This window comes from Panthera tigris, chromosome F3 (assembly GCF_018350195.1).
Source record: "Panthera tigris isolate Pti1 chromosome F3, P.tigris_Pti1_mat1.1, whole genome shotgun sequence".
NCBI lineage: Eukaryota > Metazoa > Chordata > Mammalia > Carnivora > Felidae > Panthera > Panthera tigris.
This window is the reverse complement of record NC_056678.1, coordinates 53,262,414-53,334,502: the sequence shown is the minus strand read 5'-3', so window position 1 is coordinate 53,334,502 and position 72,089 is coordinate 53,262,414.

Sequence of the window (72,089 nt, the reverse complement as noted above, 5' to 3'; positions counted from 1 at the left end):
ACAGTCAACCTCCCTGGAAAAAAAGTCAATTATCTTCAGAATTCTTGCACCATGGGAATTTAGAAATATATATCCCAAGGTCCCAGTCCTTGCAATACAAAGAGAGAATAGAGATAAATAACAATGAATTCTAATCACCAGTGGACAATATCCAACACGTTATTTAAAATTAGAAAATTGAATTATCCCAATGAATTTAACGTTATCATCCAATATTAATGCTGAAATGTGTAATACTACCAGGTCTATTTGTGAATCCTTAGTAAAATTTTGGGAGGCGAATTGTATTTAGAAACGTAGTTCTGAATCCTACATATGATCATTGCTGTTCAGGTAACATTGGTTCTGTGCCCTTTTAGCAAATAGAGCTAGAAAATTATTGTTATTTTTATCATTATTGTTATTATTAATCATCATCCTACACTGATACCTCTAATTCAAATTCAACTATATAGGTTTCTTTATCACCTAAGTCATTCCACATTTGTGTATTTGTGTCTCTTTTCTAAGGAGAAAGGTGCTTTTAAAACAATATATAGGGGCGCCTGGGTGGCTCAGTCAGTTAAGTGTCCCGACTTCGGCTCAGGTCATGATCTCGCGGTTTGTGAGTTCAAGCCCCGCGTCAGGCTCTGTGCTGATGGTTCAGAGCCTGGAGCCTGTTTCAGATTCTGTGTCTCCCTCTCTCTCTGACTCTCCCCAGTTCATGCTCTGTCTCTCTCTGTCTCAAAAATAAATAAACGTTAAAAAAATTTTTTTAAAACAATATATATATACTTTATCCTACTTTACCAATATAATAATTTTAGAGTTGTTACACAAATACCACCCCCACTCCCCCAAAACTACTAAGTTCAAGATGTTTCTTTTTTGGCATTTCCATTTATCTTTAGAATGCTTCAGAGTATTTGTTCATAAGTTACTTGATTTAAAGTTTTTTTTTTTTTCTGTTCTTATAGTCTTATTTTGGTGTAGAATTAGTTTAATTTCTTTCTCTCTGAATTCAATTTTCTATTTTTTTCTCTATTTACTTTTTAAAGTGTAGAATATATACATGGCTTAAAATTTTGAAAGGCATAAAAAAAGTATACTCAGAGAAGTTTCACTTTCATTTCTATTGCATTTGTCCTCATTCCCACATCTTTTTTTTCTGTTTCTGGTTTATCCTTACTGTGCCTCCAGTAGGACTGTTCTTTCAGTCTCTGATTGTTCTCTAGGTCCAGAGTTTTTTTGTGTGGGAAAAGATGTACTTCCTTTCTAGCAAAATATTCATATCATTTCTTTTATGTATGGAGTGAGTATTATAATATGAATTGCTAAGTGGATGCTCCTGGAACTGTCTCTGCTCCTGACAAAATAAATATCACATCCCAGGAGGGATTGATGAGATTGTACACGACTGGTGTTTCCAATCTCATATCCATTAATCTTGCCACTTTGGTCTGTACATAAACCATGAGTCAAAGAGAATGACTGTATCTTAAAATGACTTAATCAGGTGGTAATGCCAGTGTTTGTGGTTACAGATGTGATGTCTTTACTGGAGCCAATCAACATCAGTTCTGACACCTGATGTATTCATCCTAAATCCTTTGTCTTTCCCTCTCATCTATCATAAAAGGAAAACAGAAGCATTTAGCCTTCATATGATAGAGACATGTCTTCTTTTATTGACTTGCTTCAAGGCTATGTCAGTTCTCTGGCTTTTTTCTTACTATGGTTAAGTGCTATCTTGATCATCTTGATATCTAATAGAACATCACAGTGGTTCATTACATTTATGGTATTATGCCAACTGGAGCTGATGAGCAGGAAAGTACAAACATCCTACATACTTTACTAAGACATGTGTGCAAGAGGTTGAAATATAATCTCAATGAAAATCTAGGGCCGTGCCACAATTGTGAAGTTTCTAAAGGTCCAGTAGTCTGTGGCATGTTGAGATGTCCTTCCAAAGTGAAAGATAATTTCGTGTCCTTTCAATCATCCACCACAAAAAAAAAAGAGCTACAATAGCTAATGGGCATCTGTGGATTTTAGATGTGATACATATATCATTTGTTGTATGACTCTACCCTATTTTCTGTGCATTCCAAAGGCTGCTGGTTTTTATATGTCTTGGAGCAAGAAATGGGCCTGCATGAGACACAGGGTGCCATACAAGCTACTCAGACACTTAGGCATTATGAGTCAGAAGTCCCAAATGTCTGTGGTAGATGCTAAATAGCAAGCTTCTACATTAGCCTAAGAGCCAGACTCCTAGTGATTTTTAGGAAGGCTGTATCCTATTCTAACAACACATTTTGTTCATGGAAAATCAGCTTTTGTTTTGCTACTGGAACACAAAGTGACTATGCACCCCCAATTGCCCACTATAAACCAAGTATTATCTAGTCTAGCCAACCATAAAATTGGATGTGCACAGCAGCATTCTCCTGTAAAATGGAAATGGTACGTAAAAGACTGGGACTGAGCAGGATCGGAAGGAATGAGTAAATAGCACTGGTAGGTAGCTTAGACTTCCATCATAGCTGCTCCCACTGTTGTGGATTCTTCCTTAACTCATGGTTTTGATCAAATGGGGCGTTACCTATGAGTAATTAACAGAAGAAGAAAAAAACTTAGGCCTGACTTACAGATGCATCTGCATGATATTCTGGCTTGAACTAAAAGTGGATGACTCCTCCATTGCAGCCCCACTCAGGAGAAGTTCTGAAAAACACAAGTGAAAGGAAAACTTCCCCGTGGGAAGAACTTTCTGTGGCACGTCCGGTATCATACACAATGGTTTCATCATTTGACTCATGCTTTTTTGGCTCAGTTCATGATCTCATGGTTCTTGAGACTGAGCCTTGCATTAGGCTCTGTGCCGACAGCGGGGAGCCTGCTTGGGATTCTCTCTCTCCCTCTCTCTTTGCTCCTCCCCTGCTCTCTCCCTCTCAAAATACATAAATAATCTTAAAATAAACTAAAGTAATAAAATAAACTAAAATAATAAAATAAAATAAAATAAAAAATAAAGTAAAATAAAATAAAATAAGGTAGCTGCTGTACTTCACCTATTCAACCTCTCTCCCCTTCACTCAGTCTCCTGGCAACCACTGATATTTTATCATCTCCATAGGTTTTCTTTCCCCAGAGTTCATATAATGAAAATAGAGTATGTAGCTGGCTTCTTTCACTGAGCAATATGCGTTTAAGATTCATCTATGTTTTTTTCATGACTTAATAACACTTTTACTAAGTGTCAATGCACATAACACAAAATTTACCATTTTGATCACGTTTAAGTGTACAGCTCAGTAGCATTAAATACATTCATATTGTGCAACAATCGCTGGAGCTCTTTTTATCTTGCAAAACTGAAACTCTGTATCCATTAAACAAGGGCTCCCCACTTCCCCTTACACCAACCCCTGGCAACCTTCATTCTACCTTCTGTTTCTATGAAGTTGGCCATTCTAGGTTCATATAAGTAGAATCATATAGTATTTGCCCTTTTGTGACTGGCTTATTCACTTGGCATAGTTTTCAAGTTTCATCTGTGTTGTGGCATGTGTCAAAATTTTCTTTTTAAGGCTGAAAAATTACCCATTGTATTTACATATTTTTTAATCCATTAATTGGTCAATGGCTATTTTGGTTGCTTCCAGCTTTTGGCTATTGAAAATAACACTGCTATGAATATGAGTGTGCAAATACCTGTTAGCCTGCCAAGCAGTTTCTGGTTGTTACATAGACTGCACTTGGAACTAACATTTATTTATTTTTTGTGAGTTACTGGTGTGTGTCTTTGTTGCAATTTTTAAGTATATTTGTATAACGGTTATATTTTAGTGCAGGAGATTTTAATGTTTGCTGTGTCTTATCTTGATCCCCTAAGTATCTTGTTTTTGTTATTTGTTATTTGTTTTTTGGTTTTTTTTTTTTTTTTTTTTTTTTTTTTTTTTTTTTTTTTACTACTTGGTCATTAAAATATGTCTTTAGTTAAAAAAAAAAAAAAAACCTTTGGATCGCACATTCACATGGAGAGTTAGCAGCTGCAGGATCCAGAATTTATTATGTCTTTGAACATTTCTCTTTAAATTTCATTTGTGTTCTGTTTTTCTTCTCAGGATCCTGAATTTTGCTGATGTTTGCTCTTCGTTTTTCTAACTTACTAAGATCTTCTCTATAATCATTTTTATATCTTTGCCCTTTTGCATCTCATTTGTGTGATTTCTCCAATCTTGCCATCATTTCCCATATTTTTATACTGTTTATTTTATACATAATGCTCTAATGACTTTCATCTCTCTAATATTTTTTATTATTTTCTCCAACTTCATGCTGAGCTCTGCCGGCTCATTTTTAATTCCCTCCTTTTGTTTTACAGCCATTGTTCCTCTCTTTTGAGCTCTCTCTCTTCATAGAAATGTTGTCTTTATTTTTTGTGACGATGCTTGATCATTTTTATAGTGTCCTTGAGCAATTTCTCTTGTTATATTTGTTGTTAAACTTATTTTGCTTAAGTTTATTCCTTTCATTTAGAAATTTTCTTATGTTCTTTTCTTTCAGGTTATGTCTTATATTTGAGTGGGGTTGGCTATTTGCTCAAGAATTGTGTGTGTGTGTGTGTGTGTGTGTGTGTGTGTGTGTGTGTGTGTGTGTGTGTTAGGGGAAGGGTAGATAAGGCCAGAAGTTCATTTCATATATATTTTTTATGTTTATTTATTTATTTTGAGAGAGAGAGAAAGAGAGAGAGATAGAGCATGGGTAGAGGAGGGGCAGAGAGAGAGAGAGAGAGAGGAATAAAGAGGCTCTGAAGCAGGCTCTGCACTGACAACAGAGCTCGAACCCACGAACCTTGAGATCATGACCTGAGCTGAAGTCTGATGCTTAACCAACTGAGCCACCCAGGCACCCTCACCAGTTTATTTCAAAGGTTATACTTGGCTACAAATCTGAGTGGGGCCAGAAGATCTTTTATATACATTTCCCCGCCCCAGGGATAAGTCCTCTATTGGTTTGGATGTTCATGAAGTCTCCATGGCTAATAACTCCATATTATGGAGTTTTGCAAAGTCACAGTTCCTCAGTTCTTCAACCCTCAGCCTGGTGGTCAACTTTAGCCAGAAATTTCATGTCAGCAAGATTTGTTTCTTTAGCTTTTCTTGCTCTATCTTTTTGTTATACTGAATTTAGCTTTTTTCAAGAACCTTTTCTCTTTCTCCCATTGATCATCCTCCTCTTCCTAGTTTTATTCTGTTTTCTGTCCTAGTTGAAGGATGACTGGATAGGACTTTTAAGACTATACTGATTTTGTGCACATTTATGCCATGTTTTGGCACATAGAATGTATACTCAGCTCTTAGAACACAGGTTTCCAAGATTTGCTTATTGACATTCTTGTTTGGGGCTCTGCTTCTGCTTCTGCTTCACTGAAGATGGAATTTTGTTATGTTGTTCAATTCTTATATCCATTTAAGTGTGTTTTAAGAAAGGAGGGGGTGAAATGGAAATATCTTTGATGGCATCTTTAAATGAAAGCTGTGATTCAAGTATTTGAGAAAATATTTCCTCCGTTCTCATGTGATACCTCTTCTGATAAAGAAAGAGATGTGTTGTTTACAAATTGGGAGAGCGACAGTTCAATTGCTAAATCTGATACATTTAAAATGTAACATGAAGTTAAAATCTTAGATTCCATATTTTTGTGTTTTCTATGCTTTATACAAATTTTCTTTCAATGTGTTAGTAAAAATCCTTTAACGTGTGGGTTAGATATAATACAATGTTCAAAAATGCTTTGGGATATTTCTACTGCAGTGGGGTCTTCTCTTGCTCATCAGGTATTGTTTGTGTCTCCAGTGCGACTGATGAGAGAATGCCCTTATCAGGATGTTAGAAGACACTCCTCAGAGCCTTGATAGAGTTGATGAACTAGAATTTTTCCACACATCAGGGGATCATTAGAACCTAAAGCTAGGGTTTCCTTCTGACCACCATTTAGATCAGAGTACAGCCTGTGGGCATCTCTTAGGCTTTACATAGTTTACTCCAAATGTATTGAAAACTTTATAAAATCAAATCCCAGACTCTTAAGTTTGGCAATGGACAAAGTGACTTCTTTTAGGAGGGGTGGCTGGATTTTGCTTTACTCTTAACTTCAATGTTTCTCCTCCACATTTGGGATCTCTCATTGGTTTACTTGGTTATATATGGCATAGTCTAGCTCTGTTTAGAATAATTACATATTGTTTTATTAAGATTAGGGAGCAATGGAAAAATAATACAGAGAACAATAGAAACGTAAATAATCTGGTTTAAAATTAATTTGTCCATTTTCAGCTTTCTCCCTGGTTCCCTGATTGCCTCCATGTAGCAGAGGATGTGTTTAGACATTGTCCCTTAGAAGCATACTAGGGAGTCTTCAAAGACCAGATCCGAATGGGGGAATCCAGAAGTGGGTAGAAGTTTCCTTTCCTTATTTTCCCCTTAGTTTCTTCTTATTGTTGGTGCGAAGACATACCTCCTTTAAGAGCAACAAAGGAATGTTACCTACCCTATTGACTCAAAAAGTTAACTATATCAGAGTATATTCCAATAAATGCAACATGTATACAAAGGACATGTAATATAAAAGAATATTATTTCAACGTTCTAAGACTCATGGCGGGGTGGGGGGTGGGGGAATAACATTAACGTTAAACACTGACACTTATTGAGTGCTTCCTCTGTAGAAGATGCATTATCTCATTTGGTCCTAAGAACAATGACATATGAGGTGGCTATTACTATTTCCTCTATCTGGCAGGCAAGGAAACTAAAGCTTAAAGAGGATGTATAGCTTGCCTAAGGTCACGCAGCTTGTTAATGGTGGAGTCAAAATTGTACCAGTCAGTTTGTTGGATTAAGCTATCCAAATTCTTGCAGCCCATCCCCAGCTTTCCCCTTAGGGCTGGATATGTCACTAACTTTCTGTATTTTTTTTTCAGTGTTTCTGCTGGAACCAGACAGAACAGGGACGAGCAGAGATAGGGCAGTATCATGGATCACCAGGAAAATACTCCTTATCCATGAGCAACTGCATCATGGGGGGAGACTCTAGTCAATTTAGTGCTTAGCTTAGTAGGTGAGCGTCAACATATTTTTCACTGGTGTGGAACCCTGAAAGGAGTTAGAATGATCTTCTTCAGAAGCCAGGGGACAGAAAACTTGAATGCCTCTTAATGAATTAATGTATCATTCCAAATGACCGTTTTTTTTTTATCTTGTGATAACATAACTGCATTCTGTAAAACACATTTTAAAATGATATCAAATAATAATTATCGCAATGACAAATAGTTTGGTGTACCTCATGCAAAATATAGGTCAATAATGAGAGCTTACATTGAGCTGTACTTTTTAATTTTTTTCTTGCTATTATTAAGTAAGTTCTATGCCCAATGTGGGGCTTGACTCTTAGACCCTGAGATCAAAAGTAGCATGCTCTACTGACTGAGCTAGGCACCCCTATTAAATTAGTATTTAATGTGGAATTCTTTATGTTTGCCTCTCTTGATGTCTTAACAGGTTATTCTAAGAGAGGTAAAAGAGCTAAGCAAGATTGATAAGGTGATGAAATTAAGATGTGTACAAAAAAAGAAACTGGAGAGCCTGTATTCACAAATAATATTTAAATTTTTAACTGATTAGATAAGTAAACCCAGGAAACACTCAAATTGTTTTTTGTATTGTTATTTTTCATCACTAGGGAAGTTGAAGTGTTCTAAAGAAGAGATGCCAGTTTTTAACAAAACCTTTCTGGAGAGCATCTTTGAAATCATCACCAGTCTTTGCAGGTCTGGGTTCAGATAGAATCGTCTGTGTTGAAAATAAATTGATATACTGTAAAAAGGACTAGCAGGATAATTTATATTCAGCAGAGGCTCAAATACTAATTCAGAGAGAAGATTTCAAGATGAAATGTTTCCTGGAGTTAAAAAAAAATCTAATTACCTTGACTACTGCATTTCTTAGCAAACCACATTTTACTTTTGTATATGAGCTATGAAGGCAGTGTTCTAGTAGGGTCTTATGGAGTGTGTTTTTTCATTAAAATCTATAGAATTTGTATATTCATGAGAACAAAAATGATAAAATTTTCAGAAAATTGATTCAGAATGGTCATTTTTAATAAGCATATCTGTCTCTAAAACCAGATTCTTCATTTATATTTTATTAATTACTAAATATAATAATAAATAATAACTATAAAATATAAAATATAAAAATAAATAATAATGTTAATTATTATTTATTTCAAGTCTTATTAGAAAACATGTTGAAATCATACAATCTGGATTTCAAGAAAGAAAAATATATATGATTTCCATCTTCTTACTACATTTTTTTCTATATGCTAGTGGTATGTATTTTTGCTTTTCATCTTCATGGGGGTTCACAATCCTGTTTTTTGTACATTTTTCTAATCCTTCAATTTACAATGTATTTTAGATGCCCTTGCCTGATTAAAGCACCCAAACAAATTACAGCCAAGAGAAAAATAACACATGTCACCTTTGCAGGTTTAAGCTATCATAATCTTTAACTTTCCTGTCAAAGGAATTCTTGTCTTCCTTTTGTGCAAATATTTAATTGCTCAGGATAATCCAATTTATGTTGTCAGGAAGTAGGAAAATATAGTGTATTCTGAATATGACCTTCTTTGTTAAATATTCTGCTGGCATCACTCATGGTTGCTGAATTGCACAAGCTATCGAAATAGATCTGGAAGCCAACAAGGACCCTGATTATGAATAACAAGCTATGCTTTATTAATCTTCCAAATAGCTACACAAATGTTCTTTTTCTCCCAACTTCTTAGAAGAAAAGCAGCATAATGGGTAGATCAATGGAGTTAACAAAGAAAAGAACATCACTGTTCGATTTTTAAAGTTTTAGTCTGCTCTTATTATGTTTCTCTTGTTAGCCACAAAGCAATTTAATACTCTTTCTGCTTCCTTATGATATTGCATTTCTTGAAATTAAAAGGTGAATACTATAAGACTTACACCTGTAAGACGATTGATTGTATAATGTATTTGTAAGGCATTTTCATTAATTTTATTACATTGCAAGAGAAAATTCAGAGTAGTAAGTGATAGTGAAAACAAAGTAATGATTGTGTAGAGATAAAAGTATATGTGTTAAAATCCAAATTCAGGCAAGTGATTAAAATGCAAACAAAATCATTACATCAAGATCACAGAAGATAAAACATCTAGAGAAAACTCAAAAGCAAACTTAGCCTCTAATTTAAGAGTCAGCCAGGTTTTCAGCCTTGAGCTTAATTAGTAGAACATAAGCGTGGGCATAATGACTGAAAAAAGAGCCTCAACCAAGCCAGAAACAGAGGAGAGTGAGAAGTAAAAATAAGAGGAAAGAAATACACCTAGAAGAATCAAATTAAAAAGGGAACTGATGAAAGAAAGAAGAAAAGAAGAGAGAAGTTATACAGTGTCCTGATAAAATACATCTTTCAGGTAGGTAAATATATAACATCTTTCAGGTAGGTAAAATATATGCATCAGCTTTGCATTTTGAATAACTGTGTCTTCAGGGTAACCAAAAGAGATATGGTTAGCATCTGTTTTACATATTTTAATGAAATATTTAATTAAACATTAATATCAAGTTTAATTAATTGTATATCCCTTGTGTTAGATATTGTTGTTCTGTTATCCTTTTAATTTTTATTGTGAATGTATATCCAATAAGAAATTCCTTTTATTGAGTATGTATCTAATTAACATACATGTATATGTGAATTAGTTTTATGTTTCTTTCAGTGGTTATGTATATGATGACAGAGTAACACAGATTATCCCAGAAATCAGGAGACTTAGATTCTAGTTCTGCCTATTATTTACTATATTTGAAACACTAAGTGTGCTCCACTACTGTAAGGTGGAAATAGCATTCCCAGCTATGCCTACTCGGGAAAGATGAGTATTTAAGACCACTAGTGGCCATGTCAGTCTTCCTTTACAAACCTGCCCCCACTGAAGAACTGGCCCCTGCCCCTACTCCCACTTACCAGTACCCACATATTCTTTACTAGCCTACAACAATATACCTTGCTGTATTAGTCATAGATTCAGAAATGCATTTTTAAGACCAATTTCATTTCTGTGAAATTAGGATCTATTTTATCATGTGTGGGGACTTCTAATCACTCCTGGCTAGCCAACAGCTATGGTTTAGTTGTTATCATATGTGTGAACTTGGTTCCTGATTAGACAGTGACACTCAGAGTTTCAGTCCACAAACCTTTTTAGAGCCACTTCAAGAAGTACGCTATGTCTCACATTGACACCTTCTGGTATGATTAAGAAAGTGACAGCATCAAAACTTGGAAAGCTTGGAAGAAAATTCCATTGCCAATTCATTTAATGATATTGTGTGAAAAACACAGACATAAATGGCTCTGGGTTGCAAAGTTATTCAAAAGAGTTGAACTCAGAAAGTAGTGTTAGAAACATTCCAGCCAATTTCTTTTGCTTTCCATTTTCCTTTTTATACATGCATAAGGGTGATATATATTAAAATTGATGTGTAAGGAAGTCCACTATAGTTTTAAAATGAGTAGACTTTATACAATTTCAAGTTGTAGGGTAACATTGTGTCATGGTTTAATTAGCAGAATTTTAAATTTTGTAGTGGTACATTAAGTAATAGTGCATCTAACAACCGATAGTGTCTAGGACTTTATGTGATACATGTGTTTCTTAAGTGGATTTCCTAAATCAAGTCTCATGCATCAGAAATTTCTTTTCTCCTGTATCCATTATAGGACACATTTTCCTAGACTCTTGTTTCTCCTGGGCCTTCCTCTATGTAGATTAGTCAAGTTAGACACTGATACCAGCCCTGATAACTTCACAGAAAATAATGGCTTCTGTGCTAATGGACCAACATAATATATTTGCATTTTATCAATGATTTTTTGGAGCCCAGAAGCCCAAGAGTATGATTCTAATGATAGGTAGCTCAAGGACCCTGTTGAGCACATGCTTAGACCAACAATTGCTTGTCAGTAACAGCAATTCTCAGGTTTTTCCCATATGCCCTCATCTGGGCTCAATGAGGGAGACCCTTTTTTATTACCATTGTTATTTATTACTCTGTTTATGTAATAATATGTGTATATCATTGAAAATGTGTATAATTCATAAATGTAGGAGAAATGGCAGAATACTAATCTTACAAAGAAGACATCTATAGTTTACATTTTCTTATACTTCTTTTGTCACTTTTTTATTTTTTTTAAGTTTTATTTATTTTGACATAGAGAGAGAGCATGAGCAGGGAAAGAGAGGAGAGAGGAAGAGAGGGAATTCCAAGCAGGCTGCATGCTGTCAGCATGGAACCTGACATAGGGCTCAAACTCAGGAACCATGAGATTACAACTTGAGCCAAAATCAAGAGTCAGACACTTAACTGACTAAGCCACCCAGGTGCCCCACTTTGTTATTTTTAATATGTTTGTGGGCATGTGTGTGTATAATAGTATTTCCTCCTTTTGTCAGTTAACACTAACAGTTTATCTTGCTATCCAACTCATAGTACACATTATTTGAATGTCTGTACATTCAATCAAGTACATAGACTCCTTTCCCTATAGTTACAAATTAGGCTTATTATTATTATTATTAGTGTTTATTTATTTTGAGGGAGAAAGAGCAGAGTCGGGGATGGGCAGAGAGAGAGAAGAAGAGAGAGAATCCCAAGCAAGCTGACAACACAAAGCCCGACATGGGGCTCAATCCCATGAACCGAACCATGAGATCATGACCTGAGCCGAAACCAAGAGTCAGGAGTCAGATGTTCAACCGACTGAGCCACCCAGATTCCCCAGGCTTATTTTTTAATTTGTATCTCTTCAGAAATATCTTTGAACACAAATCTTTTTTTTTCTTGCATAATTTGAATTATTTCTTTAAGATAAATGCATGGCTTCAGAATCCTTTGTCAAAAGGATGACTTTCTTAAAGGTTTTATGTTTTTATCACCAAATTCCTTTCTGAGAGCTTTAAAATCCATTTGTAGTTCTCACAGCAATGAGTAAGTGGACATAAGCACATTTTCCATCAAAGATGAAAAAAATAATTTTTGTAACATTTTCTTCAAGATTCTTTGATTTTCTATCAATATTATTAAGATGTCTGATGCAATCAGATGAGAGCCTGGCTCAGACAAGCATGTAGCAAAACAGAGCAAAGCAAACAAGCAAACAAAGGAAAGTAAGACACAGAGCATGATTGATAGTAGAATTTGGACACATAATTTAAAAGAATCCAGATGAAATCAGGCTGTGATTATAATAACTATTTTTGGCTAAGAATTTCACAATCATTAAGTGGGAAGGGAATTGAAACTTGAGAGCTTTATATAATATCTGGGGTGTGTATTTATATTTCTGTGTAAATTGCATAATTTGGTGCTAATAAAAATATCCGTGTCCGGGCTGAGATATTGCTCTTTTCTGTCATAGCTTTCTGCTTATGAAAGAGTGTCTGTAGACATGCAATTCCTCCAAGTTTACTTTGAAAACAGTCTTCTGGGGACATTCACAATTTGAGTATGTTTGCCAAATTTTTCCCACTAATCATTTATAACCCTGGGGATCTTTCACTGCCTGTTTACATGGCCCTGTTACCTGTGGGCTTTTTCTTTTCTGAGCACTTTTGTCTTTCACATGCTGTGATGTGGTGACAATTAAATGTTACTACTTTAAATGGGAGCAGGACCTGTATGATTGAGGCACAAGTGTGTCCATTGTTAACACTTTCTTTAAGCTATTAAATGTCCTCCCTAACTCACAGAGAGATCAGCCTTTTTCTGCTTTATCACTTAGATTAACCTTCCATGTTGGTTTCACTTACAAAAATCGTAACCTAATTTGTGATCCATAAGGAAAATGCATCAATTAATCTCCTTAAAAAAGGTTATTACTGTTTTAGATGTATATCCCAGAAATCTGATTGTTTCCCCAAATCTTTCCATTGTCTTAATCATACCTTTGACATCTTAACATATCTATAAATAATTTCATATATCTATGTATATATATCTTTCTAATCCATATACAAATTTTGATTACATAATTGTAAAATTTAAATTTTGTAATAGTATTTTTTTTATCTCTTCTATTCCATCTAGTATATATTTCCCTTCTGCTTACAAAACATGGCAACATCTTTCCTTGATTCTGGTACATTTAACTACTGTATCCCCTACCAACTATTTACTGCATACGTTTATAAGAAAGCACGTGTCTTATCTTTCACTTAACACTAGTATTACACATCACATGCGATCTAACTTGTGTATTCACTGTTCTGAAATTACTCATTCCAGCCCCACTATTGATTCTCTAACATGAGAAAGGATTTTACTGTCTTCATTAAGTTGATCTAACTAATAAGCACCTACTCTTTCCTAAAATTTCTATTTACCTTGATCTTGGAGATAATGTGATTATCATTCTACCATTCCTTAATCTCCTTTACGATTACATGTAACCTTAAACATAGATATCAGGGCAAATCTTCAGATCTGGAATTCTCTTCTATTGCAATGGCCTGAATGAAATCAATTTCCATATTTGTGTGTTTTCTGTCTTTGATCCTGTCTTAGAATAGTCTCCCCCAATTCATTTCCTTCTACTTTGTATGATCTTGCACTCTCCAGATACTTTATCTATCTGACTCTTTTAAAATTTTTATTTAAAAAAAAAATTTTAACATTTTATTTTACTTTATTTTATTTTATTTTATGAGCACAGAGCATGAGCAGAGGAGGGGCAGAGAGAGAGAGACACAGAATCAGAAGCAGGCCGCAGGCTCTGAGCTGTCAGCACAGGGCCCAACGTGGGGCTTGAACCCACAAATGTGAGATCATGACCTCAGCCAAAGTCAGATGCTCAACTGACTGAGCTACACAGGCACCCCTTATCTACTTGACTCTTAATAGTTGTTCCGTATGGTTCAGCTGACACTTTATTCCTTTTTGAATTACAACTCTTTGAAAATTCTCAAATTCCACCAAATGGTACTTCTCTTTGAAATTCCATGTCTATACTTTCAACTGCTTACTGAGTCTCTTTCATAAACATGAATTTATTGTTCAAATTCAGCACATGCCAAACCAAACTCATAATTTCCCCCCTCCCCATTTTATCTGGGTCTTCCTCCTATATTTTCATTATTGGTATACTGGCATTGCTATCTATTCAAGTTCCTGAAGCAGGAAACTGAATATATCTTTGACTTTTCCCTTATATCTAATATCCAATTAATCACTCTCTCCTCTTTATTTCCTCTCTTTGCTGATTTAATTCAGACCTTCATCATCTCTCACTTAAAAAGCTGCATAAATCCATACTTACTTCTCCTGCCTTAGCTCATAATCTCCCCACAAATCATTCTCAGCAGTGTTACTAAAATTGTCTTTAAGAATGCAAATCTGATCATGTTCTTCAGTTATAAAAAGAACCTTAACTTGGCACTGGGGTTCTTCGGTATTTGGACCCAGACAATCTCTCCAAAACTCAGATCCTCCAAACTCCATCTGTGTTACAAAAAATAAATGTCAAAATGCTAAGCTACCTGCCACGCTGCCCAAAGACTCCCTGCACTCCTGCTCATGTTCTAACACTGGCTGGAGTACGCATTCTCCTTTCATTGTCCTGTTTTCTTTAAAACTCCATGCAAACATTTCTTTCCAGACAGATTTCATTTCACACAGATATCTCTTTTTGAATCTTGAGTGCTCCTCCTATATTCTCTTATAGCATTCATATCATACCACATTATAATCACTCAATTGTTTCACCCATTCAAGCTCTCTATACAACTACAGAAATGAAAAGGTCCACTCTAATTATTTCCACATTCCTATAAACCAGTACAGTGCCTTGCAGTTTTCATTTATGGCTCCTGGAGGAAATTCTGTTCAGACGTCTTCCCTGCCACTTGCAGCACTGCAAGAACTTTGGTGCTGAAGTTACTTAGCTCTCCTCTAGGCGATATTGGCTCATGTCTTTCTTCATGGGGATGCTGAAAACAAAACTACATCCCAACCATTTGTTACCTTAATGAGAGAAGGCATCAACTATGGTCTGAATGTTTGTGTACCTCCCTCCCAAATTCATATTTTGAAGTCCTAACCCTCATAATGATGGTGTTAGGAAGTGGGGGTTTTGGCAGGTGATTAGGTCATGAAAGCCAAGTTCTCACAAATGGGATTAATGCCCTTAAAAAGGGGCCCAAGAAAGCCCCCCTGTCCCTCCAGCTATGTGACGTTATAGGGGAAAATGACAGTGTATGAGGAAGTGGGCTGTCACCAGACACGAAATCTGCTGGTGCCTGGTTCTCGAACTTTGCAGCCTCCAGAAGTGTAAGAAATAAATTTTTGTTGCTTATAAGCCACCCAGTCTATAAGATTTTTCTATGGCAGCACAAATAGACTAAGACAGCATTCCTTCTCATAAAACAAATTTAAAAAGTTATGCTAAGGTAAAGACCCTTTGTATGAATGAAAAGATGGATGGTTTCAGCTGTGTACTCTGGGAAAAGCCACACAGCACAAGTTTTGAGAATAAGTAATCATCCAATGAATGGTTTTACAGAAACTTTACCTCTTGCTATATACACTGCTATATGTTTCTCTAAGCCAAGAACCATGACCATTTTTAAAACTTTATTTAAAATGTATTCTTAGAAAACATCAGGGTGGATTGTCTGTACCAGAGAAGTATTGACATAATTTCAAACTATTTTCCATAGATTTTGTCTTATTGCCTAGAATCTGGGTACTAGGTTTTTCATTAACACATCTCTAGTTGTTTTAAAATCACCTGTAGTTTCTGAGACTCTCATTCCATCAGTTTTATTACTCTGTCTCTCCAATGAAGAAAATAACAAATGTCAGCTGTTTTTACCTTCCTCTGAATTTCAAGTACAAAGTTCCATTTGTCATGGAACATGCAGGCAACATACAGGATTTGAATATAATCTTTTTAGTCAGATACTCTATTGTTCTCTTTAAAAGCATCGTTTTCAGTGGCAATGAAACTAGTTGAGGTTTTTCGGTCTGACAAACCTAGTTTCAATTCTGACTCTATATGGGACGCTGTGAGACTGTTGCCAATTTAATCATCCTATCCAACCCTGGCTTTCTCATTTGTAAAATAGGAATAGTTGTATTGACTCAGGAGCATGTGCTGATGTTTTCTTGCTTAATATCCATTTCTAACTCTTTTTTCCTAAAATTCTGACATTATTCAGGTGTCTACCCATCATCCACAGTCATTCATCTCAAGTAAAGCTGACGTGACCTTAGAGATCTGTCTAATTGTAATCCCATTTCCTCTATCAATGGTTGTTTTAGGAATAGACATATGTAAGTGTGTCTCAATTTCTAACACTTTCTGGACCCTGATAAATTTTATTCAACACTTTTTTCAAAAGTTATAATTGCCCCAAAGCTATACATTCATTGGGTGAGTATGGGGGTGAAAATTATTTGCTTAACCATCACCACCACCCAGGCTCTCTCTTCCTTCTCCCAATTCATTCTGGGATCTTACATTTGCTAAAAACTGAGGATCCCTTGAAATGTCAATGGTTTTCTCAACTGGTTCGTTTAGAGTAATTCCATAAATTGAGGGAGGCACATCTGATCTCAGTTTCTGTTGCCTCTGCCTACATGGAGCTGGTCAGGGAGGCTATGAGTAGAATGGGTGTTGATAGGAATGAAGAATATGGCCAGGGACTATATAAGTGGTTTTGTGTTTTTATAAATTTGACTAAAAGGTTAAAAATAACCCCACAAGAATATCTTTTCTGGTAACTCCATCAGAGTATATATGTGCACACACACACACACACACACACACACACACACACACACTATGTTCACCCTGCAAAATAATAACTCTCAACATTTTCCATGAAGGGCACAGTCATCTTACTATATTCTCTCTAGGGCCCCCTCATGTAGACATACAACAATTGAAGCAATGGACAAATCAGCTCTCTCTAACCTCTAGGACTCTCCTTTGACCATGGGCTATGGTAACAGCATGTTCAGTTTGTTCTACCATATTTCAGAATCATCCCACCCTAGTGTCTATCTTATTATTTGAAATGCTCTCCAAATATATCTCTATACAAATGTTCCAGGCAAACTTATATTATCATTACCTTCCAAATATATTATTTGGTCTTTCTTAATCTGGCTCCCTGACCCCCACTCCTCAGACCATCTCTTACTATCCTTTTTATTTGTCTCACATTTCTGAGTACTCTTCTCTGCAGAGCTGGTCACAGAAGGGATATAAGCAAAATCTTAGAGGTAAAAATCTTTTCCTAAGCCCTGCTCCTGATATCTGAAGTTATATAGAGCTGTCAAAGTGGACCAGGATGGGCCCACTGAGGGTTCACTGGCAGAGTAAAGTAAGGAATTCACTGAAATAGAAAATTACCTTTTACCTAGGAAAGGGGTTGTATGGGCTAAAATCAGAGCTTAGAACATGAGCATAAGAGTTCACAGAGGTAAAGTTTTTTCTGGAAGAGAGAGCACCTAAGTTTGAAAAGGAAAAGAAAGAAGAGAGAGAAAAATATATATATAGTTTATAAGAAGATACATATATCTTGTATATATTTTATAATGTGTAATATATAATGTATATAATGCAAAAGCAATAAAATCAATCAATCTATCTATCTATCTATCTATCTATCTATCTATCTATCTATCTAATCTATCTTCCTATCCATCATCTATCTACCTACTGAGAGAAATCCACCTTTAGGAAAAAGGGAACATGTCTCAGCACTGTGCTTTGGAAAATAATGCCTGAGAACTAGTGTTGTGACTTTGAAACTCAATTTTTGTGCTTCTCTGCAACCTGTGCAGGCATTTGAACCAGCAAGAGCATCATCTTGGATAAAAGACTGTGAAGATCAAACTACATTTTCAAAACAACAGGCCAACAAGATGCAGTAGAAGTAGGGGACTATCAAAACTTTAATTTTATGTCAAATTGGCATTTAGAAACAAACATATCTCATTTGTATCTGACAAGAAGTTGGGGGTTATTTCAGGTAGACTCAATTATTCCTGTCATGGAATGTAGGTGTTTGGATGATAACATCTAAAAACTAAAGCCAAATAAAGCTAGTAAAACCCAATTGCGTTGTAAAAATTAAATAGGGGAACATCAAAGCTACCTGCAGCTAAAATACATCACAAGAACAATTTCATCTTCCACTTGAAACACAAGGAAAAAGCAATTAATAAAACTGTTTCAATAACTCCTCCAGCTAATGAAAGAAATTGCTTGCCAACCAAGAGATACAACTTTGGTAATCATTGAAAGGTGGTTGACATGGTATGAAGGTGTATGTAAGACACATGTCACACTACAAGGAAGTGTGATTTTGAGGGAAAGATGCGTGCATAAATATTTCTGTGAAATTAGAAGCAGTGAAGACACCGTTATGCCAACAGAACTGACTTTTACCATTGCAATGCTAGGTTCAAGAATTTTAAAAAGTACTTTTTTTTTTTTTTTTTGCATAATGTGAACTTAACAGAAGAGTCTGTATCTGATAGCCATGCTATTGCAGATGGGGTTACTCTTAAGAATTTAAAACACAAACTATCAAGGTGAAATATTATGGGTCAGGGCAAATGTTCAACACAGAGGAGTCTGGTCTGTACTAGAAGAAAATGCCTCGGAAAAGATATATATTCAAGGAGAAGCACAAGGCAGGGTTGAAAACAGCCAAGGTTTGTCTTTGTGGAAATGCAGTAGGCATTTTGATTACTTTTGGCTCTTCCAATCCCATTGTATTAAATATTAAGAAGAAAAACCTCTTTCACATGTATATAGGGAATAAATTTTGCTGGGGTACAACTCTTTTTTCTTTATTTCATAACATTTTCATGGTAGAATGGGGACAAGTATCCTGCTTCACAAATCTTCAGGTTAAGATTGTGCACATGATAGATTTTTCTATATTTGCATGAGAAAGATATATGTTTTAGTAGTTTCATATTACAAAGTTCCTCAAGATAAACTTTTCATGACAATCATTAATTTTTCTGAAAAAAGGAAAAACTAGTGATTAAGTATATCTGCCCCCAAATCAAAGTCAATGGGCCCATTCAATAATACCAAAGCTTTGGTACAAGGATGCATTCTGAATAATGGTAAGGGGACCAGTGGTCACATCTGAGTGTCTTAGATTTTGTTGTGCTCTAATACAAACATTTTCTGAGCAAGGCAATAACCTTATGATCTGTGCTATAGGGGAGGTTTGAGAGGCATCAATATATAAGGAATGCTTCTCTCTAGTTAAGTCTTGGCAAGTTCATCTATAAATATCAGTTAAACTGTCTTCTGTGAAGCAATCCAAGTTACAACCAACTGCTTGAAGAGGTGGATTTATTTATTTTTTAATGTTTACCTATTTATTTTGAGAAAGACAAAGCCAGCAGGAGAGGGATGGTGAGCTTTGGGGGGGGGGGGGTGCAGAAAATCCCAAGCAGAGCCTGACATGGAACTCTATCCCACGAACTGTAAGATCATGACCTGAGCTGAAACCAAGAGTCAGACGCTTAACCAGCTGAGCCACCCAGCTGCCCCGAACAGGTGGGTTTGAAACAAGTTTCAGTGTGGAATCAAACCTGAAATATTAAGCATTTTATTAGACTCATTACATAAAGAGAGCTTATTTCACTGTTAAATAAAATTACTAATAAATGTGAAATATGGATATCCATCAGAAGTCAAATGGTCAGAGGCCAACTTGATGGTTTCTTTTAGGTTGTTGAGAAAAACAAAAAGACTAGAGAAAAGACAAGAAAAATGAGAAAAGAGAAAAAAAGAAAAGAAAATAGAAAAAGAAAAGAAGAAAAAAAGAGATTGGGCCCAATAATATAGGTCCACTAACCTAGAATTTGATCAATAAAATTATGCTACTAATATCTTCAAGGTCATTTAAAAAATAGTGTATATACAGTTAGGACTTTACACTGCTGAAAAATTACTTGGTATTTATTACCGCATAATTCCTTGAATATCTTAAGTGTGTGTGTGTTTGTGTGTATTTTCCATTAAACCATTTGCCTAACATTTGCCTAAATATACAAAGGTAAGCAGCACCTTTGTCATTCTCAAGTTATCTGTCCCCCAACCACCAAGGGGCCAAGACTTAAAAAAAAAATGAATCCTCAGGAAAGAAAGGACATTTAGTAGTGCTATAGTGCAATTAAGTTCAAGCGCGTGCCCTCAAGTAGAATATTGACCGCGTCGTGGGCTGTGTTAGTTTGCAGTCTTCCACTGACCTGCAGACCATACTTTAAGAAGTTATTTTGAAGAATATATTTGTGGGGGTAAAATTTTTCCTGCGTTGGAGATTTACTTGTGTAAGTACAGAGTCAATGCTAGAGAAAAACTTCTAACATCTTGTAGCACGTAACTATTCAGATTTTATATTAAGGTGTGCGTTTTGATCACTTTGTTGGCACATCCAAACAGTACGGGTCTGACATTTGGGGCATGTGATGCTATTTAGGTAACTGTGTTATGGGACAAAAAACAATTAAACACCTTCTTTTATAGCTTAAATTTATGATCTAATTTATATGAGAGTACATTGTGGCTTACAGTTTGGAGAGACCAAATTTTAATTATAACCAGAAGGGAATCTGATTAAGAGAGGATGATCTTGATATACTCAGCAAGGATAATAAATAGCTTCTCATCCCATCAGCATTAACAGAGAGTGTCCGTAACAACACAACACTTCATCTGACAGCTTATAATGAGTCTGTAAGGTTCTCACCCTGTCTAAAAGCTTGTAGCGGTTTTATATTACCTCAAATTTGCTGCATTTCTACACAAATAATTCTCTAATTGCTGCATAAATTTACATTTTAAGCTTAACAGCAACTTAAACAGCTTCTAAACACCATTGATATTCAGGATGGTATCTAATGCACATCAAGACAACAAAATATTTCTTGAGACTCAGAAAATTATCCATCCAATTATTTCTATAAATTTATCATCTCAAACAATTATTGAGGCAGCGCTATTTCGCCTTTGCTTTTTTTTTCTTCCTTGAACGTATTCATTCCTACAATAGATAAATGTTATTAGGAGTCTGTGGTAAAAAAAAATAGGTTTGAGATAACACATCATATATATGTATGGTATGTTTATTCAAGATATTCAATGCTGTAAAAATTTTAGTTGTCTAAGGGAAACTATACTATGGTATGTAACTAGATGATAATTCACTTTATTTGTGGAAAATATGCACATACCTACCTTTGGACAAATTCAAGTTGTAGGACAAAACCAGCTTTAAGAGAAATACTGAATAACCTTGAGCACACATTCCCTTCATCATTAATTAAAATATTAATGCATTCTAAAAATGTAGAGAAGTTTGATTCATGAAATTAAATGTATTTACCAAATCATTTTTTCTTAATACCAAAATATGCATACATATGTATGTAGATGCATGCACATACATGTTATATATAGGCAATTTAGTCCCACTCAATAAGCAAGTTTTTTTCCTACATATGTGCTGTGCTTCTGGTGGAATTTATATAAATTTGTAGCAGAATAATTTATGTAAAATTCTGGTTTGTTCCAAAGTCTCTTATCCTGGTCTTCATTTTAATTACATACTTTTTTCTCCCAATGCTTAAGGCCCTGAATATATGATCTTCTTACATACAATGTTTCTATCTATTGATGTACTTCCAGGGTGAAATAAAAGAATTCTGATGATCAGTTCAAACTCTTTTTATTACCTTGTTACTAAATATAACATCTTACCCTTTAAACAAAGCTTCTTAAAGGTAGTTGTTGCCTCCTGGTTAGTCCTAAACTGACTGTACTGTACCTTCAAGCAATCCCAATAAAACTTCTCTTGTTAAGGTCATCGTTGATTCTAGTTCCTAACTCAAGGGTCAATTTTCAGTTTTTAATTTATTTGAATAGTTTGTATTTAATTCCATTTTCTCTTTCACCCTTGTAAGTCCTCTCTCCTTTTGCCTCTGTATGACACTGCTCTCTTTTACTGAAAAGAGACAGCACTCCTATTCAGTGACATTTGAGGACATTTATTGATTGATCTATTTTTCAAGTGATAGTGTCACATAAAGCTCAGTTCTTAGAATATTTTCTTCTTACATAATTTTCAGAAATATTTTCTGCTTTCATGGTTTTAATTACCATACCTAACTGGATAAATGATCATTTCTTTAGTAATGAGAGACTAGGCATTTTGTAGTAATGAGCTAGCTCCCCATCTCTCCATCTTATCCCAATAACGGTTAAATAAACAGATAAGCTAGGGACCAGTACTCTTCATAGTCACTCAAAGGAAGTGGTGAGTTACACATTGTCTCTTAAAACATATTTGCAGATGTAGCGTATATTAATGCTCATCACATTTTATTGCCACGGCTTCCCTTACAACAACAGGAAAAGAGGTAGACTATTTGTGAATAGCTCTACCATCCCCCAACTTCTATTGCCCACTCATCTTAAGACTTATATATTGTTCTGTCTTTTGGAAACCTATACTTATACAACTATATGAATTTGAGACAAATGTCTAAAATGGAACTCATATCTTTTCACTCATGTTAGAACATCCCCTTTTTATTTCTTGTCTTAATGAATGTCATTTATTGCCTATCTGGTTGCTTCAGCTAGAAACCTAGGAAACCATCCTCAATTTGCCATCAGAGTGATCTATCTAAAATTAACTTTTTCATTCAAAGTCCTTTACTTTGACAAACCTTGTAAATATAATACAATTGAAAAGTAATTACTCTAGTAAACAGGGTTTTCATGATCTTTCCCGAGTTATCTCAGAAAACTGAAGATCCACTACTATACAATTTGCAACTTATGCTCTTTCCAAATTGAACTATGGATTCTCTCTCATTGTGAAAATTTCTCATGTTATTTTTTGTCTTTGGCATAAATGTCTAGTAGATCTTTCTCAGGACTGTGTTAAACTAATTCCTGATGGTCTTTTTGGATTCAACACATACTACCTTTTGTGGTAAACCTTCTTTGACTTCACATCTCCTATCTAATCTGGGACACATACAGTGCACTCAATTCACCTCTTCTCAACTTTTATTCACTTATATTATCATTTGTTAATCACAAATACTTTTTGACTACCCACTATAGAAATGATCCTTATACTCATAAAAATAAGCAGAATTAATTAGAGGTAGGTGGGGAAATACTCAATAAAACCTTAAATAGATAATATACAACATAATCATGTGCCATGGTACCACTTTTTAATAAAAATTTTAATGTTTTTTTATTTTGAGAGAGTGAGAAACAGTGTGAGCAGGGGAGGGGCAGAGAGAGAGAGGGAGACACAGAATATGAAGCAGGCTCCAGGCTCTGAGCTGTCAGCACAGAGTCTGATGTGAGGATCAAACCCAGGAACCATGAGATCATGACCTGAGCCGAAGTTGGACATTTAACCGACTGAGCCACCCAGGTACCCTGCCATGGTACCACTTAAGGAAATAAAGAGTCACGTGATAGAGAGTATCTGGTAGTGTTGGGAGGTGCTTAATAATCAAGAAGCAGCTTCTCTGAAGAGATAATAGTTGAACTAACAATAACCTAGAAAGAGACATCTTCAGAAACAAACAAGACAAAAAACCCAAAAAACAAAAACAAAATCATGCCCAAAGGTTATGACACAGAAAAGGCCTAGTTTAAGGGACAAAATGGAGATGGTGTGTTCCCATTAGTAAGCAAGAAAGAGAGAGACTTGAGATAATTCAGAACAATATTATGTAGGGCGGTGTAGGTCAAAATCAGTTTTATCTTAAGAGTAATGGAAAGCCCGTTGAGGGCATGAAATTGGAAGAGAGGTTGATGAAAGAGGGGAATAAGAGAGTGAAATGATCTGATTTATAATTTTGAAAAGTGTCCTCTGGCTCTTTTGTCATCACTGAATTGTAAACTGTATAGGGAACACAGGGGACCATTGGAAATTGACTGCGGTAATCCTGTGAAAAGACATCACGTGTTAGCATATATCATCATCTGCGTTACCATCACACTATAGCACATCATAGTGTTCCAGAATTTTCTGTGGTATTTATGTGTGAACTTCATGTGGGAAGTATGTTGTCATCTCAAAGGCATAGCTTAGTGATATATGGATAAAAATCTTTTAATAATATTTGCTAAATGAGTTAATAGATTAAAAGACCAAAAAGTGAAAAAAAAATGTTGATGCATCTTAAGTGTATTTTTATAACATTGTTTTCACATATAATTATCCATTAATTATAAGTTAAAAATAATTTTGAAGAGCTGTCGGTTTACTTTTCAGAGGTAAATAATTTCAGGAAAACCTTAAAATTGCCTATGAAGTGGTTATGGATACCTTTAAAAAGTTTATATTTTTGTTCTGGGAGGAACTGTAAATAAGAGCAGAGGGACAACTGGAAGGCATTTAAATGTACAAAAAGCTTACAATTGACTCATATGCACCAAATAGTTTATTTGTGTACATAAAGAAACTCATAAACTCATGGGGGCGCTTGGGTAGGTCAGTCGGTTAAGTATCAGACTTCCGCTCAGATCGTGATCTCAAGATTCCTGGTTTTGAGACATGTGTTGTGTTCTTTGCTGACAGCTTGGAGCCTGGAGCCTGCTTCAGATTCTGTGTCTTCTCTCTCTCTCTGCCCCTCCTCAGCTCGTGCTCTGCCTTTCTCTCTCAAAAACAAATAAACATCAAAAAAATTAAAAAAAAAAAAAAGAAACTCATGGATTTGGAACAGACTTCATTTTCTTCTCTTTTTCCTTCTATTTTTCCTCCTTCTTCTCCTTCTTCCTCTTCCCCTCCTCCTCTTCCCCTCTCCTTCTCTCTTTCCCTCCCCCTACCTCTTCCCATTCCCCTCCTTCTCCTTCTTCTCCTTCTTGTTCTTTTTCTCCTTCTTCTTCTTCTTCTCCTACTAATCCTTCTTCTTCTTTCTCTCCTCCTCCTCCTTCTTCTCTTTCTCCTTCCCCTCTTCTTCTTCTCCTTCCCCCTCCTCCTCCCCTTCCTCCTCCTCCTCCTCCTCCTCCTCCTCCTCCTCCTCCTCCTCCTCCTCCTCCTCCTCCTTCTTCTTCTTCTTCTTCTTCTTCTTCTTCTTCTTCTTCTTCTTCTTCTTCTTCTTCTTCTTTTCTCCTCTTCTTCACAAAGTAGATTCACTATGAGGCTTTTCCACAATTGCTCATTTAAATGAGCTGAGAACTGAATGACTTTTGAGTTTGAGGTAAGATCATAAGAGCCTTACTCTTTAAGGATGAGAGTGAATTTAAGATGAAGAAATTCAGTAGAACAAAACAGATTAACAAGGAATGAATATCTGAATGTTTAGTGTGATGTGGATGCATTGAATGGAGGAAAATCCTCACTTACATACAAGAAATTTGATTGTGTATGCTCCCTCAAGGAGTAGATTGTATCTATGGGTTATTACATCTTTGACAGTTTCTGGTTTATACACAAGCACACACAAAAAAACCCATATATGTGTTGAATATGAGGGGTGCCTGGGTGGTTGAGTCAGTTAAGTGTCTGACTTTTGATTTCATTATTTCAGCTCAGGTCATGATCTCACAGTTCATGGGTTTGAGCCCATGTTGGGCTCTGTGCTAATAGCATGGAGCCTGCTTGGGATTCTCTGTCTCCCTCTCTCTGCCTCTCCCCTGCTCAGGCTCTGTCTCCCTCCCTCTCTCAAAAGAAATACACATTAAAAAATAAAATAAATGAATGAGAAAAAATAAATTTGAAGATGATAAGGGTAAATAAGGATGCTTGGTGTGATATGATCTTAATTAGAATTAACTGCACAAGTGACAAGAGGCTATAGTCTCATGTTCGAGAGAAAAAGTAATGCAAATAATAAAACAATCAGTGCAAAAGAGCTTAGAGAATTTTTGCATTTCTGTTAAAAATTAGAAAAGTGAATTAGAAAACAGTTTGTGGAGGATAAGCTAAAAGATTAAATGAAGTAGAATAGACAGTAAAGGAAATAAAAAATGGTAAGAGTCTTCAAGGTGATAAACATAGATTACAAACAATCAAGGGTGACTCTAAGTATGTGAAAAGAGAAAATGGTCTATTATTGGAAAGTTTTAAGATTATTTTTTAAATGTAAATTTCTCCTCTAAATCTGATAAACATTTTTATTTACATATTCTGCATTCTTAGGAAAAAACGAAAATACATGGGTTTTTGATATGTATGGCAACATTACCCTGCCCACAAAGTGAAGGTCTTTAACTAGCAAAATTGTCCTAATTTTAGCAGTCATGATTTTTAATCTTTTCTTTATTCAATTTATTTTGTAATCACTCTACTTTCATAAATTGTTAGCTTTTGTCATTGGTTTTCTAAGGAGCAGGCCTTATTGGAAAAAATCAGCAAAAATATTTGAACTAAGCATTTAGCAATCAAGATAATTTTCTTTCTTTCTTTCTTTCTTTTTTTTCTAGAAGGCAATTGAAAGATAAAGGGTCCAAATCATTACACAGTGCTCACACATATAATTGGAATCACATACCTTTTCAGCATAAGAATTATCTTATCCATTGTGGGCTTTATTTCTTAATTAAAAGAAAACAACACAATTCAAGTAATGATCATAGTTTCTTAATATTTATTTAAAGAACAAGTCACTTAAGAATCTAATTTATTGGGAGAGAAATCTCTGTGGTATGTTTGTGTAGATGTGCAGAGAGAATAAAGACTACTTAGAATAATAACACTCTCTTGCATTCATTCTCTGACCTTTTCTCTATAAAATAAATACTTTAGTCATTGGACTCTATCAACTTAAAATTTCTAATAATATTGTTAGGGACTGAAAGGAAGATTACCTTATATTACATATGAATGAATGTAATTTCAATGCCATTATTTTTAAATTTCTCTAAATATAAAAATAAAACTTATTTAGTAAGTGAGGAGAAGAGTGTGAACCCACATCACGGGCAAGCAAGCGCTCTTAACATTTGCATAATTTTCCTTCTAAACATTCATCTATGTATTTACAAATAAATGTGATTAATATTGATTAAACAATCTTGTATCTGCTTTTGCACTTAACAGTTTCTCATGTAAACAATGGTTATTTCACAATCTTTGCAAACACAGTTTTAACGACTGCAACATATTTCAGTTTTATAGTTTTGTAATGACCTCCTTAACTATGCTCCCATTGCTGAACATTCATTTCTATTTATTTTTTTCTTTTATAAATAGTCCTAATATAACTGCTTTACATGCAAAGCCCTTGACCTTCTAGATCAGATGACTCACTCTTTTACTTGAAAATGCCATACTTTGTCTCAGGTCATCATCTCGGGGTTCACGAGTTTGAGCCCCAGAAGGGGCTCTCTGCTGTCAGCACACAGGCCGCCTCAGATTCTCTGTCTCCCTCTCTCTTGGACCCTCTCCTGCTTGCGAGCTCTCTCTCCCCCTCAAAAATAATAAATAAACATTAAGAAAAACAAAATGCCATAAACAAGCTCAAGTTACTATAAATTAAAACAAAAATAGTGTGTTGGAAGGCCAGCTTGACAATTTGATGGGTCACAGAATATAAACAGTTTGCCAGAATAGAAAGAATTCCAAAACCCTTGGAGCTTGTGACTCAACAAAACCATGTCAATTTTCTCTGGGTTTTTTGTTCTGCACAAGGTTGTGTATTAACTTCCCTCTTCTCTCCTTTGCTTCTTTTGGGTGCATGGAGTATAAGTGTGGCAGCTGCTGTCCTCCTAATATCTTTGATCACAGGTAAGAAGCTCACACAACTTCTCTCTGTCTTGCTCCAGACATGAAAATTCAGGAGGGTGTTCTTTAGCTCCACTTGGGTCTGACACTCATCACTGAACCTTCATACTTACCAGGAGGGGAGCAGGGTACTATGAATAACCCAGCTTGAGCCAGGTGTCCACCCCTGGACAGATGCCATAATATAGCACCTTTGCTTTTGCTTAAGCTAAGTGCACATAGGAGATGTAGACAATTTTGAAGGACCTTGTGACAGGCAAGCTACAGCACCACAGGAATATCCATTATTCTATTGACTGGAAACTAGATCCTTCCCAAGGCAGGACGTTGCTGCAAAAACTTGGACACTATGATAGGTAAAGTTGTTTGGTCTAAATGGACTGGTTGAGGAAAGAGGAATGCGGGTGAGATCTTTCTACTAATAAAACAAAATGAGTTGTTAGTAAATATAAGTAGGCTTTCTGATGAGCCTCAGTCTGAAGTCTAAGGCTTAATATATTACCCGTGAAGTCAAGAACACAGTGTCTTGAGCACAGCTGAAAATCCAGCTGCAATAAAATTCTGTTAAAATGAATGGCAATATAAGTGTCTGGCCTCGTCCTGGAAAATTTAACATACAGAATGACTTCTGGACCTTCACACGTGATTCCTCCACATCTCCTGGGATGTGGCATTTATAAAACCAAATGAGTCCAAATGGGGAGTCTAAACCAGGGACTCCTCCCTGGTTACAATGTTTAAGTCATATAAACCCATGCAGCAAATTTTCCTCTTTGCACCCACCCAGCCAATTAAAAACTGTGTGTTAGCAGCATGTCTGGGATAAGCAGATATGATCATCGTGCTTATGAAGTTAGGAATACATTCTTCACTCCTAGCACCACTCGCCCTGCCCCACCACCATCAGAAGTACTCAACCTGCTCTGATACATCTTAATAAACATTGACATTTGAAAAGTGTTTATTTATTTTTGAGAGAGTGCAAGCAGGGGAGGGGTGGGGATGGGGGACAGAGGATCTGAAGCAGGCTCTGCACTGACATCAGCGAGCCTGATTGGAACTTGAACTCAAAACCACGGGAGATCATGACCTGAGCCGAAGTCAGATGATCAACTGACAGAGCCACCCAGGGGCCCCAAACATCGACTTTTTAAAACAAACTTTATACAAGATTATAGGTGGCCACATTTCTCAATTTGCATGATCCCCAAGAGACTAACTAGAAAAAAATTGAACTCTGTTCACATTTTCACTAAGTATGCCAAGACATACCTTACAAAGTTTAGGGAGCAAAGGAATAGTCTACCAGGTAAAGTGGAATGAGTGTCGGGTCATGGAGGCTTAGGGCTCTCCATTAGCTCCTGCCTCACTCACAACCACCAGGGCTCTGGGGTTTTAGTGCCTTGTACTGACAGAACACTTGGCTAGCAGAGACTCCAAGGACTGTGTGGTCAGAAAAGCTCTCTGAAACTCGAGATTAAAATATCAAATATTTTTGCTACAGAGGGTGGCTCATGTGTCTTAAAGCTTCTGGAAAAATAGAATAGCAGATACCACTGAAAGAGACTTGAGATGCTCGGGATCTTATTAGGTCTGAGACCACTGTTTCCCCACCAGGTAAGGCAGGAATCTGAGCCTCAGGACTCACAATACAGCACTGTGTAGATCCTGAGATTCTTGGCAATGCTGGGGACAGAGAATCTCTGGATGAAGTGAGACTTTCTGAAAGACACATAGATGAAATTTCAGTCCCAAGATTCAGGATATAATTGTAAAAGTGACACATTGTATATACCCCTTAAAGAAATTCAAGGCACATCAGGTACTCTAAGAAAAATCAAATATTTATCAAGTCCATGATTGACAAGAATTTTCTAAATTTAAAAGCTGTAGAAGATACCATGAAGGCACATAAACATGCATTTGATTACTGAAGAAGGAAAAGGCATTCTTGGATCATAAAAATCCACCCCAAATAAAAAGATAATAAACAGAAAACAAACTGCCATAAATGTTACAACATTATTCTTAATATGCTCATACCAATTTCAAATTGGTTAGAAAAACAAACTAATAGTGTAAATAATATGGTGAATACCTACCAATTTTAGAGAAAAAACTATTTTTGTACCTACACACACACGCACACAGACAACACATGCTTACGTGTACATGTATTATTGTTATGCAGCAATTAAAAGGACGATCACCATTTCTTATATGTTATCTCTACTTTTGGCAGTAAAAATTTTTATTGTTAAGAGATAAATATGGTTTTCTTTTCAAGAGTATTTTGAACTTATATGTTTTTAAGCATATTTTCAAATTGCTATTTTTAAAATTTACATGTATCAGCTTATATTTGTATCACCTGGTTGAAGCATAAGATCCTCATCAATTGGGTTAGCTCGCATGTAAGGAAAACAAAATACACTTCCTATTCCATGATTTCCCTGACAATTATCTGGGAATGAACAGTTTAGTAATAAAGGCTTTTAAAGCTCACGTATTTCAGGAGTAAATTTCCACTATGTTGCCCTATGAGGGATGCATCATCCTGGGACTCAATTCTGTAAGAGCAATAAGGACTAGTACCTGCGAACATGAGCACCTGTGAGCGTTACACAGATGCTGGGAATTCATTCTCCATCAGTCCGCTTGTGCAGTAAGTAGGTATCTGGCTTTTCTCTGTGCCAGAGGCTGCACTCTTACGGATGAGTAAGAGTGTTCTCTAGTTGTTTACAATGATGAAAGAACAACAATATTGTTTGAGTTTCTCTTGGGGTTAATTCAGTGTGTGTGTGTGTGTGTGTGTGTGTGTGTGTGTGTGTGTGTGTATACACACACATATATACTGGAAAAATTCAGAAAATACAATGTTTTTTATTTTGTTCATTCCTAAATTTCATGATGTAGGAATGTTGGATTGGTGCATTTTTAAAAAAAAATATTTATTTTGAGAGAGAGAGAGAGAGAGAGAGCAGACAGAGGCGGAGAGAGAGAGAGAATCCCAAGCAGGATCCACACTGTCAGCACAGAGCCCGGCACGGGACTTGATCTCACGAACTGTGAGATCATGACCTGAGCCGAAATCAAGAGTTGGAAGCTTAACTGACTGAGCCACCCCAGCACCCCTGGATGGGTACATTTTTTAATGAACATAATTGTGAAGAATATGAAGAATGTAATTTCATTTAATATTCATAATAATGATATCAGTATTTGGCATTTACTGTGCTTTCACTGTGTGCCAGGTACTGTTCTGTGTTCTGTCATGTGTATCTCTTTGTATTTTCACAAAAATCCTAAGATACTGAGGTACAAAAAATCCTTTTATCTGTTATTACAGTTCTACATATAGAAGAGCATTTGTTATGGACTCAATGTGCGTGTCCTCTCAAAATTTATATGTTGAAATGCTCACCATCCCCCCCCCCCACTCCCGCCTCCCACACAACAGTCAATGTGATGATATTACGAGGAGGGACATTTGGGAGGTAACTAGGATTAGATGAGGTCATGAGGGTAGAGCCCTCATGGATGGGCTTGGTACCCTTCTAAGAATCAAAGAGTGTTTGCTTCTTTTCTCTGTCTCCGTAACGTGAGTGTCCAAGTCAGCACTCTGCAACCCAGTAGAGGATCCTCACAAGAACCCTGCCTTAGTGGCACCCTGATCTTGGACTTCCAGCCATCAGAACTGTGAGAAATAAATTTCTATTGTTTATAATCCTACACAATCTATGGTCCTTTGTTATAGCAATCCAAAGGACTCACATAACCTCTGAAAATGGAAAGCTATTATCATTTATTTTGTGACGAAATTTATTTGGTGCTATACTTCAGAGCTGAATTGATTTGAGGTTAATAATAGTCTTTAACTAAACCTACTTAGTTTGAAAGTTTGTATGTTCGGCTGAAAAAATATTGTCTTTTATTATGAATAATGCTGTGGGTTGTTATGGAATATATGGAATATGAGTGAATTACCTCACTACCATACAGTTTCAACTGAGAAATACATACAGATCCAAGGGTTTTGGAAAAGGTATTATGGATCTCTTTCTCCCATTTACTAATGAACAAGCTGAGGCCCAACGTGCTCAGGAAACTTAAGCAGGGTCACATAGTCTGTAAAAGAACTAGTATAGAAACCCAGTGGTAGATGGCTAAAAGTAATTTTCCTAACTAGACTTCAGGAATGACTAAAATATTCACATACAAGTAAAGTATGAATAGCCATTAATGAAAATGCTGTAGAAACATTATAATTGAGGCGGGAAAGCTTTTGCCTGGATATCTTGAAAAGAAGAATTCTAACCCAAGTTCTATTACTAACCAGCTCTGTGACCTTGAGCAAGTCTGTTAAATTATCTCTGTCCTAAATTCCTGTTCATGTGATAAGGATCATTATACCTGCCTTACAAAAATCTTGTGAAGGTAAAATGCTATAATTGTGGCAAAGTACTTTGAAACTAATTAGTGCTGTGCTTATATAAGATGTTATTATAACAGTTTCATAATATAAAGGGATAGTTTTATTCTTTTAAATTTAAAAAAAATTAGAAAAAACTCAAACTTATAATACTCAAGAGAAGCATTTCCCAAAGTGTGCCTCACAGAACACTAATCTGTGAAAAGCTTCAGGACAAAAATAATATTGTGATCCAATACAGTTGAAAAAAGATACATATCATATCTTCCTTTTAAAGATTCACAAAGCTAATGTAAATATCAAAGGTTCTTAGAGTCTCGCTTAAAGAAAACTTTTTTTTTCCTATATTTAATCCAGGACTTGCAAAATTTATTAAGTCACCTTTCAGCAACACCTTTGAACATCTTGTGGAACCATTTGGCTGAAAATGGTATAGGAAATTTCCACAGAAGAATTAGTATTTAAAAGCCCAAGATTCTCATTAATACTAATGTGTATTTTGTCTCCACATGGAAAATTATTTATTTTGTGAGTACCACCAATTCTGTTTACATTTAGAAAAGTATACAGGTTTTTCTTCTACCAAAAATGTGTTCTACTTTCAAAAAATATTATTTGGTTTTTCACCAAGATTTCTTTAATAACAATGTATCCTAGTGGCATAGTAGTAACTCATTAAAGTTCATTAACATTTTTGTAGGCCTGTCATGTATAAATATCATCAACTTTGAAAGAATTCTTCTTTCTCCACCTTTTTCTTATTTTATTTATGTTAAACAAAAAGTGCATCCACAGTTCTTTGGAATATTCCTCTTGGGATAAACTCAAATGATTAAATTTATTTGACTGAGAAATAGGGTGTCCAGATATTTGGTCAATTGCTATTCTGGATGTTTGTTTGAGAGTGTTTTTGGATTTAACATTTAAATCAATAGACAAAAGCAGATTGCTCTCCCTAATGTGGGTGAGCCTTATTCAATCAGTTGAAGACATGACTAGATCAAAAGGCTGACCCTCACCTGACTATGAAAAGTCCTTTTGCTTGACTGCCTTTAAAGTGTGACATGGGTTTTTATTATGCCATCAGATATATTGCCAAAATGAAAATTTGACTCTGCTTAAGTGTAAAGTCTGCCAGATTTTGGGATGGAACTTATAAATTTTCTTGGTTCTTAGGACCTCAAGCCTGGTCTGAAAGTACCCATTGACTCTCTTGAGTCGTCTGGATCTCTGGGGACATATATATTATATAAAGCTTCTCTGGACAACACTGACTAATATAGATTTAAGTACTGAGAATGGTTTTAGAGGAACAGAATTTTAAGATGAATTTTATGAATTGGATATGGTGTTTTGGGAATTGGATTTCTAATATAATTAGATTTAAAGATGCTAATGACTCTATTCCCAGTAGTAAAAGACAGCACTGATAATCCATGATGTGATTTGGCAATAGAGATACACAAGATATTTCCATTCGACCACTAATCAACCACTTATAAAAAGCAAGGATCTGGATGTCTGTGTATATAACACTCTTGAACATTTTTCTCAAGCTAACAAATATGATGAAAATGGCTGGTTTCTCCTAATCTTGCTGGACAAAGTTGGGAAAGAAAAGGATGAACTAAAGAATTTGAATTTCCAGCTCAAGCACTGCATAAATGACCTGAAATCTTCTATGAGTACCCTAAAGGAGACCTTTATTTCTTGTAGCTGAAAGCGGAGATCGCTAAAACTCAAATGAAAATAGCCCATCCTGTGGGTGGCTGAATTACAACACAATTTTCTAGCCTTATAGAGTGTCTATTGCTGAGTGAGGGCACAAAATGTGATGGGATAGGGTCCTGATAGTTGGAATGGAAATATGTAGGAAGACCCTGATGAAGTTAGGGACATTGAGCCCCTGATTTCTGATGAGTCTTCTTTGCCAATGGAAGTGGCCTGTCTATTCCCAGTGGGAGAAATCTCTCTACTGTCATCTGAATGAATAAGCGCTACATTATTTGAAACAAAATGAAACAAAACAAAACTATATTGGCCTCCTCTGAGGCAGTTGCCATGCAAGACAATCCTGATTCTTCTTAGGACCCACCCCATGACCCCTCTTTACTTCTATACCTATCACTAGACTCAAGTCCCATCAGGTCCCTAAGGTGAAGTGCAAAGTATAACCCATAGGAGATGTGCTATAGTCCAAAAGAACTACCTAAATTTTCTAACTTATATGAACAGAAATCCAGGCGACCTGTGTGGGGATAAATATTAAGTGTGTGGGATAATGGTGGAAGATGCATACTTCAGGCCCAATTTACTGATATGAGCTCACTAAGCAAGGATTCTGTGTTTAATGGGACAACTCAGAGAGTTACAAAGGACTATGACAGTTTGCTTGGTTGATGAACTGAAACATAGACCAAAATGTAGTCCACAGTAAGTGAGGTGGACCTCACCTTGTTGATTTAAGGGAGAGAAAGGGATTCAAAGACTCAGGGAGACTGGAATGTTAGAGTGGATTTATCATAAAAGACATGACTCTCACCACCAATGTTTCACCGCCATTGTGAGCAATAAATTTGTCGGGGGCCCCTAATATCCTTAAAGAGCTCTGTGATTTTTCTTGTCTGTAACAGACCTCACAGAGGGTAACTGCAGTCATTTAGGGAAACCTAAATTCAACTGGAATAATTGGATCCTGGATAGGGTGGCCAAGTGGCAGCCTTCAACCACCAAAGGCAAAGGGGGCACAGATACTGTCCTGGGCAGCACAGTCAAAGCAGCAATCAGAGTAGTCTGAGTTGTGTGGCATTGACTATGGCATTGGCTAGTTCACCATAATTTCCCAGAAGTGAAATATATAAGACTAAATAGGTGTCACTAGAAGTGAAATAAATAGGAAACCTACTAAATTCTTACTTGATCTGTATAAGCAGAACCATTCTAGGTCAAATGAACAAAAGGGCAACATAAATCTAAAGAGAGAGTTGTGGTCCTTCAATTAATTTTCAAATTTGAGCTGATTTACCAACCCCAAATCCCTCACATGAAGGGGAGCTTGAGTCCCCTTGAAGAAGGACCCTCCAACACTGCCAAAACCATATGCTGTGCAAATCTTTCTCCCAGCCTTCCTCTATAGCCATTTACCAGGGTACATTGGGGAAAAGGAAATCATTAGAACTTTTGGGGATTCCAGGAGACCCCAATATCCCTGTGGTCTTCCAGTCAGAGTAGGGGCTTGTGGAATTCAAGTGATCAATAGAGTTTTAGATCAGTCCCATCTTACAGTGGATCCACTGTGTCCCTCAGCCCATTCAGTCATCATTTTGGTGAAAGATTTCCTTAAAATCTGAATTCTTAAAATCTTGCCCTCTGACTGTTTAAAATAACATTCCAAGGGAAGCACATGTCTTTGTGTGTTAGATATTTTGTAGTATAAATAATGTTTTTTTGGCCAGCAACACCTATGGTGCTGTTGAAAGAAAGACTGCCAAGATAAGAACAGAGAGAGGCTATTTACTCGGAGTCAGTCACCATTACTAGCATTTGGCAACAACTCAAAGGCAAGCAGTGGAGTGGGAAAGCTTTATCATATATCAAGCAAAGGCTCCAGGTGTGCTCTGATTGGAGGCTGTTGGCTCCGCAGAGCTGGGCTAACTAGAAGTGGGGCATCCTATGTGATTGATTTGGAGAGCATGTTTGGCATTCTGTAGTTAGTCCTGAGACAGAAGCAAGGGCAAACATTAAGGAAGTTGGCAGTCATTGATCAATTGACCATGGCCTGATCATTCTTGGTCAATTGCTATAGAGGGTGGTTGTTTGGCTTTTGGGATGGTGGCTCAAAGTTTTTGGATCAGGGTTCTATTGCCCTATATTTTCTGTCCATTTGTATATTCAGTCTCTAAGTGTGAATTACCATAACATTACAATGAAATGACTTTCAAAAGCAAAAATATGAAATATGACATCATTAAATCAAGGAGGGGAAGGTATCCTGGCGCATGCATAATGGTGATTAGGTCTCTCTCAAAAGTACCCCATTGCTGGCTGAGGGTATGAATGCATAGGTCAAAGTGGTTGATACTGGTAGAGAGGTGAGGTGGAATTTCTGAAAACACATACTGTGGATTTAAGTAATAAACTAAAGGCACACACAGCCTCTCTTTTCTGCAAAAAGATGCATTATCTCTTCTAGTGCACATTGTTAGACCATACCTTCTTCTGATCTAGCTTTAATTATGGCAGCATCAGCAAATTCCACACTGCCTCTCCAATTTAGGAGATTTTGCTGGCTGACTCTAGTCAGTTTATCCCAGCAGTTGGTCTACTAATTCACATTAGCCCTGTGGAAGAGAAAATTGCACTTAAGTAGAAGAGTGATGTGCTCCAATGATAAATGTTCACGAACTAAATCCTTCAATTCAGGAATATGAAAAGGTGTGAAGCAGACACATTGGTTACTCATTTTTTTCTTTGAATTATCATTTTCATCAATCATTTTCAAAACATAAATGGACTCTTTTGTTCCCACTCAACTATATCTCCCATATATTATCTAAGAAGAATGTATGCATGTCACGACTTTAAGAAAATGATGTATATGTTATTGTGAAGTAGAGCATTTATTTTTCAAAAGTCATGAAAAGAAAAAGCTCTTTTTCTCCCATAGCAATAAGATTGTTTCACTAAAAGTGTTGGATTCCTTCGTCTGTCACAATTATTGTCTAATACAATTATATACAGAGTATGTATGTTACAAATAAGATACTTAAATGTTCTTTTGTCTTTTATTTTCATACTTGCATTGAATAAAAGATTATCATGTATACCTTCAGTTCCTCAGACAAGTCTTTCAAAGTCGTTCAGAGCTCTATAGACAACTATGTTGCAAACAACACAGCGCTTTGCTTCACAAATTGAAGTGCCCTCAGTAGCAGAGAATGCAGTCGAGTTCTTAAGTGCCATTGGAAGTCACGTATCACAGCATTTTCAAGGTTCTTTGGAGGTTCTCCAGGGTAAGTATGGTCTATTTCTTAGAGGTCAAGTTGTTTGTGTCTTTACGTGGTTGCCTTATGGGTCTCTGATCAGAGAGATGCTGTTTCCTATGCAAAATGAACTATTAGTGCAAGCAACTCAGCATTGCCTCTGCTTCTCAAATTTGATTTTCACTCTAACAATCTTGTGTCCTTGTCTGACTCAAAGGTCTCTGATTCACGATTTAGGAAAACAGACATTACAGTAAGTAATAAAGTAAAAATGTTTAGCTTTCCTTTGCATTGTTGATTGAGATTGTCCCTCTTTGGAAAAATGTCTATTAAATAAGCTGACATCTCACCCTTTATCACTAAACTCATATCTGATAGTTTATTACTCAGATGTAACAGATATTCGATTTTCTGTATTTCATATTCTCCTTCAGAAATCTTTTGTTTCAATTTGAAGAAAGTAATGCGTTAACTTGGCATTTAAAAACTGATCAGTTCATTCCTCATAAAAAGTGAAGTGTATCCATTTATTTAAGCAAAATTCCACCAATGTTTTCTGGTTATAATTTGTCTAAAGAGGTGAATCAGTCTCTCTCTCTATATATATATATACAATTTACCATTTTTATAATATCAGTGGATAAGAGGAAAAAAGTGGAGGTGAGAGAATATAAATAAATGGTAAATGGCTAATGGTGTATGTGGTTACTATGCAGGCAACTGCGATCTCACTTTTGCCTGTTGATTCTGTTGAAAAAAAATACTGAAAAAATTACATTTCATGTCTTCTGAAATTTACTCACCAGTTATTTTAGCATCAGTATTTTGTAAATGATCAACTTAATGGTGTGGTATGAGAATGAAATCTGACTTCATTCTTTGCCAAGATTGTTGCAGCAATCTTGAGTCTATATTCTCCTTCCAGCCCCTGTCTTCCTGAGACTGGCTGCATCGAGACCTCTGCCCTGGAAATTTCTGTGCAATCTTGACTTCAGGAGTAGAATTCAGGGACTCCTCCGTTACATACGACACCCAGCGTTCATCATAAGTGCTCTCCTTAGCACCCATCACCTATCTAGCCCACCCCCACCCACCTCCCTCCATCAATCGTTTGTTCTCCATAAGACTCTTTTATGACTTGCTTCCCTCTCTCCTTTTTGGGTATACCCTGATGTTTATAGCAGCATTATAAGTTTCTTTTATTTTTTATTTTGAGAGAGGGAGAGAGAGAGAGAGAGAGAGTGAGTGGTGAAGGGGCAGAGAGGGAGAGGGAGAGAGAATCCCAAGCAGGCTCCTCACTGTCTGCATAGAGCCCTATGTGGGGCTTGAACTAACAAACTGTGAGATCCTGATCTGAGCTGAAATCAAGAGTTGGAGGCTTAACCAATTGAGCCACCCAGGCACCCCAAACAGCGTTATCAAATTGCATTTTTTAAGTTTATTTGTTTATTTAGAGAGAGAGAGAGAGAGAGAGAGAGAGCACACAGGAGTCGGGGAGGCACAGAGAGAGAGAGGGAGAGAGAATCCCAAGCAGTCTCCATGCTGTCAGCGAGGAGCCAGACACAGGGCTCCGACTCCTGAATGGTGAGATCATGACCCTGGGCCAAAATCAAGATTTGGATGCTCAACCGACTGAGCCACCCAGGCTCCGTCTAGTTACATTGGATTGTAAACCCCATCATCACACATATTTTTTAAGCGAGCATAAGCATTGGCCCCTTCAGTTGTGAGACATATTTTCCCACGTAGAGGAGGAAAGAACGTCCGTGAAAGTCGTTATGAGTGAGGGGAGCAGATGCCAGCCGAGAGTCCAAAGAAGAGCAATACCAAGCACCTCTCAAGCCACAGAAAATTTCATTTTCTGGAATTACCAATTGTTTTGGGTCCAGGTTAAGAATGATATTAACTTGTCTGCAAGTGGCAATCTAAATGGGTCAAGTCCAATTGCTGCCGACTGTAATCGCACCTGTGCTAATACTGGGATATCTAGGGAATAGTGCCATTTAGAGAAATGGAAAAGTGAAATTGAAGTATAAGATGGCGTGGCCCTCACTCTATGCTTTATTCACACTGGCAATTTAAAAGCCTCACATTTGATCTTTTCGGGCACAATACCACCTAAATTCCTTCTTCCTCTGTGTGTTCAGGCTGGAGGTGATGGGCGGCGATGCATTATTTTAAGTACAGATTTCCATGGCCTGCAAAGGCTGAAGATAGAACCCTTTGAAAAGGAACCGAGAGACAAAGCAGATTAGCTCTCCCTGCGAGCGCCTCGATGTGCAGTTTAAAGAGTGTGTTTGGCCCACCGCTGGCAAGCTATTTAGTTCCTGCCAACAATGCATTCTCTAGGATGACAGCAGGATTTGTCAGTGGCTGCTGCCTGACAAGTTGAAGGGAGAGAGGTGCAAGAAGATGGAATGAAGCACACGGCAGCGCAGCCTCCGGGGTTCAGCTCCGTCGTGGGGCGCAGCCCAGCAGGCAGCCCAGCCGGCAACCAGACAGAGGGCGCTGTTGGGGGCCAGGACCGTGTGTCGTCTGTGAGAGGGAGAGGCTCCACCGCCCAAGCTGGTTTTTGAAACGACTTGTTTCAGAGCTCATAGCTGCTAAGGGCACACCGAGGTCCAGCACAGTGAGTGTCGCGTAAAAATTTAAATTACAAAAGCCCAAGGGTTCATATTTGGAGGTGGGGAGAAGAGAGGAGACGAGGAGGCACGCTTTTCAGAGGCGTGGAATGTGTGATCAGTGTGCACCCCAGAGTGGAGGTGACATGGGCCATGCTGCTGCTGTTCTCCTGAGGTTTCTCACCGGGAGGTTGCCTCCACGCCCTGCACCTACTGCCTTCCTAAAGCTCAAAGAAATACAGCCCTCCCCCGCCTTTTTTTTTTTTTTTAGCATTTATTCATTTTTTGAGAGGCAGGGAGAGACAGTATGAGCAGGAAACGGACAGAGAGAGAGGGGACACAGAATCCAAAGCAGGCTCCAGGCTCTGAGCTGTCAGCACAGAGCCCGACGTGGGGCTCCAACTCACAAACCATGAGATCGTGACCTGAGCTGAAGTCAGACACTCAACTGACTGAGCCACCCAGGCGCCCCATGTTTATTTTTTGAGAGAAAAAGAGAGAGAGAGAGTGAGCAGGGGAGGGGCAGAGAGAGAGGGAGACACAGAATCCAAAGCAGGCTCCAGGCTCTGAGCTGTCAGCACAGAGCCTGACGTGGGGCTCAAACTCACAAACAGTGAGATCATGACCTGAGCTGAAGTCGGTCGCTTAAACGACTGAGCCACCCAGGCGCCCACCCCCCAACTGTTTTCTTTTACAGTATCTCTCCTAAAATCACGCAAACTAGTTTAAATAATTTCACCCAATGCTGAGAGAATAAAGCGACTGACATGGTGTGCCATTCTCTAGTTTAGCCACTTTATTCTAAACTATTTTCAAGGGAAATTTTATCCAGGTCTAATTTTTATCTTATGCACTGACTGTAGAATATCATCTCCAAGTAAGAAGAACACCATGGCAAGCACATGCACTTCTCTGGAAAAGGGCAAGAGGACTTGAAAGGCCTGTGATGATCGGTGGGTTACAGTCAAGCAAATGGGCCACCCTTCCTCAGAAGAGCATTATGTACACCCGCATTTGCACTTTGATAGTGAGAATCATGTGTAATGCTTACAGTTCTTTTTTTTTTTTAATTTTTTTTTTTTAACATTTATTTATTTTTGAGACAGAGGGAGACAGAGTGTGAACAGGGGAGGGGCAGAGAGAGAGGGAGACACAGAATCTGAAACAGTCTCCAGGCTCTGAGCTGTCAGCACAGAGCCTGACGCGGGGCTCGAACTCATGGACCGTGAGATCATGACCTGAGCCGAAGTCGGACGCTTAACCGACTGAGCCACCCAGGCGCCCCTAATGCTTACAGTTCTTGATGTGATGACTGCACAGGTACTAAAATTGTCACCAGAGATCATTACCCCACACAATGATATATGTTTAAAATAATGATTTTTATTATCTCACATACTTAAAATGGTAGCCAAGCCTGTGGGTGAGTGCAAGATGGTTCATTGGGGTAGGGAAAGAAAACACTAGAATCCATACTTTTTTTGTAATATAAAGGAGGAATAAATTGATCTTCATTAATTTTGATCATGAATGGACAATTTTGCCCTTTTCGGTTTTTGTGTCAAACAAAATTGTCTTGTGTACCACACATGAATGCACTGAGAAATACTGAAAGTTTCATAGGAATCAAAATACACAGCTACTTGATATTATTATTATTATTTATTTAAATATATAAACTTAATCCTGAGGCACAATAAATGCTTTATTGTTTTATTTAAAGTTTATTTATTTTGAGAGAGAGCTAGCATGTGAGGGTCAGTGAGGGACAGAGAGAGAGGAAGAGAGAATCCTAGGCAGGCTCCCTGCTGTTAACAAAGAGCCCAATACAGGGCTTGATCTTATGAATGGTGAGATCATGACCTTAGCGGAAGTCAAGAGTTGGATGCTTAACCGACTCAGCCACCCAGGCGCCCTTGTTTTTTATGGTTAAAAATCAGATCTGGATAACAAGTATTTCATGGCTGGTGTCTTAACAACTCAATATTGATTTTAATAATGTAAATATTTGATTACTTAATTATTTGATTAATTAATTAATTTTACTGTCAATTCAAAAGGTTGTTTTAACCTACTGTAATAACCTAGCTTCCTCAAAAGTTAAAATTAAAAATATTATTTTTAAAAAGAGCTTATTCAAGGATAGCTGCTTCTCCTGTTCAATTGCTGTTTACATTATTCTTTCAGAGACCTGCCTTAAAAAAATTTTTTTTTAATGTTTTATTTATTTTTGAGAGAGAGACACACACACACAGTATGAGCAGGGGAGGGGCAGAGAGAGAGGAAGACACAGAATCTGAAGCAGGCTTCAGGCTCTGAGCTGTCAACACAGAGCCTGATTCAGCGCTCAAACTCACGAACCTTGAGTTCACCCTGGTGACCTGAGTCACCCAGGTGCCCCAGGGACCTGTCTTTTTGTCTGGAATCTTCCACATGTATTGGGTAGAATTATTTGTGGCTTTCAATTTTTAGAAATATTTCATTTTGGGGGTACAAATTTCACTGCTGTTGACCAAATTGGCTGGGTTTTTGTTGTTGTTGCTGTTTTTTGTTTTTTGTTTTGGATTTTGGTTTTTGGTTTTGGTGGGGGGGGGTTGTTTGTTTGTACTCTCTTATCTGCAAAGGGAAATGCAATGCCTTTGTTTCTTCTTACATTGAAGCTGTGTTCCTGTTATTAAATCAAAAGTAATGGTTCTAATAAAAAAAAAAGCAGCTTTAAAAGAACCTTTTACTAACTAGTTCAAGTGTTATTTAATTAGAAGGGTTAAATATACTTGCCTTTTGTTCTCTGTGGGAGCGATTTAACCTCCAGGAGACAAGCTGTTCTCAAATCTCATAGTATTAAGTTGCCAAATTAACAACCAAAAAAATATTGAATTTAACATTGTTATAAATTCTCATATCTGTAACTCAAGAGTGCGGTTAACTCCAGACTTAGTTTCAAAGTTTCCCCATCGGCCTCTTTCGGTAGCTCTTCTCTGATAGTATGTTCTACCCACCTTTTTGGCACACCGTGGCTGCTATTTCCAAGGTATGACTACCTGGGACCTTTCACTCCTGGCCTAAGAACCTTACTTACTTAGCCCCTGGAGTCTCAGAGAGATAAAGTTACATTTTATTATCCAAAGAATCACAGTTATAATTAGAATTTCGTGCCAGTTATGGGGAGAGAGAGTATCAGGTAGGTTAATGGGGGGACATGTTTCAGCCTCGGGGAGGCTTCAAATCATAGCTCATTGGAAATTCTCTCTTTTATAGGCCTAATTCAGAGAAAGAGACTTAATCTAAATATCAAGAGAAAGTTTAGACATTTTTATAGCATACAGATTTTTTTAAGATGTAAAGGATCTTGTGAATTACCTAATCTAATCTCTTTTTCATATGACAAAAACCTGTAATTAAAAGAAGAAAGATTTAAAAATTATCATTGCAATATTTATATAAGACTATGAAATTGTAAGCACATTTATGGAATACAGCTTTGTATGTGAATAAAAGCATTATCCAAAAGAATAGCTGTTATGAACATTTTCAAGGTGAAAGAATAAAGAAAAACAAAAATTTCTCTGGAAATGGAATATGTATTCAAAACTTGCAAATAGATTTTAATCTTGGGTCATAAAAACCTTAAAAAATGTCAGTGAGTGCCCATGACAAGAAAATAAAAAGGAGTCCAAACATCCATTATATGAGAATAAAAATGAGCAAAATCAAATTTTGGTACAAAGAAAGGACAGAACGGAAATAAAGTAATTGGAGTTGTGCACGGAAAAAGTTACCCAAGAGATAGAAACAGATCTAAGTGAAGATAAAAATCAACTACACAGATCTTAATAACTCTTATTGTCAATGAAAGTAGAATCCCAAAAGAGAGAGTGGAAAGTTGAACAATTCATTGGCTGGCAATAGAAGAAAATAAAATGGGAAAACAGCTAGACAGGGACTTAGATGTTATTTTAAAGTTAATGCACTGTGAAAAGGAGCAGAGAAATGAACAGACCCAGCATCGCTGTAATAACCAAAGTTCAGAAAAGTTGGTACGAAAATTCAATGCCTCTTTTTCATATTCTATACACAGAGGAAACAATCTGCCAAGAAATTTTTATAGTAGGTTTGACACAGAAGACTCTAAAAATCAGATGAATTGGAAAACATCATTAACTAAAAAAAAAGGGAAAATATAATTATGTAGCAGACTCATCTTTTTCGAAAAGTAGAAGAAGAAAATAATGACAACTTGGGAACACAGTGGGACCATTTATAAATGCTGCTGGGGGCATGGGCAAGGCCTTTTTGAAACACATTGTGTTTCTCTTTCTGTAAATGTTTTTCTATATTTTGAGGAGCATGGTTTGGTCAGCTCCTTTTTCCATGCCCCCAGTAAGTCTTCCTAACTTTGGATTCCCCAGCTTCCTAAGCATGTGCCCATCCTGTACCACACTCTCAGGAGATCAGTCTACTTCTCTGACCTCCTGCTTTGTTGAGAAAATTGAGAACCCCAGGCTTGAAGTCTCTTTACTACCTTCCATGCCATTATAGACTTACTTATATCCACCCCAGCCTTTCCTGCAGTACTCCACGGTCAGGTGACGGGTGCACTTTCTTTTTAATTTCAGCAGCTCCAAACTCAACCTTTATCCCATTCTTTTTTATGTTCAACAAGGACTTGGTCTGTAGATTGACCAACATGGCCTTAATGTCACCTGCATCTTGACTATGCTTTAGAAAGTCTTCTTCCTGTCTTTAGACTCCTGACTTTTGTTTTCTTTAGAGCATTTGCTTTAGAAAACTTAAAATTGCACATCTTTCTCTGCCCCTTAGAGACACAAATCCTTTTAAAGTTTCTTTCCTGTTTACAACTAGGCATGACTCCACAAGAACCTGAGAGCCATCCCTTTGGGATGTAGTCATCACGGAAGACAGACCCCATCTCCTAGTTTTATGCGGGGAGGGTAGAAGGCTAATTTGAAAGTGCTCTGCTCCAAGTTGTAAAATTATCTTCTGCCATTGGGATATGAGAACGTTTAATTTTCCTCTGAGTGAAGCCTGTGATATCAGATGGTCTGTGGTGTCCCCCACCCCAGATCTTCGAAAGTTTTCTGTCCTTTTTGTTTTCAGAGTGCAACTCAGACTGAGTTCTGGTTTCTCTCCACCTTTCCAGTAGCCTTGGAAAAAGTCATCCTTGCCTCTTTAACTTTGTGCAGTGCAATTTTTGCCTTCACAAGCTATTTCAACTTTTTCCAACATTTAAAAACTCTTCCTGTTTTCTGGGTTATCTTAATAACATGCTTAGCTGTCCTATAATCCCCAAATATCCCTCTGGTTCTGTAGTTAACTACCTTATTTTTTTTCCTCTGTTATTCAAATTTCTTCAACTTTTTGTGCCCACTCACGTATCCCATTTAATTTTCTCACCTACAATTTACTCCCGAAATTACTGTACCATCGTCATTCCACGGCAACTTTTCTAGCTCGTAAACCCATAAACTACACACTGAAATCTGATAAACACTTCATCAAAGCTTTGTGGTAGTGTCATTGACTACTTCCTCCTTCTTGAAATTCTTCTCTTGGCTTCTGTGACAACATGCTAGCTTACCTTGTCTCTCTTCCTTCCTCCTTACCCACTATTTTCTAACCCCCTTTGTTGGATTCGATTTTTCTGGCCTAATCCTTTCCTTCTTCTCACATGCCACTCTTACTCTTAGAAAGCTCATGTACATCCAATGATGCTAATAGCACAAACACCCTTTCTGACTTCCAAACCCAGATATCCAACCACTTACTGGACATTTCCACTTGATTCTTAAACAGGCTCCTCAGACATAATATACTGTTTGTCTGAACTCACCTTTCTTTCATAATGTGCTTTTCTCTCCTTGTCCCCTATATCTGAGGGTGGCACAAAGATTCATGTGGTCTCCTAAGTCCACACCCTTTCTCTTTTGTGAATATTCTGTGAATATTCTCCAAACCCTTTCTCTTTTGTCCCACACATCTAAATAATCACCAAGTCCTGACTCTATAAACATCTTTAAAAATGAATCCTTTCTTGGGCACCTGGGTGGCTCAGTTGGTTAAGCGGCCAACTTCAGCTCAAGTCATGATCTCACAGTTCGAGTTTGAGCCCCGTGTTGGGCTCTGTGCTGACAGCTCAGAGCCTGGAGCCTGTTTCAGATTCTGTGTCTCCCTCTCTCTGCTCCTCCCCTGCTCACACTCTGTCTCTCTCTCAAGAATAAATGAAGATTAAAAAAAAAATTTAAAAAAACTAATCCCTTTCTTTCCGTCCTCTTAGTTAACACATTCATCTTTTGCAGGATCAGTTGCTAGTAGGAAGTGTTACTGGTTCATGTGGTTTTGCCTCCACCTCCTCCTATCCATCCTCTGCTCTTGTAAGAAAGGGATCTCTCCAACATATGTATCTGATCTTTTTGCTTCTATTGGAATTCAATTGTCTCAATGGTTCCCTGTCTCTTACAGAGTAAAGAGCAAGTTTTTTAGAAGACATATTGAGCACGTGTGACCTGAATCCAGTTTATTTCCTAAATTATATCAGCCCCATTCTTTTCATTGCAATTCAGCCGTATTGATGTATTTGTTCTTTAAAGTGACTGTTATTCAGAAACCCATGGGGGAGGGGAAGGAAAAAAAAAAAAAGAGGTTAGAGTGGGAGAGAGCCAAAGCATAAGAGACTTAAAAACTGAGAACAAACTGAGGGTTGATGGGGGGTGGGAGGGAGGGTAGGGTGGGTGATGGGTATTGAAGAGGGCACCTTTTGGGATGAGCACTGGGTGTTGTATGGAAACCAATTTGACAGTAAATTTCATATATAAAAAAAAGAAAGAAAGAAAGAAAGAAAGAAAGAAAGAAAGAAAGAAAGAAAGAAAGAAAATAAAGTGACTGTTATTAACAGCTCAGTTTATTTTTTCATAAAATTCTTCCCCACTATTTGTTAAGACTCGGCTCAGGTATAATCTCCACTGGGTAGAGTTCATGCCAAGCTACACCCCTCCCCCACTTGATGACTATTTACTCAGTGTCTTACATAAAGAAGGCACCAATGAGGTTAAATTAATAAAATTATGGAACATAATAATGCAGTCTACTTTAAAAAATCGATATTTATAGTTTTTAAAATTTTTTTAATGTTTATTTATTTTTGAGAGAGAGATAGAGTGTGATTGGCGGAAGGGCAGAGAGAGGGAGACACAGAATCCGAAACAGGCTTCAGGCTCTGAGCTGTCAGCACCAGAGCCAGACGCGGGGCTCGAACTCACAGACCGCGAGATCATGACCTGAGCCAACAGAGCCACCCAGGCTCTGTTCTTTTAAAGCACTAAATATTAATTGGGAAAAGCAAAAAAAAAAAAAAAAAAGAGAATGAATTTTCAGGGTAGTTATAACACAATTTTTTTTTCTAAGTTGAGAAGATATATAATGTAGCTGAATATGGTAAGGATGCTTTTGAAACCCTTCCTATGCTGAGAAATATTTGTGGAATAAGTACATATCAAAGTTCTGTCAGAAAGCACACTATATCTTGTTATTTGCTCAATATTTTAAGATGGTCACACAGTTTCTTCAATTGCAACTAGAGCTAATCTAATGAGAAAATACAGAAGCTTTCTCTCTCCCTCTCTCTTGCTAAAGGGCAGATCAAGGGAGTTCTACTATGTTTTTTTTTTTTAAGTACACATTTTAGTTTTTGTGGTAAAACTTTTTCAGATATTCTCACCTTGTACACATTAGCTCATATTTTGGGATCAGTCACGTTTTCTCTGGCAAGAGAATAGATGATGGCGAGATAGTGAGTTTATACTAATTACACCACGTTATGGGTTGACAGATGCTAATTAATTGAAGTAAAAGCTGTGGGTACAGTGATTTATATACAATTCTGTAATGGTGCATGGAAATATACCCTTTAATAACATTTAATAAATATTTACCATGCACCTGGTCTTCTTCTAAGTACTTTGCATGAATTAAGGTACCTAATCCTCAGAACATTCCTTTGATACAGATGTTATTATTCCCTTTTTTTGCAACCAAGGAAATAGAAGAACAGAGTTTTAGACACTTGGTTAAAGTCACACAAGTAGAAGCTGGCAAGTATAAAGTGGCAAGCGGCTTAGTTCAGAACTCATGTTACTGAATTTTAAAAATCTCACTAAATAAAATATAAAGTTCTGGTAACTTTTAAATTATATTTCTCTTTATACTATTCAAATATTAATAATATACTTGATGTAAAAATTCTTTCCAATTTTGGGGACTCAGAGGATCTGTCCTATCTTTATATCATGCGTTTTCTTCCATAATACATATTCCTGTCTTCTGTTTTCAGTATTCTTCCCAATTATTTTTGCTACAGTAGTTCTCAAATGTTGACTTGTGTTAATATTATCATGTATTTAATTACTTTTATATTATTTATTATCTTCATTCTTCTAAGATCTTTGAAAATATCAACTTATTTAATCTTTATAACACATCTTATTGATATATTTTTTTAATGATGGGTGAGAAAACAAAGGCAGAGAGGGGTTAAGAACTGTTTTCAAGGTCATAGAACTGGTAAGTGGTAAAGCTGGGATTTGAATTCTGGCATTCAAATAGATCCAGAGACCATGTTCCCCATTAAGCTACATTTCCAGTGTTTATCAGTGTTTAAAATCAGTCTTTTCCATTGAACATAATCTCCTTGAGCAGTATGAAATCTCTCGTTTATATTTTTGATCTATTGGCATACAGAAGACACATTAAGAGCTTTAATATTTAATTAAATTATTCTCATTTTATACTTGGAAAACTAAGATACAAATGCAAGTTGGAAGGCAGCAGAAAATTAGAATCTGATACTTCAATTGTTGTAAACGTTCTTCCAAAAATCAGGACATCCTGCAACATCCACGAGACAACTCTTTCCAAGCCCTGTGACAAAAGAAATGGATAACCTACCAATGTTCTTTGGGGGCAATGCCTACTTAGAAGTTTAGAAGACTTGCCAAATTTCACACTATTAAGTCATCACTGAGCTGAGACTAGAACAGGGGTATTGATAGAATTGCTAATCCAGTTGCAACAGTTTACATATGTTGTGGGCTCACCTTGTCCCATACCCTGTGCAAACTCCTTTGTGTTTGCCAAAGAATAATCTCAGCTACTGAGGATGGCCACTCATTTTATTTCCATTTGATATATCTAGGAAACAAAGACTTAGAGAAATTAAACAATGTTAGTTTCACAACCTAATGATTTTTGCTAGCTGATAGGTGAAGGAGCCCAGATTTTTATTCCTTAGGTTTGTCTCTGGAGCCACCTTAGAGGTTGCCAAAAAAATCAGTTTTTACTTTTAATATTAAAATTTTATGTTGGCTTTCCACAATGAATCCACAAAATCCAGCAATGAATCCACAAAAGAATGCATATTGGAAGGAAATGCTAAAGGCAGAAAAAGAAATGGCTTTGATATTTGCTGAGGCCACATTTTGTAAAATTTGTCCATGGAAATTTAGGTTGTTACGTCTTGATGTTCACCACAGCAACTAATGAACATTTTTACTAGGGTAGAAAGAAGTTAGAAGGTAAAGAGGTTAGCATGTAATTTGTAGCTGTCGAAGAAACAGTATAGCCAATGATTAGAACCTTTCTTTCTTCTTTCTTTCTTTCTTCTTTCTTTCTTTCTTTGTCTGAAGACATGCCTCAAGATACAAGAAAATGAAGGAAAATAGTATAACAAGGTCAGGGGTAACAGATGTATCCTTGTTGCTGTCATGGAGAGAGAATGACAAGTGAATACCTGGCAAGAAGCCCAGAAACCCAAGGTTGACACTCCTAACATTATTTCATAGCAAGCCTAAAACCAGGACATGAATGAGAGGCCTCCACCAGGTAAGCGGAAGAGGCAGACCACACAGTGAGAATGGCCAAAAGTGGTTCCGTGATCTCTTATATTGCAGCAGGGTGACAGATGTGAAATGGTGACAAGAAAGGACACAAGGAAAATCAAAAGCTTCTATTTGGTACATTGAGCTTTAGGGCCATGAGGATTTTATCCTTCTTATTATTTAATCTTTCCCCCATCCCCCAAACCTTCTTTGTCTTCTTGGATCGTATTCCTCACTCTTTTCTCATGATTTCAAAATTTCTGTCTTTCTCTACAGCCAAGATTAGACACTATCTGAAAACAAATGACATTTTCATGGCTTCCCTGTTCAACTTTTTCATATTTGGCTGGCAGCTCCTCCTCTCTTCCCTCTGCCCCCCCCCCCCCCCGGGCAGTTGTTTATGCTTGGATGAACTATTTTATCTAAACATATCTATTTTGAGCTTCATTTCTTTTTACTCAAGCTCTCTGTTATTTGAGAGTGGATGTTAATGAATTGGTATATTATGCCTTGTGGGCAACCCATCTGCATTTTAACTGGTGCTTTTTGAATGCTTGATTCCATAGAAGAAAACTGTAATACTAACATTACAAGGAAAGAGACTTTTAGGGAACATCTTCTCCTCAAACCATGTCATTCTGGTGGTGTTTGCTCAACTCTGCTCCCCAAAAGTACTCCCTGCCTCTAGTACTAAACCTAGTACTTCAGGGGCTCATTTTTTTTTTTTAATTTTTTTTAACGTTTATTTATTTTTGAGACAGAGAGAGACAGAGCATGAATGGGGGAGGGTCAGAGAGAGAGGGAGGCACAGAATCTGAAACGGGCTCCAGGCTCTGAGCTGTCAGCACAGAGCCCAACGCGGGGCTCGAACTCACGGACCGTGAGATCATGACCTGAGCCGAAGTCGGACGCTTAACCGACTGAGCCACCCAGGCGCCTTCAGGGGCTCATTTATTGACGCTCCCAAATGTTCACTTAGCAGGTGCAGTGTTCTTTAACTACTATGTGTCAGGTACCAAGCTTGGCATCGGTGTAGCAAATATGAAAAAGACAATCCCTGTACTCAGGCAGGTCAAGGGGAATAGCGGAGACTAATTCATAATTACAAAGGCTATTGCAATATGATGACAGAGATGACCATAGATTTCAGGGGCTTCAAAAAAAGGCACCCAGCACAGGTGACAGTGGCATAGGGAGCAGCAGAAAAATGACGGAGGACTCCTGGGGGACCTGCTGTCTGATTTGCGCAAGTATCAATTTGTATTGATGTCTTCAAGTACAAGTTAACACAAAAATAAGTAAGAGAAAGGAAAGGAGGCAAGAAAGGGAAAGGGAATACTAGAGGCAGGAAATAGCATTGATAGGAAAAATCAAGGTGTGTGTGGAGCTGTTGGCAATTCCATGTAAATAGAACGGCCAGAGTGAATATGTGAGGGGTAACAGACAGAGCTGGAGAGGTAATTATCAGCCAGGAAGATCAAACTTCTTTGAAGAGAACTTTCCTTGATTTTTTTCCATGTTCAAAATTTCTTAAATTCGAAAGACACACTTCAACATAGAATAATGGATCTTCAAGGTATATGTGAAGCAATTCTTGTATTGATGGCCATGGCATAACCTCTATAAATTACCTTCTTTCTTCTCTTTGAAATTCTCCACCATTTTAATCTTCTCCTTTTATTTACTCTCAGAGATGCTGACCTTCAGGAATGAAGAGTGTCTTGGGATTTGAGGATTTAAATGTTGTGTTGAAGTGCCCCCCCCATCTGAATCAGGGCTACACCTAACCATGTAGCCCTTTAGACCCTATTTTTAAAACTGCATATGCCTATGAATTTGCATATGCCATATTTAGAGAGCATGAAAATTATTACCTTAACCCATTTTCCTTTCTCCCAAAGATGCCAATGAATAGGTCACCAGAGAGACTGTGAGGTGAAGGGAATCAGGCTCTCAGATGGGTTTCTCAAGTCACCAGCTTTTAGTTCACCTAACTCAGGTGTCAAATGTGACATCTGTCTTTAAGCGATCTCTTATAGGCATATATCATGAAACTGACAGCAGTATGGTCTTGAGCAAGGCAGTTAAGCTCTGGAGATTTCAGGATATTCTTTAATAAAATGAAACAAATGTTAAATATAAATAAAATAGTGCACTACCCTCTCCCAAAACTCCAGGAGTATATTTGAAGACCTGTGATGGATTTTTTTTTCCAAATTTAAAATTTCTTTGTGAGTCAAGTATTTTAAAATATTCAATATTTTTTTAACATTCATACATGCACATTTTGTATTGTAGTTCTAATTCACCTGAGCAAGCTTAAAGTACACTATTAAAATTATGTTTTTTTAATGAACTGTGCTTTAAATCTTGTTACAATATTAGTTTAACTGCATTTAAAAAATATTAATTTAGTTGTCACACTTAGAGGAATATGTACTCACAATATTTTTTTCCATTTTTTAAGTCTTAGTACTTTAGAAATGCTGAATTAAAATTAAAGGGAAAGAAATCTAAATCCTTCATTGATTTGACCTAAGAAGACTCCCAAAGATTTGCCTTAACATATACCAGAAAAGCATCTCATATTTTTCATACAGAAACTAATCAGGAAAAGATTCAGTTACATGGAGTCTTATATGAACTTTGAAAATGCTGAAAAATTGATTTTTGCTTTTGAACACCAATGTCCTTGAAAAAAATAATTTCCACTTTTTGTTTATCTTTTCACATGAAATAACAATTTTAGACATTTTCCTGGTCCCTCCTGTTCATTTTGGCAAAGAATGGAACTTAAGGTCATCCTCATAAATTTCCTCAGGGACCTAACATATATAATCACTGTCAAGGTATTTTGATAGATGACAGTTTGGAAAGATTAAGTGATTCATCTAATGTGACACGATGAAGTCCCTATGCAGAGCTGAGAATGGAATTCAGATCACTGGGGTAATCATTAAGAAATCTCTATCTTTTATTTCAAAATGGAATTTCATTTCCCCAGAGAATTAAAACATGGATTATAAGCCATCTGTTGAATATAGGTTGTTTGGTTGATACCGGGATCCACCTCCTAGATTTTTCTAATAGAATATGAACCCTCATTCTTTATTTTTAGTCAAATCAAACACAGTAATATTCATTATAATGTTTTCTTAATACGATAGACATTCATTGCTGACTAAATGCTATCTAGGTAGTAAGAAACCTTTCTCCCGAAGACATGGTTTCAGGCTCCACCTCCCTGCAGCCTCTGCCTCTGTCCATCTTATCAATTTCTGTTAATGCCTGCTGTAGTATATTTAACTATTCCCAAGACCTTGGCCCTTGGATCTTCAGAATGGTATCCTCTTTACCTCTGCCTCTTCAGCTCTTGCTTAGCTCCGGACATATTCTTAATGCCAAATAAAAGTATGTTGAAAATCTAGAAAATCTGGGAAAACAATGAAACAATAAAGCATTTCACTAAGTATATAACTGAAATAACCAAATTTAACATTTTGTTTAATTTCAGACATTTAAGGTTTTTTTAATTCTAATACATGAAAATATGTTATTTTGTCATCTAGCCATAGTACCGACTTTGCTATCTTTATATGTATGTCTATAGAATTATGAAGTAAAATACAACCAGATTCCCACAAAAATGTGTCAACCCTTTCAATTAAAAATTAACAATTTAAGGGGCACCTGGGTGGCTCAGTTGGTTAAGCATCGGACTCTTGACTTGAACGCAGGTTATGAACTCATGGTTTGTGAGACCAAGCCTCTCATTGGGCTCCGTGCTGTTAGCCTGCTTGAGAATCTCTCTCTTCCTCTCTCTCGCTTGCACTCTTTCTCTCTCAAAATAAGTAAATCAACTTAAAAATAAATAAAAATAAAAATTAACAATTTATTATAAACAATTATTTCTCTGTATAAATTTTAAATGGTAATGGCTACACAGATTTAGTTGAATGCAGTTTATTTAAGTAATTTAATAGTTTGAAATTAGGTTTTCCAGATATTTAACATTATAAACTAATGGTGATGAACATGGACATGAATAAATTGCCTTTTTCAGGACTATTGGCATGTAGCTGGTACTTAATACATTTGTTGAATGCATTAATGAGTGATAAAAAGTAGTAATTCTTACCTTTTTTGTTTTAGAAAACAATGAACTGAGATCATATTGAAACTACTTAATAAACATGTCTGAAAAGCTCTTGAGAATATTTTTAATTTGATTTCTATGGCAAAGTATTTGTCAAATTTCACAGGAACCAGGGAAACAACAAAAAAAAGGTTATTTGCAATTTCTTTGATTATATGTTCTTTTATCAAAAAGCAAAAAAGAGACTATATATTTTATAGATAGACTTCTAGGTAGTCTCTATTCTAGTTTTTTTTTTTTTTAATTTTTAATGTTTATTTATTTTTGAGACAAACAGAGCATGAGTGGGGGAGGGGCAGAGAGAGAGGGAGACACAGAATCCGAAGCAGTCTCCAGGCTCTGAGCTGTCAGCACAGAGCCTGATGCGGGGCTCAAACTCACAGACCGTGGGATCATGACCTGAGCCGAAGCTGGACGCTAAACTGACTGAGCCACCCAGGTGCCCCGGTCTCTATGCTAGTTGTAATGATGTAGCAAAAGGAGAGTTAAAGGTATAGGGTGACTTTCCTAAGTGTAACCTGGAAGATTTCTTTTTAAATTATTTTTTAATTTTCTCTTTCTGCTGGATTAGTTAGCAGGTAGTGGAAAAATTTTCTCAACTTTCATAATTCTAACCTCTAAGTTGAGAATAGGGACCTTCCCTGGTCAATTTAATGTCTTGGGTTAGTGTTTAAAGCACTTAATTGGTTAATTATTCAAATACAGTTTTATTTATTACGTGCCAAATGACTAGGTGTTGTGCTTGTCTAGAACTGCTCATTTACTCATTCGAACATATTTAAGGAACTCCCACAATGTGTCAGGCCCTCACCTCTGCCTGCTGATTTCATAACTGTCTCCTGAAAAACTTACATAGTGTTAATGCTATATTTTAATTGGGGAAAAGAGACATAAAATGAGTATGCTTGATAGTAATTTTACATTAAATCGAAATTAATATCACAATTCATGTTAATCCTGTCAGTATTGTATCCACCATAAGTTTTGCCTCTTTTTTATTTTTTCTTTTTTTTTTTTAATTTTTTTTTTAACATTTATTTATTTTTGAGACAGAGAGAGACAGAGCATGAATGGGGGAGGGTCAGAGAGAGGGAGACACAGAATTGAAGCAGGCTCCAGGCTCTGAGCTGTCAGCACAGAGCCCAACGCGGGGCTCGAACTCATGGACCGCGAGATCGTGACCTGAGCCAAAGTCGGCGCTCAACCGACTGAGCCACCCAGGCGCCCCATCTTTTTTATTTTTTCAAAACAAATTTTCATTCAGGTATTCATAGAGTATGAGGAGAAATTGTCACTACGGGAGCAGCCAAGTGGTCAGCACTGTGCACAGACAGCACCATCCTTTGGGAAGACCAATTACAGGAACAAACCATCCTACTTTAACATGGCTTACTCTACCCCAACTGTTTATAGCTGTCTATCTGATATTTAAAAACAAAACGAAACAAAACAAATCAGAAAACATGCAAGTAAGTACTCTGGGTCTTTCTGTACATGGTATTACTTGGGGTTTTTTAAAGTGTTTTTGCCTCAAAGGGAATTTCCATAGATTTTAGTGGTTTTCCAGTAAATGATGACATTTTTGAAAGATACTGGACATCTCAGTAGAGTTGCAGATGAAATGGGAGTGACCACCTTTCGTATAATGATGCACACACAAGAAAGAGGACTCTAACCTTCAAAGATAAAAGCTGAGAGTTGAGATAATTGAAGTCTAAAACATTTTCAAGGATGCGTATACTGTAACTTCAGATTTCTTTATTTGATGTCTAATTACCAGAGTAAGGGTCACCTTTCACACTTGAAAGGGATTATAAACATATGAAAGTCTTTTCCCAGAAAGGTGATGTTGAAAATAGACATACAAGAAGAATTGAGATAAATTAATTGATGGCGGGTGTGCGTCGAGCTGTCAAAGAAAGTTAGAGATCTTGACTGTAACATTTTGAGAAACCACTTACTGGAATGCTTAAATGATTGATCTGCTCCAGCATGACATTTTTCTCATATTTTTACACTTTTACTGGTAATAGAGACGTTTAATGTTTCTTGTCAATTTGTTCCAATAATTGTGGGGCTGCAACTTATTCATTTCATTGTCAGAAAGTCATAACCCTAGTTTTTTCCTCCTAAATCCTAAGGCAGCCCTTCAAGGAGCCCAAAGACCCTGCATGGAGTAGCTGCAAGGGCCTCTTTCTTGGATTAATGTGGGGGAGGTAACCTCTGCCCTGAGCCATTAGCTTTTTGAAGGGAGTTGACACGTCCTCCTCTTTGGATAAAGAGTGTGAACAGATTTTTTTTTTTCAGAAGATGCTCCAAGCACACTGATCTGTGCCTTATTCGGAGTGTTTTCTGTCTTCTCTCCATCTTTACTCTTTGTCCAGCCCTTTGACTTTTATATTCTAGATGCTCATAGACATAAGATTTATGCCACATCATTTTTTGTGTGTATTATTTCTACTCTTGGTAATAATGTTCTTTATATGCATATATGTATGCACATGTCACTGTGGTAACATTCTTTAATGGAGAACCTGTCTTGACTGACTAAATGAGTTTATCTCTGTGTACCTTTCTTTCCATCCATATTGCAAATTCCTCCATGGAGGAAAATCTCTTATAGGTCTAGCACTCTCTTATAGGAATAGTTCCTGAAGGGATATTGAACTCATCAAGAAAGTGAAATACAGATTTTGTTATGTCTCACTTCTGTGACTTTCACCAGACCACACATGATTTTTGTGTTTGAGCTTTAACATCTTTATAATTACATTGTAAATTATGTGGTTTCCAAAATCCCTTTCTCCCCCTAAAATTTTATGACACTGTTACTCTAAGGAAATTCCAAATTATACATATTACATTGTGATCAGGAAGGAAAACTCTAGGAGAAGGAAAGTTGGTGGGTAGAAATGGAGGTAAATTAATGAAAATGTGTTATTGCATAATATAAAATCAATATACCTTTAAAAGACTTTCATGCTCATGTTATTGCCCAAGAAGGGGGAATTGGAAAACTTTTTGTGGGACAGGATCTTGAAATCTTTGATAAGAAAAAAAAAGTTTTCTGTCTCACAAGATCAATACATTCAGATGGAATTTTCTTCTTCAGTATGATTTTGCCATTGGCTGTAGCTATATTAATGAATTAGACATTGCTTATGTATTTATTGATTAATTTAACCTAGAGATGGTTGTGGGGTCCATTTTTCTTTCACTCCAAAACTCACAGATGACAACCAATATTGAAGGTCAAAGTGTAAGCACTTATCATGTGACAAATGTAGACTGAGTCATAAGAGAGACCTGGTATAGTGAGAGGAAAGTAGACCGGAAAGGGAAGGCCCAGGTCATACCAGGTCATATCCACGTTCTATCAGATAATGGCTGCATTATCTTTGGAAAGCTAAGTAACAGTCTGGGCTTCTGTCTTCTTGTCTGCTAAATGATGATAAAAATGTCTATTTCATAGTGTTATTCTGAGAAGCAAATGCTACATCAAAAAACCTTAGCCAAGTGCTTATCATGTGGCAGATACATAGTAATTAGTGGTTTAAAAACAAATTAAGAAAGGAATCAAGTTTTTAATACAACGAATATTCAAAAGCAATGTCTCAATTCAGTTATGATTGGATTTTTGTATTTACTTTTTCTTGTATTTGTTGTCATCTGTATAATGGTGGCATCTTTCTTTTCATAAAGTGAGGGACTAACGCAGTCGGAAGGAATCTTCAGTGATGCTGCCCATGTTTCTGTGAAATGGAGGAAACTTTGAACTCAGCTGCAATGTGGAGGTTATGCTCCATCAAAATTGCAGGGGGAAAATAAACCTTTACCATCAATTTGGTAAGAAAATAAGATATATTAATGACTAAAATTCTTGAGAATTTATCACGTCAGACACTATGCTCTTTATGTGCATTATCTCATCAAATTCTCACAATAATCTTCCGAGTTAAGAAGGGGCACTCTGCCTCCTACAATGATGCAAGCCCTGCAGTTTTGAGAAGTTCAAGAATGACAACAGTTCACAAATCCAGCAAAAGGAGGCGAGCCAGGACTTGAATGCAGAGAGTCTGACGCTGGTGTCTATGTACTTATGACTTTTCTATATTGACACTCCAGAAATTAGCCCCATGGCATCACTGATATCTAAAATTTAATTTTGCCTTTTCTGTGTCCCTAATCTATCAAAACTCAGACAAGTTAAATGACAGTACAGAGTCTGAATTTCCTAATCTATAAAGAGCAAACAATCACATCTATTTTTTTATTTATTTAAAAAAATTTTTTTAAACATTTATTCATTTTTGAGACAGAGAGAGACAGAGCATGAACAGGGGAGGGTCAGAGAGAGGGAGACACAGAATCTGAAACAGGCTCCAGGCTCTGAGCTGTCAGCACAGAGCCCGACACGGGGCTCGAACTCACGGACCGTAAGATCATGACCTGAGCTGAAGTCGGCCGCTTAACAGACTGAGCCACCCAGGTGCCCCTCTATTTTTAAGGTTGCAATAATTAAATAAAATAAAGGACATGAATACAAAATACTTAGCAATCTAGCAGGTATGTAGACTGTATGATAATTAAGACCATCATCTGAGAACCTGGACAGTGTCATATGCCCTTATAAAGGGACAGAAAAAGGGAAATACAAATGGAGAATGAAGGCGAGAACATAAATGACTGCCATTGGGCATTTACCATAGCAAAGGGGCAAATAGCTATGTATCAATGTAGCTGATTGATATAATGGTCTGTTTAAATATAATGTCTCTCTGTAAAATGTAATGTAATGTCTCCATATAAATATAATATTCATTTAAAAGCTGACCTTTGAGAATAAAGAAATTCTGATATTACATAACAATGATTTAAGTACTTGATACAAGGGAATTCCTAAACTACCAAGAAGGTAATGAAACATTTTGAGACCCACAGAGTGAAGACAGTCAAACCTGGAAAATGGGAAATAAAAAGGTGATCTGGGCTAAGATAAAGACATTTTCATAGTCACATTTGGCCAAGTGGTTCTACCAAACCACCAAATGACAATATAAAAATTCATATCATGATTCCTGTGTGGCATATATAATGCTATATAAACCAATAGGTACTCTGCACTCTGACTAATTTTAATTGTGCTGATTCAGAACCCATTCAGGTATTATTGTAATTTGATATATAGCTATGGAGTAGCCTCCAAGACCATCAACACTGTGAATATACCTATTATCCACAACTTTCAATGAGCTTTATTATTAAAGAAACCCAAGTGTAACAAGATTTCATATCTTGAGGCTGAATTAAGTGTTTCATAATATGTGCAACTCAAAAGCTAGGCTACAGCGAGACATGAACAAGTATCTCTAAAGAACCTTGATCTCTTTCTTTGCCAACAAAAGCAATGAATAACACAATCTTCCATGAGTCACTACTTAAAATTAGTGGGATATTCAATATATATGTTTTGGTGCATGTCTTAGAAACACAGATAGTTGGTTTTTTTCATAAATAATATATTTATTAAAAATCAGTGATTATTTTCTCATCAAAATTTAAATAAAAAGGGTGCCTGGGTGGCTTAGTTGGTCAAGTGACCTACTCTTGATTTCGTCTCAGATCTCATGGTTTGTGGGATCAAGCCCTGCATCAGGCTCTGCTCTGACAGCACGAAGCCTGCTTGGGATTCTCTCCCTCCCTCTCTCTCTGCCCCTCCCCTGCTCTCTCTCTCTCTCTCTCTCTCTCTGTCTCTCACTCTCTGAAAATAAAGAAATAAATATTTTTTTAATTTTAAATTAAATCTGTGAGTAACATATTTGAAACATTGATAACTTAAGATCTTGAGGTTATAGAAAAAAGTAAACTTTAATATGTTTTTATGAATTACAATTAAGTTTCAGAAAAATGGGGTAGAGATCCAGATTCCCCTTAGAAGAATAAAGGATATGTTACATAAAGATCGAAAGAACCATGAATCTCTACGTATTGTGATATATAGCTTACAGAATATATAGAGACTTAAGTGAAGAACAAATATGTTCACTTATAGGAGTGAAATGAGTAATGAGATTAGGGGTGATTTTGAAACCAAAAGAAAGGAATTTAACATTTAGTAGGTTCTTCCCTCAGAGTGAAAATGTAGGAGAATCAAATACACATCTGTTACAGAGAACATCTTTCTTTATTAACATGCACATCATTAATTAGGGAGATACTAACTTCAAGATAAAAGTTAATTAACTGTGAGATCAATACCTAATGCTGATTTCACTTTTTACATCTCTCTAACAGCACCAAACCAATTAAAAGCAGTTATGTTTTTGAGTAAAACTTATAAGACCAAAACCTCAAAGTGAATAGTTTCTGAGGCTCTCATCAAGATGGAAAAGGTGGTTGAGTTAGTAAAATTTGGGTGTTCACTAGTAGCTAAGCAAAGCTAAGAAGACTATATGAAAAGGCAAGTTATTTGAGTGTATAAATATTATATCCTTTAAAAATTTGTCACAAATAAAATCATTCAGTACTTCATAATGTTGTATATAGATAGACTTTCAGTCAAGTTTATTCTGTTCATATCATGGTCAGGATTCTTTTTTCAGGAGCATATAGATGACATCTTCCTCTCATTGAGGTGAAGAATTCTCACATTTAAAGTGAGCGCTGTAAAGTTGTTGAGGAGATTTCTTATTTTCTAGTGAAGAAAGACTTTGGTCCAATCTTGGGTCTGTATCAGAAAGAGTTGGAGTATCTCATACAATGCTTTTTAATCTACTTGGCAGGAATTTTAGTTATGGGAGCTTTATTCCAAAGACAGTGGCATCAGGGAAGTATCTGTTTATTGGCATCATCTAATACCCATGTCCTAAGTGTCTATTAAAGAATATTGATGTTAGAGGCCAAACATTAACCATCCTGAAACCTAGCATGAACCCGAAGTGTAAAATGTACTTAAAATCATTCACTTGCCTTATTTCTCTCCCTCTGAACCAAGGACTTGGCATTCTTCCCCCAAAGCACAGTATCTGTGTTTTCATAATGACTTTTCTTTGTTCCAAGCTAATTGCTTTAGAAACGCTGTTACATTTTGCATTTTTATGGTCCTCTTGATATAGACCTGAGTTAATACATGGAAGGCACTTAGAAGACTGTCTATCACATGGTAAGCACTTAACCCATGTATACTATATAATATATATATAAGAATATTATTATTATTATTATTATTATTATTATTATGTTTTAAAGTTTTCATTGATTAGTTCATTGATTAGCTCATTTCATTGATTAGTTCATTAGTATGTAACATTGGATACATGGGGAGCTGGGCACTGGACATGCAACAGAATTTAAACATATAGGGTATCTGAGAAGCTGGTGACTGCAGCAAAGTTTGAATCTTCCAGGATCTTTCCGTAAAAATAGAACATAAAGAGAGAAAAATCAAAGACCACCAGACACTATTTAAAACCAAACTAGTTGGCAAAAGCATCTGGAGACACAGAAACATAAGGACTGGGATAATTATTAAACATTAACTATATATTTACCTGTAGAACTAAGATATAAGTGCTTTAGTAAAGAGAGCAGTATGTGAAGGTTCTATTCTCCAACAAGCTAACATGAATTGGGGGGAATAAGATGTTCACAAAAGGCAGAATGAGTTTGCTAATTGCCTTGTAAATGTATTCTAGTTATTAAACAAAAAAATGATAATTTTAATCTGTTTTCACACACGTGTTTGAAATAACAGATGTAGGAAATGAGTACGATTGGCTGATAACCTCATAAAGAGTCAAACCAACATGATGAGCCCTTTGATGATGAATATGATGCGTCACCTTGAAGTGGCATACTGAGATAGGTGAGGTCGTGTGTGCTCTTTCTTCAAAAGGTTGTGCAGCACCTTCAGTCATTAGTCCAATAAATAATCATCAAGCCCCAATACCATACTAGGCACAATTATGGGGACTGGATACAATGACTTGAACAAAACAAAAGAAACGAGCAATAAGAAACCAACCTGTCCCTATACCCATGGAATGTACAGTAAGATAGAAAATGTTGTCACTAATCAAATAATCTTGCAAATAGATGTCTTATCACTCTGTGATGAATGGAGAGGTGTATGGTGCTATGAGAATAAGTAATAGGAGAACTATGCCTAGTCTAGGGGAAAAAGAATAGATTTTCTGGAAAGAAGGTGATATTTGAACTAAAATATGAATGCTGGATCGCTTTAAGGAGGCATTAGCAGGGCGGGGCAGGGAGGAGGCAGCAGTAGGGGGCAGGAGAGTATTTCAGAGCAGCAGAGAGACCTTTGAAGAGGTTCTGAGTTACAAAGGAGAATGGGACACCAGTATGTGATGGCCTCAGAGTGAAGAGGGTGGGAAAAGAGAAGAGCCAGAACAGGGAAGGGTAACTATGTAGTTTATTGTCAAACTGGATCGCGTTTGAGATTAAAAGGGAAGCACTACCAATGATTACACTGAAACAACAGGTGGCCACTGGGTCCCTGAGTCACCCTAATTATAGGCTGTGATAAGAAGAGGTCTGTATGCAGAGAGTGATGGAATTGTTGGAAGGATTTTAAGCAGAGGTTTACATTTTGGCCACTGCAGTGTGGAGAGTGGGTTATAATGAGGCGGGTGTGCATGTGGAGAGACTACAAATTAGCAGGCTTGTTTCCCAGAGATCAACTGAAAGGCAGTTTCTGTTGCTGTTATTTGTTTGTTACATTGTTATATTCCCTCCTGTTGCATGTAGAGAACCTGGCCTAAAATCACACTAGGAGTTTCCTTTTCTTTCAACGATTGGAGTTGAGTTGAGAAATACTACTTTCCATGCCCATAACTGAAGTATCTAGAGATCAAGATAGGACTGACAAAAGGTGATTATATTTAGAATTACTATAGCATAATCTGTTTTCTCTCTGTCTACATACATACACAAACACACACATATGCGCAGAGACATATAAATGCCTGCATATACATGTCTCTCTCTCTTTCACACACGCAGACACACACACACACACACACACACACGCGCGCGCGCGCGCGCACGCACACATGCACACACACACAAATTCATTCATTGTATATTTAACAAACTACTAAAAAGCAGTAAAGGTCCTATTCAGTGAGTTAACCGTCCCATGGAGAGGGGTCTTCCACTCTGTAAGTATAACCTTCAAAATACTGGTGGGTTTGGACTTCTTCTCAAGAAGAAATTTTCATTAAGTTTAAATAGTAAAACATTAATTAAAGCATAAATGGAAGTAAGAAAAAATTTTTAAAAGGTAAACAGTGTAAGAATACCAAATGATGAATTTTTTTAAACCTATCTCAAATCCATCTGTATATAAAATTTTGTATCCTGCTTCCTTTCAACTTAACATTATATCATAATTAAGACTATCACCTTTAGCAAATAAAACATATAGGATGCTCTATTAAGTTTGAATTTCAGATGGACTGAATTTTTGTGTGTATGTGTGTAAGTATGTCTAAAATATTGCAAGGGAAATAGTTTTACTGAAAAAATTGTTGCTTATCTGGAATTCAAATTTAACTGGATGCTCCATGTATTATCTGCCAATGTTAATTATAAACATTTTCCTTTTAAGTGTAATCTTCACAGACTATTATAAATAAATTATGCCAAACACTTTAATGCAGGAAAGATGTCTTAGTTTTAAAGAGCATGTCTTTGGACAGATTCACAGAAGTGAACTTCCCAGGTTGGATTAAATATATGCCCAACCCCAAATTTATTTTATAGAAGTATTATGGGCTCTAGTTTCTTTTCCTTATTTATGTAGTTATTTATTTAGGTAGGTAGGTAATTAGTGCAAATGTTGAATTTGTATCATTATTGCTGAGATTCCAATATATATATTTTTTTAAATCAGTAGTTCAGACTCTCCTTAGAGAATTTATCCTTGGATGGCAGTCCAGGTTTTTCTAAAGCCTTACTGGAAGTCTTAGATGTTTCAGTGAAGGAGATTTCTGGACAGGTTAGATACACATTTCTCTGGATTCCCTGTATTCTACTACTGTGCTCAGCTTATCAGCAAACAATCAGTGATAGTATCCCAGCCTCCCTTTCCTTCTTTGTCTTTCCCTTTATCGTCCTTCAAGTTTTTCCCTTATATTTTGCCTTTTGCATTTACCAAGTACCTGTACGATGAATGCCTATTCAGTCAGAGTCTTTGGGACTTCCCAATCCTGATTTTCGTACTCTGGGCTGGGTGACCTTAGTTAGACTAGTTGCATTCTCTGAACTTTGGTTTCTTCATCTAGGATAATTGTATGGCAGGATATCTGTCATGATAAAATGAGAACGTTTCGGGGAAGACACCTGATGTGTCAGATACAGGTAGGTGCTCAATATATTCCTAAGAATGCTAATGTCAACATGAGGACTAACTGACCCGGGCAAAGCTCTCTGAGAGGCAACAGATGTTTATGTGTAACAAGGTCCATGTTACTGTTAACAGCTAAATCTTATTTTCTCCATTTCACTGTATTTCTCCAGAGGGCGCATTTTCTTAAATGCCTGCCGTGACTTCCATAGTATCAGGGAAGGGCTGCTTTGGTTTCTGATGCTACAGTTCTCTGCCTTGCTCCCGCTCCCAATTCATATTGAAGCCATTCCAGAAAGACCATGGTGCCGAGACGTGTTTTATGAGCTTCTGGCTTTGAGGCTGACTGAATAACTTGCTGACAGTACCTGAGCAGAAAACAACTCCCTCACTAGAGAACAGTTAAACACTTCCCTGGTCACAGCAGTGACTCCGGATTTTAGTGTCTAATCGCTTTTACACCACTGTCCGATAGCCTCATTCCCATTGACCCACTCACACTTCTATTCATTAATTATTAATCAATACATATTAAGTACCTCCCGGAGTCTAATGCCAAGTGGCTTTAATGAATCTTTCGATCAGAAAACGAGATCTACTGTTACTTAATATGCTTCCTGCAGCCACAGAAATAAATGAGGCATTGCATGGTGGCAGTTCACTGATACCTGGAACATCTATTTGTCAGCTCTTTTAAATGTATTTTGGTTCATGGTGACAGTACCTATTTTCAAAGCATTTTTAATCAGCGGTCTAGGTATAGATGCCAAGTAAACAAATGCAATAAATCAAATATTCCTTCCAAATTTACAACTCCCATCTCAGGCTCAGTTTGTTAGTGTCATCAAATACTGTTCAACCTCAGGCACCACTCTCTCTGGAGCCTTCTTGCCTGGATTTCTGGTAATAACTTGCTCCCATCTCCTCAGACTTCTGGTTAATTTACTGCTATTCAAAGGCTTTATCACTGGGTGGCACCCTCCACCTTATTTGGATTTCCTTTCCTCGCCAGTGTAATCGCCTGCTGGTCTAAAGCCAGGGTCTAGCCCCAGATGTCCATGTTTGGAATCCAGGCTTTGAAATTTATTTGGCTCCGTGATAATGGACAACTTAGGTAATGTCTCATCATCAAAATGAGGATAACTGTAGTAACTACCTAGTAGGATTCTCATGAGAATGTAAAAAGTTAAAGTACTTAGAAGAGGGCCTGGCAAATTATATCCAGTAAAGTTTATTTGTTATTTTTATTATCATATTCAGGATAGTACAGTAGCACCTGGGAATACAAACATGAATAAGCCACAGAACTTAAGAAACAGACAAAAACCCAATAACACAGATGAGAAAAGCTAATGACCGCAATGATAACAGAGAACTAAGCTGAGTGTTTGCTGCGGACTTGTGGTTGTTGTCCAGTAATAAATAATTTTCAATCATTTATTGAAAACCTGTAGGGGTGCCTGGGTGGTTCACTTGGTTAAGTATCTGACTCTTGATTTTGGCTCAGGTCATGATCTCACGGTTGTGAGATAAAGCCGCACGTTGGGCTCATGCTGAGCATGGAGGCCGCTTGGGATTCTCTCTCTCCCTCTCTCTCTCTGCCCCTACACTGTTTGCCCTCTGTCTCTCTCAAAACAAATAAATAAACATTTAACAAAAAAAGAAAGCCTAAAAATATAGGTACCTGAGTTAGTTCCTTAAAAATATTACCTCATGTGTCCTTTCCAAGAGCTGCATAAAGTAAATGTTTATGCCCATTTTCCAGATAAGGAAACTGAGCCTAATAGAAGTTAGATCATTTGCATAAGGTCATTCATCCTGTAAATGGAAGATCCCAGATTTAAATCCAGCGTAGTTTTAATCTGAAACTCTTTCTACTGTGTAACTTTTGCTCTGCCATCTTTTTATTTTCTTTTCCTTGAAAAAAAATTTTTTTAACGTTTATTACTTATTTTTGAGAGAGAGAGACAGAATGTGAGCGGGGGAGGGACAGGGAGAGAGAGGGAGACAGAATCCAAAGCAGGCTTTAGGCTTTGAGCTGTCAGCAAAGAACACAATATAGGGCTCAAACCCAGGAACCTTGAGATCAGGATCTGAGTGGAAGTCTGACACTTAACTGGCTGAGCCACCCAGGCGCCCATCTCTCTTTATATTCTATCTCAGCTGTTACTGGTTATAATTTGAACACCTACTTCTCAATATGTTCCTATATTCTGGAAGAGCTTGGGTTGCCTGCGACACCTAATGAGAAAATCATAAACATGTCTGCAGATCGAGCCCCTTCTTCTTTTCTGAGGTGAATGCTGAGCCCACAGAGCTGCCAGTCCCTCACGGACCTCCTTACATTTTCTGTGACAGTCCCCTCCTCTCTGACAGGTCTATCAGCATTTCTGCGGCTGCTTGTGCTGATAAAGCTTCCCGAACACACACACCAGACAGACACCGCTTGGTGACCTGTTCACGAGGGCACTCGGAGAAGGAGGTCTAGGCTGGAGGGACGGTGTCCCGTAGAGGGCTCAACGTGGCACAGCAACTGCAAGGTTCAAACAGGGCAGTGGAGATGTGGGGGCAAACGTTTTCTCTTGAAATGTCCGGAGGAAGTTACTAATCCCAAGAATTTGTTACTGGAAGAAGTGAATTTAAATTACAACGGAAATGTTAGGTAATAAAGCTGTTTTTGCTTTTGTTCCGTTTCACACAAGATGTAGACCTGATGACATGAAACGAAGGAGCCCGAAGAATTTAAAAATTATTCCCTTTAAGAATTACAAGCATTTAGGGGTGCCTGGGTGGCTCGGTCGGTTAAACATCTGACCCCTGATCTAGGTGCAGGCCACGACTGAGCCCTGTGTCTGCTTCTGCAGAGCCTGCTTGGGATTCTCTCCCCATCTCTCTCACTCTCTCTCTTTCTGCCCCTCCCTTGCTTGCATGTGCATGCGCTCTCTCTCTCTCTCTCTCTCTCTCTCTCTCTCTCTCTCTCTCTTTCTCAAAATTAAAAACTTAAAAAAAAAGAATTAGAAGCATTTATGCATCATCACTTTTCAATATCTTTCCTAATGTGGAATATTAGCCAAATATTTTCTTACTGTTTTTCAGGATGTATATGAAGACTGAAGAAGCTTTGAAATACAAAAGTGGTGGGGCGCCTGGGTGGCTCAGTCAGTTACGCATCTGACTCTTGATTTTGGCTCAGGTCCGGATCTCATGGTTTGTGAGATCAAGCCCCACGTCCAGCTCTGTGCTGGGCGTGGAGCCTGCTTGGGATTCTCTGTGTCCCTCCCTGTGCCCCTCCCCCGCATGCTCGCACGCTCTCTCTCTCCCTCTCCCTCTTTCTCAAAATAAATAAGTAAACTTAAAAAAAATTAAAACAAACCATGAGATACAAAGGTGGTGGATGTACATGGTGTGATTGCAAGTGTCTAAGAAGCCCTCCCCTCAAGTTCACGGTAACTTTAAACACACACACACCCTCATATCCCACACCCTGCACAAACAGACATACAGACATGCACACACGTCCCTAACAGACACAGACACAGACACATGCATATATGGACATGCCACACCCTCATACTCTTCAAACACAAACCCAGACACTTGACCCTCCCACCAGTGAGAGGAGGGGCAGGCAGGGGCAAAAGGCCTGGAAGGGCAAGGATAACATTTGCTGAAAACTGAAATTATATTGTAGGCATTTCAGTACAAACTTGATGTTTTTGACTTTTGTGCATTTAAATTCAGAACGACCTGAAATAGCTCACATTTGAAACTGCTATGTGTCGAATATTCTTTAGTGTGAATGTGCTTCTGATCATTTCTGGAGAGCAGGTTTTGATAGACAAACTGCACATACTGAGGGCCTAAGGCTAAAGGCAAAATGAGAACAGGGCAAAGAGAGAGGTTGCTGGGGTGTCTGAAACAAAGTCAGCTAACACAGCGATTTGTCCTGGGGTTGGTGCTGAGTGAAAACCTGCAGACACCACTGAGAGCTGTCCACAGGAATACACCAAACGTTATCCAGAAAATACTGTAGCTCAAGAGCATTTTTCTACTTACATCAATGTGATGCTTGAAAGGTCACTTTGGTCTATATAAAACTAGGACTTATTGGCTACCGTGAAGTTAAATGAGACATTCTAGATCCCAAGTCTAGGCAATCATAAATCCCAAATTCTAAATTCTTCAATTTAATCCAAGGCTTAATATTTTTCATCTTTAAAAATACTACATGTGAATTAGTTTGTCTTTGAACTTGTATAGTTTAGTAAATTTTTTAATATTTGGGTAGAGACAGTTGGTGAAGAAATGCTAAAAAGTTTTGAGAAATTAAAAACAAAAGGTTATGATTAATGTAGACAGATGACCTGTTACAAACTTTAGCGTGGATTAGAAGGGTGCATTATCACAGTGCCTTACTCATGGATGGCTCGATCTGGATATGTATGAAGATTTTAATTAACGAGATCATCATTAAGGAATAATATCTCCACTACTTCCTTTCTCTGGTTATAGATGTTATGACCTGAGCTTTCGGATGCCATTCTCCCTGATATTTTAAATGTTGTTCCTAAGGAACAGTGGAAGGGAAAATATTTCTTTGACCACCCATTAGCTTGAAATTTACTTTCTCTTATCCATCTGATAAAGCCAACATCCGTTAATCTAGAGAGCATTCTTAGAAGGGCTATTAGTTCATTCATATTTTTGGCTGTAGAAATGACTTAAAACAGGACAGATGGAGACCAAGTTTGGTCACAAAGTGCTTAACATTGGGCTATTATGTCTGCATTCATTGTGGACCATTGTGAGGTAGTTTTGAGTTTATGTTCATTAACTTTCACTACAGCAGAAGAAAAGAAAGAAACTAATATACCAAATCTGAGATCTGTAAAATTATGGGCTTTTTGTAAGGTTGAGAACATTCTTATCTAATATGCATTCAAAAATGCTTAGTGGAAATCAGTAAAGGAAAACATAGTGATGAGTAACTGTATACTACATTTGGCCAAAGTTTTTTTTTTTTTTTCTTTTTTTTCCTAAATGTTTCACATCAGACTCTGCCTTTATTTTTTATGATTGTGGAATTACTCTCTTTTCACACCCCAATTTTCTGGCTAATTCATATTACTCATCTGACTTTGTTTACAGTATATGTGGATGTCAACTCAAGAGAAAAATATTAAGAAGGGACATCTATCATAAAATGGCAACTTGTTAATGATTCCTAAATTAATGGATTGATTGATTGATTGATTGATTGATTTCATTTATTCAGTAGGCAAATATTTACTGAAGACTTACTCTGGGCCAGTTTCTATGATTGGAGATGATGCTAAAAACAAGACAGACAAAAATTTTCTCCTCAGTGCATCTTATACTTTAGCAGCAGAGACAGATTAGTAACTCCCGAATTTCCACTAAAATACCATGGAACCAGAGAAGAAGAACAATGAAAACTCATAACGTAGAACATTAAGACTTTAGGAAAATCAGCTTTGGAAGAAATTTTATTAAGTTTAAGGTTGATACAAAAAGAGAAAAAAGATTGTTCATTGCTGTGCATCACTTCAGGAAATAGCAAGCTTGACTGCCTACATTAAGACAGTTAAAACATTTCCTGCCTCTCCCATGCTATTTGTCCTTTGGCCCAAAGACCCCATGATCTACCAACCAGTGATCTGTGCAGACAACTTCTCACTGCTTCAGTGACGTTTCCACAAAAGTCAACTTCTATTCAGTGACTGCCACTATTCTGCAGTAATTTGTCATGCAGAATAAAGGTGCTAAAAGTATTTTTTCAGTAACTTGGGGAACTGTGAGTAAAAAACAAAATTAGCACAAAACTACATGTTAACTGTGTATGTGACAAAAACAAAACCAAGAATCTGTAAATATTCCAATCCTTTCTCCTCCCCTACCTTCTAATGAGGAAGAATCCTCATTAGGATTCTTCAATCCTTCTTTGTGCGTGTTGGTTTGGAACATGATTGATGATGAAAACTTAGAAAAGACCATAGTGTTTGATTGTAGGTTAATATGCTGCAAGGAAGAAAAAGTAGCTTAAATGATGTTTCTCTTTCATGTCTCACTTCCAAGGTAAGGGCCCTGGAGCTGATCGGCTGCTTTGCTGTATTCAACTTAAGACTTCTGTCTCAGACTTTCCAGTGACCGGTATGATCCACACCATCTCTCAGATCTCAGGGAAAAATGGGTAAGTCCAGAATAGATTTTAGAGGTTTAACCAGGAAGTGGCATCACTTCAGCTTATACCAGCTTGGTTAGAACTTTGTCACATGTCCACACAAAGCTGCAAGGGAATCTAGAAGTGAGAACTCTGTTGGTGTGGTTATATACCCAGCTAAAACTCAGGAGTTCCATTTCTAAAGAAGGAAAGGATGTATATCAGGGAACAACTAGCAGTCTGGACCTTAACCCACCCCTGTGACTACCTTAATAGCCATCTGTTTTCCTCTTACCACACCTAGAACCCACACAATCTCCTCCCTGGATAACAGTTCAAGCCTTATCCACTTATACTTCTAAAATGCCAACCTCTTTGTTGGTTCTTTCCACTAAGTCAGTACGTGGTTCTTGGTGTTTTGGTGACCTACAAACCAATAGATAAGTTATCTTCTCCTTCTCTCTGCACATTAAACAATAATGGACAAAGAACAAGATAACTTCAATTAAAAATCTCATTCAGAAAAGTGAATAAAGAGAACACAGAGCAGGCACTTGCCCATAGCAATAATCAAATCCTGCTGAGCAAGTATTAGCATTGCAAAATGTGCTTGGTTAGTTCTTGTTCTGGTCTCCAGAGAAACTCCTTTGCCCATTTACTTCTCTGGTCCCTTTGTCCATTGTCCTTTATAGCCACGTTTGAAGCGTGCATTGGAAAATGTGCCCTCCTTGAGGGCTGCACAGTTTGCACAGTTTGGGGGCACAGGAGTTGCTCTAGGAGTCAAACAATTACAGACATTTTAAACCAGGTTGTGCTTTCCCTGGCAATAAAAAGCCCTCCACAACTTGGTAGGTGTATTCAATTTGCTTTCCCGTCAGTTCCATGTGAAAGGAGCCATCAGTGCAAATTGTGTCTAGATAGAGGTTTTTTTTTTTTTCTCTTTAGTGTTAATTTTTAATTACACTAATTACAGTGTTAATGCTGTAATTGTCATTAGGTAATTTATAGTTGGCTGTTGTTCGACCTGTGATGTTACTGAATTGTATTTTTATTCTGTTTTAAAAGTGGGTTTATTGGAGTAATAGCCTTGCAGAACAAGATGCTTGTCCAGGCGTCTCCTTTTTTTTTTTTTTTTCTGTCTTCCAGCCTCATTGAGATATAATTGACATAAAGCTTTGAGTAGGTTTAAGCTGTATTTCTGTTGATTTGACACACTTATATATTGCAAAATGATTCCACAGGATTAGTTAACACTCCCTCATTCCATGTTTACCATTTCTATTTCCGATCGACTCTACTAGTGACTTTCAAGTATACAACACTGTCCCGTTAATTATCATCACCAAACCGTATACTAGGTCTCCAGAGCTTCTTCATCTTATAATTGGAGGTTTGTACCCTTTGGCCAATATTTCCCCATTTCTCCCTAGATACAGTTCTTAAAGCTAAAGTCTGTCGTTTATTGGTCCTGTGCTCAGTTTTACCCTCTCTCCAGCAACTTAGTATAAGGTTTCCTTTTATCCATATAAAGAACTATTTGCTTTGTTGGCATACAGTCTGCTTTCCAC